The sequence below is a fragment of the Camellia sinensis genome, chromosome 13 (assembly GCF_055761805.1).
Source record: "Camellia sinensis isolate YWXY chromosome 13, ASM5576180v1, whole genome shotgun sequence".
Lineage (NCBI taxonomy): Eukaryota > Viridiplantae > Streptophyta > Magnoliopsida > Ericales > Theaceae > Camellia > Camellia sinensis.
Genome location: NC_138973.1, coordinates 27,476,588 through 27,547,454, shown reverse-complemented (window position 1 = coordinate 27,547,454; position 70,867 = coordinate 27,476,588). Strand labels below are relative to the sequence as shown.

Sequence of the window (70,867 nt, the reverse complement as noted above, 5' to 3'; positions counted from 1 at the left end):
ACTTGCCAAACAACCTGCTTTGTCGTTTAATAAAAGTGACTCTGTTTCTCTTGCACCATTTGATCTCATTCATTCTGATATTTGGGAACCCTCTCCTACTCCTACTATGGGAGGCGCACGCTATTTTGTTGTTTTTATAGATGATTTTTCCCGTTTTACATGGTTGTTTCTTATGAAAAATCGCTCTGAGCTCAAACAACTTTATTACAATTTTGCTGCAATGGTTAAAACACAATTTTCTAAAAATATTAAGCTTTTTCGCTCCGACAATGCCATGGAATATAAAGATTTTGACTTTCTTTCCTTTCTTCAGAGTCATGGTACTCAACTTCATCGTTCCTGTCCCGGTACGTCTCAACAAAATGGACGTGCTGAACGGAAACATCGACATATTCTTGACACTACTCGAGCTCTCCTTCTGTCTTTCTCTTGTCCGGAACATTTTTGGGAAGAGGCAGCTCTCACTGCTGCTTACACTATCAATTGTATCCCTACACCTGTCATTCATAATCACACTCCTTATGAGCGTCTGCATGGCACCCGTCCCCCTTACACCAACCTTAGGGTCTTTGGATCTGCTTGTTTTGTTCTTCTCCAACCTCATGAACGTACCAAACTTGAACCACGTTCTCGCCTTTGTTGCTTCTTAGGGTATGGTATTGAACACAAGGGGTATCGTTGTTGGGATCCTCTTTCTCAGCGACTCCGTATCTCTCGTCATGTAGTCTTTTGGGAACACAAAATGTTTTTCTCTCTCTCTCTCTCTCTTTCCGTTTGTCCGTTCCCTCACCCTCTCTGTTTTTTACTGACCCTTCCACGGATCTGTTCTCTGATGCGCTTACTCTACCGCCCTTGCCAGCCTCTCTCGAGTTATCTGATGAGCTTACTCCACCGCTCCTGCCAGCCTCTCTCGAGACTACCTTGCCTACTGGTCTGTCTCATGCACCTGCTAACTCTGATGGTCCTGCTCTTGCTCCCTCGGGATCCTCCTCTCCTGGTGAGTCTCTCCCTCTGGCTCCTCTTGCCTCTACTCGACCACACCGGGTAACCCAACCTTCTACTCGTCTTCGTGACTTTATTGTTGGTTCTACTGCTTTTTCTACTTATGAACCAACCTCCTATCGTGAGGCTCGCTCTAATCCTCTTTGGCAGCAAGCTATGACTGATGAATTGCAGGCTTTAGACAAAACTCACACTTGGGACATTGTTGATCTTCCTCCTGGCAAGACTGCCATTGGTTACAAATGGGTCTACAAAATCAAAACTTGTTCTGATGGATCTATTGAGCGCTACAAAGCCCGCCTTGTTGCAAAAGGCTTCAACCAAGAATATGGTATTGACTATGAGGAGACCTTTGCTCCTGTTGCTCGTCTCACCTCTGTTCGCAGCCTGATTGCGGTTGTTACCACCCGACACTGGGATCTTTATCAAATGGACATGAAAAATGCTTTCCTTAATGGTGTTCTTCTTGAGGAGGTCTACATGCAACCTCCCCCTGGGTCTACTTATCCACTTCATAAAGTCTGCAAACTTCAGCGTGCTTTATATGGTCTCAAACAAGCTCCGCACGCTTGGTTTGCCAAGTTCAGCTCTACTATTCATGACTGTGGTTTCACCTCCAGTTCTTATGATACTACTCTTTTTATCCGGAACACTGCTCAAGGGACCACCTTGCTTCTCCTTTATGTGGATGATATGATTATCACCGGTGACGATCTTGATGGTATTCTATGCCTTAAACAGTTTCTTAGCCATCATTTCGAGATGAAAGACCTTGGTCCTCTCAGCTATTTCTTGGGTCTTGAAATCTTCCATGATTCCACGGGGTCTTTTCTCTCTCAGGCTAAGTATACCTCTGATCTTCTCACCCGCGTTGGTCTTACGGATTGCAAGACTGTCTCAACTCCCCTGGAGCCTCAGAGTCGTCTTACACCTCTTGATGGCACTCTTCTCTCTGAAGCTACCCTATATCGTCAGCTGGTTGGCAGCCTTGTCTATCTCACTGTTACTCGTCCTGATATTGCCTATGTCGTTCATATTGTCAGCCAGTTTATGTCAGCTCCTCGTACCCCTCATTATGCTGCATTAGTTCGTATCCTTCGTTATCTCAAAGGTACTTTGTTTCATGGACTTCATTATTCCGCCCGCTCCTCTCTCCAGCTTCGTGTTTTTCCAATGCTGATTGGGCTGGGGATCCTACTGACCGGCCCTTTACTACCGGGTTTTGCTTTTTCTTGGGTGATTCTCTTATTTCTTGGCGCAGCAAGAAACAATCTCTTACTGCTCGCTCCAGTACCGAGGCTGAATATCGTGCTCTTGCTGATACTACTCAAGAGCTTCTCTGGCTTCGTTGGCTTCTTACTAACATGGGTGTTTCCCCCTCTGGCACTATTGCCCTCTTTTGTGACAATCAAAGTGCTCTTCAAATTGCTCACAATGATGTTTTTCATGATCGCACCAAGCATATTGAGATTGACTGTCATTTTATTCGTCAACACGTCACTCGTGGTACTGTCCATCTCCATCCAATCTCCTCTGCTGATCAACCTGCTGATATCTTCACCAAAGCTCATTCTCCTGGCCGCTTCGTTGAACTTGTCTCCAAACTCCAGTTGGCTGATGTTTGTCCTCCTTGAGTTTGAGGGGGGCTGTTAACATATTAATATAATTGTTAATATAATATGTTAATATATTATAGTATGTATATAATGGTCATACATCTAGATAGATAGGATTCTTTGTCATTCTTTGTCCCTGCTTTCGGTCGCCCGCCTTCTTTCGGCCTCCTTTTCCTTATTATATTGAATTATATCATAATGATGTTTTGTATCCAGCTCCTATATTATGGAGCCTCTATTTGGTTTCTGAATATAGTTTTAATTACAGAGTTCTCTTTCAATATCACTCTCTCAACTCTTTCTCAACTTGTTTTACAATATATATGCGTGTGTGTGTTTGGAATATCTATTTCTCTTACATTCGAATTTCTCTTTGTTTTTCTACGATTTGGAGAAAAGTTGTTGGTTTTTAATTTGTTTGTGATGTAACTCTGGAGCTTGATTATTATGAGTGCATAGTAGTGCTGAATCTGTATTTTCTTTTCCTTTCGTTTTTCTTGGTAGCCAAACGGAGGCTTATGCTATTACTGTCTGAGAATCAGTTTTGAATTGGGATGTGACGCGTGAATGTGAGCCGAGGTCCAAGCTTGATTGTCTAATTTATTCGGAGATTGATACTTTATTTGCTTGGTGTTTTGCTAAAGATCTGAACCCTAGTTGAATTGTCTAGAAAGTTCTTACCCAAAAAAGAAAAAGAAAAAAAAAAGAGTTCATTCTTCACCAGAAAACAGTTTTCATTTTGTATCTGTTTTCAAATTGTAATCAATTATAGCAAAATGAAGGAAATGGGTACATGTAGCGGACCCATGTAATTGGGGGAAAGGCTTGTTGACTTGCAGAAGCTTGACAGGCAAGAATAATGAAAAAGCTTTTTGTTCCAAATTCTAATATTGGTGTCTTTGTGGGATATGCTAATATCCTTCTAATATTGGGGTTGTTTTGTTTTTTATTTATTTTTGGATAAGAAAGTAGATAAGTATGATAATGTACATTGAATTTGAAGGAATACATTGAACAGAAGGATGCTGATCCTTCTTAGATTTTAGTAAGAAATGACACAAGTAAACCCAAATGTGTTGAAGACAACTCAAGGCTCGTAGAAGTGACCCCACATTGTTAACATTTGAGGAAGCTTCCTTCTGGTTATGCAATAAAGCTGTTCATGGACCAATCTAGGAGGCTTTATGTTACTGCCTCTTTTTTTTTTTTTTCTTAAACTGGATGCATTAAAGAAAAGCAATTACAGCAGTCTACGGTAAGAGATACCCAGAGCATCAGCTAGAAGTTGATTACAAACTAGAGGAGGGGGGTTGACAAAAGTTTGAAAATTTTCAACTGAAGCTCCCAAGTTTGCTAGGAAATCTGCGCAGGCGTTGGCTTCCCGATAGATATGGTTAATTGTTGGTGTTCTGAGGCAGCTCAGGAGGTACCTACAATCATTAATAAGATTGTGTTGTGAAGCTGATGTGAGGCTGAGATGTTAGTTGATAACAGTTGTTTGAGTAAAATTGCATCAGTTTCAATCTTAAGATTCAAAATGTTTCTTTCCAGAGCTAACTTGAGGCCATCCCTCAACCCCCATAATTCCGCGGCGACGTTAGAAGTAGTACCAATGTTTCTACAAAAGCCCACAACCCATTGACCAAGATGATCCCAAATGAGCCCTCCAGCTGAAGCTTTGCCAGGGTTGCCCTTAGAAGCGCCATCCGTGTTGAGTTTGAAACAGCCCGCAGTGGGTGGATTCCATTTGATGAAAACCTCGCAAAGAGTTTTTCGCATGACGGGATTTGAGAGGTGTTGCCACTCCAAAGCATGAGCAATGGCAGTGGAAGGTTTGAAAGGGTTGGGGTTGTTGGGATCAAACACAAGGGAGCTTCTATTTTTCCAGATACACCAATAAGAGAAAGGGAAGATGATAGACCACCTAACAGAGGAATGGTGGGTGAGGGGGGACTAACAGTTGAGTTTGATCCAATCGGTGAGGTTACCAGTAAAGGAGGGGAGTAAGTCGATTGGGATGCCAACAGTGTTCCAAAAAGCTTGAGCTCTAGGGCAATCTCTAAGGGTATGGAGAGGAGATTCCGGTATGTTCTTACACCAGGGGCAAAAGGGATCCCTTCCGATATTTCGATGAAACATGAAAGATTTAGTGCTGATACGAAGTTGAAGGGTATGCCAGAGAAAAAACTGAATTCTCAGGATAATGTTCGCCTTCCAGACCCAATTCCAATTAACTGGAGGGTTGGTAAAGGAGAATGACTTAGCAATGGTATAGGCTGAGCTACTGGAAAAGCTACCATCACAGGTTTTGTCCCAAACGACACAATCATCTTTCGGGTTGAACCATTGGAGAGTGATTCCATGTAGGGTAGGCAATACATCAGGTGGACTTGAGAACTTTGAAGGTTTACCCAGTCTTTTCTTGTCAATCTCGTGCTTAGATCTTTTTATTTTTTTTATTTTATAGTTATCAAAGAAGTGTAATATTATTAAAATAGGTAGAAAAATGTACAAAAGGGAAACAGAGGAGGACAAGAACTTGTCCAAAAAAGTAAAACCATGTGCTTAGATTTTGGTCATGTCTTTTCATGGAAGAGAGGACGTAACACAGAAAACTAGAACTTCAATGCTAAACTTGAAAAGAAGTGTTTGGCAATTTTTTCCTTTTAAGTGATCTAGTTCCCTTTTTGCCTGATCTTTGCATGTTCCTATATTGCTCTCAGTGATAGTATTCTTCTTTTTCCCTGTTAAATGCCATTTTACACTGGTAATGCTCTTATTCTAGAGGCGGGGTAGCTTTCGAATTACGATTGTGTGTGTGTGTGTCTCTCTCTCTCTGATAACTTGTTCTCTGTTATGTTAATTAATCTTAATTATGATTGTGATTATGTGCCTGATATGATTTTGAGTGCCAATTATATGATTTTATGTGTTTTTGAATTTCTATCTGTTCACGGTAGGAAAATCTATTTGATTTTCTATTATAGAATTTAAATCAAAGGCCGTAGAGGCGACAAAAACTGAAATTGACTATATTATTGTGATTATCATGATTTTTAAAGTCTACGGTGAGATTTAATTAAAAATTGATTTGGATCAAAATAATTAGATTAAATTGATTAAATTAAGTACAATTAGTTAGCCTTAATTGAGTTTGATTAGTTTAAACTAATCACCTAGTATATGTATGGGCTAAACACCCTTAAGCTCATATTACGAGCTCAAGGTCTGAAAATACACTCTAGAGAGAGAGAGTGAGCCGATTAAAGAGAGAGAGAGAGAGAATTCAACTTGAAGATTCTACCTCAAAGCTTGAAGATTGAGAGGATTAACTCAAGAACTAGCTAGAATTTGGAAGATTGGAGCTTCTAGGTGAGTAATTGAACTCAAATTCATGAGTTTAAGTTCATAATTGAGTGAGTTCAAAGATAATATAAAGCTAAAGACAGGATTTAAGGTGAATGTGATGAATTTGAAGTCAATATACATATGCATGTAAGTGATTGCCATGAATTTGCATAATTGAGCATGAAACATGTAGTTTATGAGGATTTGAGAGTCATTAAGGCATGCATGTAAGAATTACCATTGTATGAAACTCAATTCTAAGGATTTATGTTGTTTTTGGAAGATGATTCTTGGAACATGAAGATTATGGCACCGAATCATACATACATGCCTAGTTTTGTTGAGTCTCATGAGTTTAAGCATCAATTGTACCATTTGTGAGATGAAAATAGAAGCTACACTTCACATGTGTGAAAGATCTAAAAAGATATAAGATTTGTTTGCATGGGTTTTGAAGTTATGAAAATAAATTTGACATAATTGAACTTATGTGATGAATTCATGGGAATTTGAGAGCTTCAAGTCTTGTGAAATTGACATTTAGATCATGATAGAAGTTGTATGGTTGACATATAGGCCATAATATGCAAGTTACACCATGTAGAGTTGTGTTTTGAAGCTCAAAAAGTATGCTAGAAATTGCAGAATTCGGCCCGTCCGCTCGAGTGAAGAAAGTCTCGCTCGAGTGTAAAAATCAAACTCCCAAAAGTTTTGTAGAGATTTGCACAGTAGCTTAAGTAGCAAATATCGCGCTTGAGCGAACCCTGTTTTATAAGACTCCTCGCTCGAGTGACAGAAATCTCGCTTGAGCGTAAAAATCATTCAACCAGTACTTTTATAAAGTTTTACAGACCGCTCGAGCGGAGTGCCCTGTTTTAGAAATTTTGAAAAGTCACTTCATGTTCCGTTTTCCGTTATCTTTCATTTCTAAGCACTTTTAGGCATGTATTGAGCATTGTAAATGAATCAAAGGATTAAGAAAGAGACCTAAGAGAAATAAACAAGTTAAGAACAGATTGAATTGCTTGTGACTTAATGTGTTATGAAATGTGTAGGGTTAAGCGTAAGGGCAAATCCATCGATGGAACACTGTGAGTAATATCTTAGTAAAGATATTTTCAAGTATGTTATTTTCCAACTACTACTTCTGTATAAGCTTCATGGACTTGTTGGTTTGAATTATGAATGAGTATTCGATATGTATGAATTGGGTCTGAGGCTATTTGATACGTTTGATATGTATGAATTGGGCCTAAGGTCGTTTGATACGTTTGAATATTTTGATGGGCCAAAGGCTATCTGAATATGAATGTAATGGGTCAAAGTCCATTTGAATAAAAAATTGATCATGATCATGAATATGAAATGCGCATAAATACGGATATGGAAGATAATGGGCCCGAGGCCGTTTGATACGTCTGAAACGTTTGAATTGGGCCCGGGGCCGTTTGATCAATAATGGGCCCAAGACAGTTTGATATGTTTGATAAGGATCTAAAATAGGCCCGAGGCCATTTGTCATGTACAACAAAAATAAAGAATGGGCCTAAGGCGTTTGTATACGAAGTTTACAAGTTCGATGTGCTTAATATAAGTCTCATTCGTATAACCTTTTTACTTTGGTATTATTTACTAGGCTTTCTCTTACTCTCATTTATATGTATGTAAGTGAGCAAAGAGACGTCCAACCCCAGCCTCAGTGAAGAATGTAAGAGAAATCTAAGTTTTGTGGAGTCAGCCCGAACGTCTCACGCACGAAACTTTGTTTTCATTCTGTTGTTTTACCCTTTTTGCTACCTTGGTGATTCCGTTGGAACACATATGTGTATAAACTTTTTGTTTAACTGATTGCATGTTTAAATGATCCTGGATGTACAAGACGTTTAATTTGGCTTATGGTGTGAGTTATTATCTAACATATGGGAAATGTTTTGACATGTCATGTAAGCACAGCTCAATGGACAAAATTTTTAAGTCTGCTTCCGTTTTGGCCCTCTTGCTACTATTGAGATACGTTTAATCTCATTTGAGGCCGTAGATAATCTCATAATTACTAGCCGGTTATGACCTTAATCTATAAGGGCGGGTTTGGGTCATGTCTCTCTTTTGCGTCAAGATTAGTTTGAGTGAAATTTTGATACATAGATTTCATGATAGTGAATAGTTGCGTGTCATCTGCTGGTGAATGCGTTTAGGTCTATGATGCACAATGTGACAATCCTCACCCCTGAGTAGTGCTAATCTATGATTAAACATGTTAACTGACTGATTGACTAAAAATCTGAACTGATTGATTGAGTGTATTAGTTTAAATGCATGTCTATCTGTTTGATTGTTATTATCTGTTCGTGTTTTATGTTTTAAACTGCAAATTGAAGGCCTTATCAACGGTCAAATCTGAAATTGACTAATGTTTTATGCTAAGTGGAATTTATGTGATTTTATGGTATATTTAATTAAAATGTGATTTGGTGTGTTTAAATTGGATTAAATAATGCTAATTTACAAGAGTTGGACTTATTTACAAGAGTGCTACTTAGTGGACTATTCCATGAGCCATTTGTTTGATTTCCTTATGTTAGCTTTATCACTTCATCAGCCATTTTGAGAGCTACAAACCGATTAAGAGAGAGAGAGAGAGAGAGAGAGAGAGAGAGAGAGAGAGAGAGAAATTGAGTTCATCTAGGCATTTAACTTGGAGACTTGAAGATTTTGAAGTGAGATTGCATATTTGAGCTTCCATTCTTGTAATTGAGGACTTAAGGTAGGATACTCATCCTTTAGTTTGTGAATTTGAGTTATATCTTGCATGATTCATGGAAGTTTAGTGAGTTGAGTCTAGAATTGGCTTAGTGAGTTGAATTGAAGCTTAAATCATGTATGCATGTGCATATCTTGAAATTTAGAGTTGTTTTCATGAAAATTATTGCATGCATGTCATTTTTGGGTTATAGTCCATGAATTCATCATGTTTGGGAGTGAATTAACTCATTTGATCATGCTTTAGAAGCTTTGAAGTTAATTAAATTCATGCATGTTGCATGTTCATCATGTTCTTGATGTTTATTTGCAAATGGTGTTTAATTGACTCACCCTTGGACTTTGATTTTACAAATTGATCTTCAAAACAAACGTGTTTTTCCAGAAAATAGGCCCAAGAGGCTGAGTTTTGATGCATTAGAATTGAGTTTTGAGCTTGAGGTTTAAATCTGGAATTTCCAGATTTTGGACCCACGCTTGAGCGAGGAACTCCACGCTTGAGCGTACACTCTGAATACATGAAGTCCGCTTGAGCGAGAAAAGTGGCGCTCGAGCGTTAAATTCGTGTATCTAGTATTTTGCATACGTTTACAGTCTGCTTGAGCGAGAGAGTTCACGCTCGAGCGAGGACTTGTGTCTCACGCTCGAGTGTGGATCGAGCGCCCGTCGAGCGTGATTTTTGTGCATCCAGTATTTTTACTTTAGCTTGCAGTCCGCTCGAGCGACGAAAGTCACGCTCGAGTGGAGCTCTTTTGTCTGCATGTCCGCTCGAGCGTAGAAAGCCACGCTCGAGCGAGACCCCTATTTTCTGAAAATTTGAAAAAGTGTTTTAAAGTGCACATTTGTATCCTCATTCCATCCTAGGCATTCTTAGACCTAATTTAAGACATCTTAATGAGGATATTGACGTAGAACCACACCGAGGCAAATTAAGGATTAAGTTATTATTTCCTAACTGTATAGCTTAGTGTGTGTTCGTTCTGTAACTGTGTAGGGTTGGCAACCGAGGATGCTCTAGCTGCTTATAGCCTAGTGCTCTGTGAGTAACAATGTTGTAAAGATATGTTCAATTGAGATTATTTTCTAAACAAATGACTGTACTGCTTTATGAAATAACACTGTTTACTGAATGAATGTTTGTCCTATTTGTGAACTGTATTCATGGCATCCATAGCAATTTACTGTTACTGCTACTGTTACAGAGATCTCTGTCGGTTCCCATGTTTGGAACCACTACTGTTTACTGATATGATGGCCATCATTGACTGCACGGTCTGTTAAGACCTACTGTACTGTTTTGTTATTAGATGTACCACATATGACTATTATAGTTTCTGAATGACTGTTATGGCATGATTTATAAGCCACAAACTGAATGACTGATGTACTGATAAATGACTGTTTTCAATACTGAGAGGACATTCATTTTAACCTCTTTACGCATATGTTATTCACTGGGCTTTAGCTTACTGTTTATATATATATAGGTGTTCAGGCACCAGACCGGAGTTAGCAGCGTCGGATTAGCTCCCGTTTTGTCAAAGCCAACCACCGTGCCTCACTGCGAGGTTCCAAGTCATTCAAGCTAGGGCTTTTTGGAGTGTTTTAGTTTTACCCCTTTGTACGTTTTGTAACACTGTATAGACTGAATGATATGTGTACCTATACTGTACTACCATGGTAGGGACTTGGTCCCTAACCCGAATGATTGTATATGAATGTATATGTACTGTTTTTGTGAATATGTATGAAAAGTCTTTTTGCATACAGACTGTCACAGCTCATTGGACATCTTTTATTATTGTTTTGGCTTCCGCCAGCTCCTGTACTCTCTATTATTGTTATTACTGTTAAGCAGGCCTTCGGTAATCTCGGATTACTGGCCGGTTACGGTGCTAAACCCATAGGGACGGGTTTGGGTCGTGACACACAATGACATGACGGTTGGTGCTTTCTCTCACTCAACAGCAGTAGGGAAGCTACGGAAAGACTTGCCAAATGTTTCCACAGATGCTTGCACTAATTTTGCCCGCTACAATTTAGATGAAGCTGCTACTATTTGTCACTATTATGTCAGGTATTTTATTCTTTATATCAATGACTGCCAAACTTGCAATATTTCTGTTTGTTCAACATTAGGGGTGGTAGTTTCGTGAAACACCAGAGAGTAGTGTTTTATGGACGAAAACTTGTTTATAAATGGCTAACTGAACTTCCCTAACGTCTTTTGCTTGTTTGAGTTTTTGACTAGTTGAACATAATCATGGGTAAAAACATTTTTGTGAACATAAGAAAAGTGCATTACCATCCACTCGACAGGCTGTCCTCCCCCTTCATATGTTACATGACAATAGGCCAACAACCAATGGCAGGTTATTGAATTCTTCCAAAGATTACTCATTGAAAACTTTTTGTCAATTATTGACACAAAAGCCCTGTTCCATATCCATAACTACCCAAAGGTTTTGAAGATTTTGATTATGACCTAAGGATGGAGATGGAAATTCAGCCCACCTTGGTTTTGGGAAGAGAACGTTTATTAACAACACAAGACTTTGCCAAGCAGTAACACGATGTATAGAGTTGACACCTACCCAGTACTAGGTTGGAAGGAAAAGTGTTTATAAGCTTTGAATGGATGGCAAAGGATAATATTCAGAACATCAATTTCGAAGCGCTTCTTACTTGTGTGTTAATTCACCTGTACATGACTTGGAAATCCATGAAATACAAACACAATTCTGCAAATCATTTAATTCTCAGATCAAAAAATAAAAACATAAACAAAAAAGAGACCAATTCCTTCTAATTGCAATGAGATTGAGTAATTTACTTTAGTGATAAATGAATTATTGACTGAAGAATGATGAATTGACAAAAATATATCTATACTGTAACTTATGCTCAGTTTGATAAAAAGCACTATCATGGCAAGTTTTGTCACAAGGATAAGGGCAATCTATCTTTTGGAATGCCCGCCGGTCATAGTACCAGTCACCAACTGCCTTTGCAATTATCTGCCACAAAATAATAATAAACAAATAAATAAATAAAATGTTCAAGAAAGAAACTAGAGTTCAATAAATAGAAGGAAAAACAGCAAAATAAAAAAAAATAGAAAATATAAAAAATAGAAAGGGAATAAACACAAGCCTCTTATACCGTTCCATTGAGTACTGGAGAGTCATCCTTCGGCCATGTCTCCTGCATTTATGTCTGGCAATGGGCATAACAAGAGTTGATGAACATTCCTCTAGATGAAGAGCTGTCAAGTCCCATCAATGCACTTAAAAACTTCATCCTGAAATCTGAAAATAAATGCAAAAATAATGTTATAAAATGAAATTTCAAAGGTCTATGCTTTTGTCAAAGACCGTAGATTACTAAAGATGATAATAAATAAATAAATGAATGAAGACAGTAGAGGGTTTTCAAGGAAATGGAGAAGTAGGCTTGTTTGGTTATGTTTTCATATGTGTTTTCATGTTTTCAGAAGTAAAACAATGAAAAGTTCAAAAGCTCCCATTATTTTCATTATATGCGAAATGATTTTCAAAAATTCAAAAACAATATTTTGGTGTTTGTTAAAAAAGTTGGTTGATTTCGGATAATTGTCAGGGAAAACAGTTTTTAGAAACAGTTTGCAACAAAAGTTTTCTGTAATTTTCAGAAAATGAAAACAAAAAATAGAAAATGAAGACTCAATCAACCAGACCCACTACTCTTTTTGGGTTTCATAATCAGATTTTCAGAAAATGATAACACAATCAACCAGAACCACTACTCTTTTTGGGTTGCATAAACAGACTTGGAGGATTTAGGGAATGCACCATGAAAACCTAAAAACTTAAATTGTAGAAAAGCTAGAAGAACCAGAGAAATTTCTGAACTTCATAGGTTGGTAAACAGATTATAAAATAGTAACCTTGCATGGTTTTGAGTTGATCAGCTGAACATTATGTTGAGTTTGCAGTTATGCCAGTAGCCATGCGGATCAGCTACACCCGGTGCCAAAATGTTATTTACCTGAATTATTATAAAAATATAAAATCAAAAATCAAAGACTTGAGTAAAATAGAATCAAGTAATAAGTCAATAAAATTAAAAGAACAAGAAAACAACACGACATTAAATTGATGAAAAAAAAATATCACAATTGTATTCTTCATATATGTTAGTATGTGAGAACCAGTTTGTAGTATCTTTAGATTATCTGTTATCTTCAAATCGAAATCCCAAGAAACGAAGTTAATAAAAACTAAACAGTCATGTTTGAAGAAAGACATTATTATTTTTTGTTCAACGTATTGGAATCGAGGGTACAACTTCCTTTTTCTATGTTGGGAATATGTTTTCCTAGAAAGAGTCATATGTGTCAAAATCTTATATATTTCACATTATGAATGTATTTTAAGAACAAGACCAGTGTCTTTGGTATATCTATATGATAATTACAACATGCGAAACATGCCAAAGCATCAAATTCCTACTTCTAAAATCCATTTATTAAACAAAACCTGGTCTTGTGAGAAAATAACTTAGTAATGAATTCCACAACAGACAATCAAAAGAGGTTGAGACACAAATTTCAAAATTCTCATGTGAGAAACTAGAACACGTTTATATAAACCATCATCATAAACTTGAGCATTTTTTGTATTGATAGGAATGAGCTAACCTGCCATGAATCATAGGTTGCGTTTACGATAAAAAGCGGAGTTTGAATTTGCTATGCCATGTTTTGTGGGAAAAAACACTGCAATGTAATTTAGATGTATTGGTAAGAAAGCACAAGTTTAGAAAAATTAAGGAGAGTGAAACTTCCATTAAGAAAAATGCACTTACCAAACCAGGACTCATTTTCGAAGTGCAGGATATGGGGAAATTCTTAGCTGATCCCTACATCAGAGATAAACAAAAATGGATTCTTGAAATTGCATCTCTTTGAATACAATAGTTCTTCTACTTGCACAGAAACCAATTATAGAACCAGAGAGATAGATTCCACCTCATGTAAGAGGCTTGTATCCGGTTTTATAATCGGTTTCAGTGTTTATAGACTTTTTTTGAATATAAAGATTGGGAAAAATTAACAACAATGAAACCATTTTCATTCCCCTTGGGAAAATAATGAAAATAAAAGTGACAATAGCAAGGGTTTTAGGAGGAAACAATTATAATGTAAGGGAGCGTGAACAAAATATGGAGTTTAAAACCGCATATACCATAATGGAAATATCATACAAGTGTGTGTGTGACAGAGAGAGAGAGAGAGAGTACGCGTGTTGTAACTACGTCTTTGTAGAAGGCTTCAATGTGTGCTGCTCCTGAAACATCCTTCCTGTCATACAGCACCATGGCTTTTAGTTCTTTTAGTTACACAAAACAAATAGAAATCAAACAATTATTGCATAGTTTAGGAATTTGATTATGATAGCAAGTCATATACAAGAGCTTAGAGCATCTCCAACCATTATTGCTGTAATGTTATTGTCATTGCTATAATTTGACAATGAATAGTGTTATTTTGTCAAATTATAGCAATGGTGCTCCAATGATCATTTGATATTTTGGCAAATCTTAACCAATTTTTCCTTCAAATTTGTAGGTGTTGTTTGGATATAGGTTTTTTTGTGATTTTATTTTTGTATATTTTTTGTCTTTTATGACATTTTTTTACCTGTTTGTTAAAAAAATTATATATTTATATTATTCCCAACTAGACAAATATAAAAAATTAAAAAAAATGAAAAATTGGAAAAAAAAAATGGTTTGATTAATTCACTGAGGTTTAAAAAAATGGTTTGAAAATGTCTAAGTAAAAAAATGGTTTGATTAATTGGAAAAAAATGGTTTAAAAAATTTAGGCCTAGTTTGGGAAGACTAAATAAGTGCACTTTTTGACTTTTTATAAAATATAGGTTGGGTTTGGGTTGGGTTTGAGGTGATGTGTTAGAGAGGTGATGTGACTTAAACAAGATGATGTGACTTAAATAGGATAGTGACTTTTTGACTTTTTGTCTTTTTTCAATCATGCCAAACTTGACCTTAATTAATATTTAAAAAAAAAAAAAACCAAACAGAGCCCAACGGCTCTTTTATACATTGAGGCATCACTTTGTCCCCAAACATCTAGAATGATCCACCATCTTCCTCTCTCTCTCACTCTGTCTTCCTCTCCTCACCACTCTCCCTTCTCCTCTATGATCGAAACCCCTTTCACTCTCTCAGTCTGTCTTCCTCCTCTCTCTGTTTTCACCCAGTCCTTTCTCCTCCTCCATGATCGAAACGTCTCTCTCTCTCTACCTATGAAGCTCTGATCTGTCTCCCTCTCAATCTTCACCTCCGATCGGTGTACGATCTGTCTATGGTACGATCTGTCTGTATACATACTCATATCCGATGTATACGATCTGTCTGTATACATACTTATCTTCGCCTCCGATCTATCTGTGGTACTGTAATAACCCCGACCTCCGATTAATACTAAACCATGATTATTTATGCCTAATAGTAATTTAGAAGGAATCTGAAATTAAATTGCGTATGTATTGCATTATCTTTGTGTTTTTATCTGTTGGCCATAAAATGATATGTTCATGTTTTGTGTTTTAAACTACAAATTGAAGGCCTTATCGGCGGCCGAATCCGAAACTGATTAGTGTTTTGTGTTAATTAGAATTAATGGGATTTTATGGTAAATTTAGTTGAAATTCAATTTGGTATGATTAAATTGGATTCATGCTAAATTACATTAGTTCAAGTTAATTACCATTTTGCCACTTAGTGGACAATCCTAGGCCATTACTCTCCATGTTATGTGTTGATATCATTTTCATTCATTCATCTTCCTAAGCCCAAAACCGACTAGAGAGAGAGAGAGAATTAGGAGAAAATAGAATTCATCAAGGATTGGCTTGGAGCTTAGGAGAATTGAAGAGTAGTTTGCATATTTGAGCTTCTAGGCTTTGAATTCAAGGTTTAAGGTAGGAGATTTCCCTTTCAATTGTGCATTTAAGTTTAATTCTTACATGGTTCATGGAAGATTAGAGTTTAAAGTCTAGAATTGGTTTAAAGAGTTGGATTTGAGAGTGAATTCATGCATGGATGCACATATTCTTGGATTTTGGAGTTGTTCTTCATGAATTTCCACATGCATGTCCACATTTTTGTTATGGTCCTTGAATTCATTCTATTCTTGAGCTTAATCTCACTTTGGATCATGTTTTGGAGCATTAGAAGTCATGACAATTCATGTATGTTACATTTAAGTTTTATTCTTGAAGTTTTATTTAAAATTGTGTTTAATTGACTCACCTTTGGGCTTTGATTTTACAAATTGATCTTTGAAACATCTTATACTATGAGTTTACAAGTGTTTTCTAGAAAATGGGCCCAAGAGGTCAAGTTTTGAGGTGTTGAATGCTTGGTTTGAGCTTGGGAGGCAAATCTGGAAATTCTAGAATTTGGCTTCCTCGCTCGAGCGAAGGATTCCACGCTCGAACGACCATCGTTTGTTCAAAGCTCCGTTCGAGCGAAGGATTGATGGCTCGAGCATAAATTGCAAGCTCTCAGGTTTTTGGGTGCACGCAGACGCACGCTCGAGCGACGAGACCTACACTCGAGCGAGGAGCTGTGTCTCACACTCGAGCGAGAATCGAGCGGGCATCGAGCGTAAAAATTCAACAACCAGTACTTTTGCATTTTTACAGACCGCTTGAGCAAAGAAGTCTACGCTCGAGCGACCCCTCTGTTTTGACAAGCTCGCTCGAGCGAAGGAAGCTACGCTCGAGCAAGACCTCTGTTTTCAGCAAGTTTTGAAAAATATTTTCCAAGGCATTTTTGCATCCTCATTCCATCCTAGGCATTCCTAGGCCTTGATTAAGACTCCATAGTGAGGGTTAAGGGTTAGAAACACATTAAGAACCAACGACGTAAGTTTTGTGTAATTAGAATGTGTGTTTCAAGTGTGTGTCCGTTATGTGTTATGTAGGTCACGTGTCGCGTATCGTGTGATCAATCTGCTCCGTCTGTCTGTTTCAAGGCCAACTGTGAGTAATAATTTAGTAAAGTTATGTTCAAACTGTATCTACTTTCTGTGTGATAAAACAAGATCTATTTTTCGAAATGATATGTTCTGTACAATGAATGATTGTTCAATTTCTGATATGTATTCGTGACATCCTTAGCATCATGTGATATCTGCTAGCTGTTACCTGGTATCGGAGGTTCCTTTATGAAACTTATTTCTATCTGCACTCTGTTACCCGTACCGGAGGCCCTGTCACGGGGGCTCAGCTTCTGTTCTGTTACCCGGATTCGGAGGTTCCTTTATGGAACTGGTTATTCGTAACCTCACGTGTATACGTTCTGTTCTGTTCTGTTAATGCTAATGGATGTATCACGTAAACTTAATCATGACTTATGATTTCTGTTTGTATATGATCTGGACAAACTATGATGAATTTGATACAAATCTGAATTATGATTTCTGAATCTGTATGAACTCATTCATTGAAACCCTTTACTCTATTATTATTCACTAGGCTTCGCTCACGGTTTATATTATGTATGTAGGTGAGCCGACATATGACCAGGGCTAGAGTTGAAGGTCTTCTGTTTTATTTTTGGTCAGCCAACTGTTGTGCATCTCGAGGAGGTTCCGAACGAAGTTTAAAGCCATGGCTGTTTTTTTTTTTTGTAATCATGCTAGTCTTGTAAAGTCAGGTCTTGAGAAGTACATTTTGTAAATACCTTGTACATATTGTGTATCTGGACTAGCATGTTTATGTATATATACATAAATTTTGAAATCTTCTGTCCCATGTACGTTATCACAGCTCATTGGACCTTATCTATTTTGTATTATTGCTTCCGCAGCCCCTTATTATTTGCTAATCTATTCAGAGGCCTTTGGTAATCCACGGATTACTAGCCGGTTACGGTGCTAAACGTACAGGGGCGGGTTTGGGTCGTGACAAGTACGATCTCCATCTATAGACATACTTATATATATATATATATATAGAGGTCTTCATGTGTTGATTTTTTCTTTATTTTTCTGGTTGTTGATATGGTTCTGAGGTGATCGTGATTTTTGAAACTCAAAGCTGGCGATGGATTCAATCCTGATCTTCATCCAACTCAAATCTGGTATGTTTTTTTCCAAATTTTCTTCATTATTTTTTTTTTGATCAATTTTTTATATCTGTCTTATTGAATTTTTTTTGTTCATCCATCAATTTTTTTTTTTTTGTTTTGATATATGTCTCCCTTTCAATCTTTATTCTGATTTCGTTTGGTTTATTGTGAATGCATACGATTTGGATTGACTGATTTGGCTATAAATGAATTAAAAAAAAATAAAATTTGAGAAACCGAATTTGGGTTTGTCAATTTCATTCTGAAATTTGTTTGATTATGAAAATTGGGTTTGATTATGAAAAATGGGTTCCTTACTGGATTAATTCTGTTGTTTTCAACTAAATTTGGTGCCAAATTGCTGTTGATTTTTGCTGATCTGGCAAGCTTGGCATCTGCTATTTCACTTGCCAAATTTGAGAACACATATGGCATCTGCCATCTTTGGCAAGTGAAATAACAGACCATTGGAGACAACTTTTTGCCATTCCTGTCATTTTTTAGTTTTGGCAAGTGAAATAGCAGCTCCATTGGAGATGCTCTTATGCATTGATAAAATAACCAGCATCCGAAAAGCATTTTACTTTAGCACTTGTGGGTACTAGAGCTCGGAAATTATCACAATGCAATATGGAAGTCAACCCACCAGCTGAACAGCCCGAGAGAACAAGATTTAGAAGCTATTAAGAACAAGGACGATGAAGAACAAGCTTGGAAAATTATCACAATGCCAGATATGCAACATATGACTCGTACATTTTCAGCATTCTTCATTCCTTTTGCCAGAAGATCATCAATTATAGCAGCAAAAACCCGTGCACCTCTGTAGTGAAGATTAGTAGCCTGATACAATTGGCCTATAAGTAGAAAGCCTGGCTTTGTTCTCTTGTTATAATTCCCTAAAATGAAGCCATAGATTCTGATCGGAATAAGTTATAACTTACAGGATCAACTGCTTCCATATCGCCTGTAAATGACGCCCCATCACAGTACCTAACCTTGATCCTATTCCAATTATAGAAATCTAGATACCGAAATAGAGTCAATTTCATCATATGAAATTTTAGAAGGGAAAATGATATTCAGATCAGTAAAACATCGAGCAAACCTGGATTAAACTTTTGCTGGTTGCTTAGTATCCCGGAGAAAACAAGCTGAACCGCCATTTGCTTGGGGGAACCGAGACAAGTGTCCATGCGGGAAAGGCAAGTTGTGACATTGTTACACCAGCCTCCTCCCTGAAAATACAAATTAGAAAATGTCAACTCATGTTACGACAACACAAGTTATCCAATTCAAAACTAGTAATTACCACAACGAAGGACTGATCAATAACATAATTTCAATTATTCAATTACCACATCAATTCATTTGTTAAGAAATCAAATTCAGTACCCACTATTTGCTTGCCAAGAAAATGCATAAAATTAACACTCGTTTTATTTTGCTGGAAAACAAACATTTTCTAGAAAATATTTTCAATACAACAAGTTGTCCTATGTTTGGTTGCGACGTTGAAACTAATGTGTTTGATGGTTGTGTTAGTAGTGGTGTTGGTGGTAGTGTGATTGCACTGGTAAGCCTTTAGTCAAGAAAGCGTTTTCCAAATTTCGAAATTGGGAAAAAACTTCCTCCCAAATGGACTTGTTTAACGTTGACCACAGAAAACATTCTCCGTTAGACTTGCATTTTCTATCATACCAAACCTCAAAAAATGTAAAAACTATTTTCGCCGACAAATGGAGATTATGTGACATTTAGTACTCAACAATTCTTATTTATTTTTCAATTATCTTCTTATTAACCAAGAAATTGATTATATATACTGTAAAACACAAAGTTTGATGAAGGACCAACCTCAATATGAATCAACCAATTGTTAATTCCCGCTCCAAATCCCTTATCAAGATGGTATGCCGGTGGACTCCCATCCAAAAAAACTGCACGCAATCTCATAATTGAAGAAGAACGTTACGATGAATATTGTTAAAAAAGGAAAGAAAGAAATAAAATAAAATAAAATAAGTCAATTTAATTGCAAAACTAAAAAATTCACCTGCTCCTTTTGCAACAACATTCTTAACATAACTTATTCTAACATTGAATCCTTCTGTTTTCAACAAGATCACTACACAAACTGGTATTTGTAACCATTGGCTTAATCTCCCACTGTTCATTCTGCACATTGCTAACAGGGTCATCATCAGCATATCAAAATTACATTCAAAAATATAAAATTTAGAAAAAAACAAAAAGAAAAACAGAGCATATCATCTAGAATCATCATTAATGATAAAAAAAAATAAAAAAATAAAAAAAACCAGAGCATACCATCTAGAATCATCATTAATGATAAAAAATAAAATAAAAAACCAGATACATGGGGTGTAATAGGCAGATCTACCCATCTTCTTTTCTGTATATGTAAACACCAGAGAATCCATTTTTTTTATTCCATTTTATCGATTGGGAAATATGAAATAATCAACCAAAACTTCAATAATAGGATAAATTATGCTAACCTTCTCAAGTTTAGAGAAAACACAACAAACTCTACAATTTTGACATAATTACACCGATCTCTCCTTTTAATATAAAGTTAAAAGAACAAAAATTAATACAAATGGTGTGAATACATGAAAATAAATAAGATAAAATATACATTTTAGTATAAAAATATAAATCTAATTATGCTTAATTAGTGGGGTTTACTAAAAATCAATTAAATCCCTATATGCAACATTTTCCTATGTATGTTAGGGAGAAAACTTTACCTTTTCAATTACGAAGAAGAAATGTGAATACAGGAAAGGAATCTACTAAACCACCTTGGATACTAGAAAAAACAAAACAAAACAAAAACATGTGATTTTCATAACATTTTTACCATAATACCAATGCATATCAATATTGGGTGATTATCGAGTATTTTCAGAATATGTCCAAGAGATAGTCCATAAGATTTTGATTGATAGAGAGGGTAGGAGCCACGATTTATGTTGAGAATAAAAGAATAACATGAAATGAGTAATTAGTGATTTACTTGAAGTATGACCACGTGATATTCCGAAATTATTAAATATATTCTCATAAATATTATAGATGTTCAGTACTGATGATGTATCGATTCCCGGGTGGATGGGTCGGACCGGCCCAGGTTCTCCAGACTCCGGCTCAGGAAGGCTGGCTCCGTCAGATGACCTGCAAGCAAGTTCAGGGGGGGAACGGGGTAGTCCCCCAGTGAACCCTCCGGTGCAAGAATTAGAAGAGCAGAGTATGAAAAGACTGTATATCGAGAGATCAAGAGAGAGAGCAACCTAACCTTCTTTTTTTTCTCTTATCCTTGCTTATATCCTTTGGTCATCATTTTTCCTGTCTCTTGTGACGTGCTTTTTCCGCCGAAAGCCTGTGCCATAGCTCATCTTGTTTAGGGTGATGGAGGCTCTGTTCCGGCGGGGAGTGCTGTTGTAATAAATGCTGTGATGGGTTGCATTAATGGTGATGTGTTGTGATAATAACTCTGCAGATCTTTGTCTGCTGATGTGGCCCGTGTCCCACCTGCCGTGTGCCTAAATGCCGTTGGCCCTTCATGTCTAGGTGGCCTCCAGCTGTTCTGGGCCTTGTCACCCAAGCAACCGGGTTGTGCCATTGGCCCCAAGCACTGGGTTCGGGGTGGTTTACCGTGGGCCGTGTGCCTTGTGGGCCTATCCATGTCAGTAGTCCCCCATTTCCGAGTGCAGCTTTAGACCAACGAAGGGAATAGTGAGAAGGGAGAGAAGTGTGAAACGGGTGGAGAGGCCGACTGGAAGGTGGCCGAGCGGGAGAGGTCGGCCGTGAGGCGGGGCGACCACGAGGGTGGCCGAGCGGCAGGGGTCGACCGTGAGACGTGCCGATCATGAGGGTAGCCGCGCGGGAGGGGTCGGCCGTGAGGTGGGCCGACCACGAGGGTGGCCGAGCGGCGGGGGTCGACCGTGAGACGTGCCGATCATGAGGGTAGCCGCGCGGGAGGGGTCGGCCGTGAGGTGGGCCGACCACGAGGGTGGCCGAGCGGCGGGGGTCGACCGTGAGGTGTGCCGACCAGGGGGGCGTGGGGTTCTAAAATGTGCTGATGTGAAAATGGAAAAGACAGGGTAAGGGTAGGGGACAGTGCATCGTGGCCATACACGTGGCAGTGTCGTGGGGGAAGATGAAGCGTTGGGGCAGGAAATGAAGCGATAGGTCAGGGGGGGTTTTGAAAAAGGCGGTTTTGGCGGTTGATTTGAAAGGTTTTGAAACGGGTGAAAATTAATGTGGATCCATGGAATACGGGCAAAACCGTAGGTTTTAGGTATAATGCGTTTTACCTACCGTGGGACAAGAACTCAAAATATCCAACTCTTGCACGGTGTGCGACATATCTGTGTAGCATTCTCTCAACTTTCTTGTGGTTGCGTCAGAAGTGTTTTGTGAGCAAGCCCTAGAAATGGCACAAGAAGGAGTAGTTAACGTGAGGGTAGACCCGTTGGGGGACGATGATGGGGAGGAGTTAGCAGCGCAGTACAGGGCAGAGGCATCGGACTTGATATTGGCCCCAAAGCCATTAAACCAGGTGGAGTCGGGGCAGTGGCACACTAAGGCGGACAGATCCACGCTCACGGTGGCGGATTTGGAGGCGATTAGGGGGCGATACCAGATTCCGGCGGAGGTAGATTTACGGTTGCCGACGTCAGAGGAAAGGCCGTCTATGGTGAAGCCAGGGGAGTTTTCCCTGTACGAGGAGGCGCTGAAAGGGGGGCTGAGGCTGCCATTGCCTCAAGTGGTGGTTGATGTGCTAAATCGCCTGGAGGTAGCGCCGGGGCAGTTGATGCCCAATGCGTGGAAGATTCTGATGGCTTGTGCGAGTGCGTGGCCTAAGGCGAATGGAGGAGAGGCCATGACGATCGACGAGTTCTTCTCATGTTACAAAGCGTCGGGGCAGCAAGAAACGTGGGTCACCCTACAAGCAGTGATGGGCAGGGGGTTGGTGTCGGGGCTGCCTACGTCGATCAAGGGGTGGCGGCCACGGTGGTTTTTCGTGTCAGTTAATGGGGGGATGGGGGTGCGCACCATGTGGAAGGTGCCAAATCGGTCGATGGAGTCTAGGCTAGGGGTGGTGGCGGAAGAGAGGGTGAAGAAAGTGAGGGAGTGGAGAGAGAGAGAGAAAGCCAGATGGGACGATCTTGTCCAGCCGTCAGCACTGTTTGAGGCGGGGTTGGGACCGCAGCCGAAAGGTGGAGACCTCGACCGGGGGGAGTTGGAAGAGAGGAGAAGAGCACAGGAGATGGAGGATCGAGCCATTATGGCCAAGGCCGCGAAGTTGATAGAGGCGCAGAGGGGCCGACCGGCTGAACCGCTCTCGCGGGAGAGGATCCGACCGCGCCCTAGGCCTTTGGGGGAAAAAGACTTGGGTAGCTTTGAGCCGCTTCCGCCGCCTGTAGACCCTATAAAGGAAAAGGCCAGAGGGGTTGTGACGGTCATGAAGAAAAAGAAGGAGAAGAAGAAGAGGGGGGCTCCAGAGGAGGCTGCAGAGGAGTCTGGGGCCAAGAGGGCGAAGGTGGCCCCAACGGATGCAGAGGAGTCTGCGGCAAAGGATGCCCCAGAGGAAGTGGATATCATCCCAACGGTGGAGGTTGTGGAGGTGGGTCCACCAGTACAAGCGGAGGCTGGGGTGGGGGAGGCGGCGCCGAGCGGGAGGGAACAGGTTCAGGGGAGGCCCGACCCCCAGGAAGGGGGGGTTCGTGTGGCCACGGCTATTTATCATGCGCGCGCGGTAGCTGGGAGGATGGAGGGAGAAGAAGGCCCAGCCAGGGCGGGAGCCGACCGCCTGGTGAGGATTGTGGACGAAGGAGCTCTGCGCGCGGCATCTGGGTATAGTGAGGCCGACCTGCTGAGGGGGTTATGCTCCGCCCAAATGGAGGTGACTACCTTAGCGGGGGCTCTTCTCAGGAAAGCTGGGGCCGCCAAGTTGAAGGCTGAGGAGGTCAGGGTCCAGCTGGCCAAGTTGAGGGAGGATAGTGCCGACTGGGAGACTGCCTATGCCGACCTGCCAGCAGTCAAGTTGGAACTGGAGGACACACGCCGTAAGGTTGTGTCACTGGAGTTCCAACTGGCTGGTGAGCACAAAAAATTGGAAGAGTCCGAGAAGGCCTGCGCGGTGGCGGTCGAGAGGCATGAGGAGGCTATGACCAGCAATGAAGAGCTGGTCAGGCAGAAGGATGAAGCGGACTCCAGAATTGGAGACCTGCTGAAGGAGCTGGGGGAGGAGCGCACCAGAGCAGAGGAGGACAAGGGGAGGCTTCTGAGGGAATGGGAGATGGAGAAGGTGAAGATGGCGGCGGAGCTAGAGGGTCTGAGAAAGGGGATGGAAGAGGAGAGGATGACGGCAGCCGCTGGAAGGGTGGCTCTGCAAAGGGAGCTGGACGAGGAGAGGGCGAAGGCGGCGTCTGAAAAGGCGGCCTACCCTGATCTATGCGTCGCAGCAGTGGAGCAGTATAAAGGGTCCTCCGAATTTCAAATGGAGGTGGATGCTGCTGTCGCCAGGAGTCTGGCTGGTCAAGAGCCTGGGGGGTTGGGCCCGTCAAGGAAGACTGCTGGAGGTAGGACAGAATCAGAGGTGATTGAAAGCTTCCAGCAGTCCGACTGCTATAAGCATGAAATGGCCGAGTACTGGGACAGTGGTTGGAAAATGTTCAAGCGTAGAGCTGAGGAGCTGTTTCCAGACTTGGACCTGAGTAGTGTGACAATCGGCGAAGATGATGTGGCCCAGACCCCCCTGGACGAAGGCGTTGAAGAAGAGGATTTAGCGTCCAGCGAGGAAGAGTAGCCAAGAAGAAGAAGAGCTGGGCGTGTTCTGTGGGGTTTGGTTAAGTGTATACATTGTAATTTTTGTGCATTGTTTTTTTTTTTTTTTTTTTTTTACATTGTAATTCTATGAGTGAATGAATAAATACGTGAAGAGTTTGGTTAAGATGAATTTGTGTACGAATGTTATTTTGTGTCTGTTGGCAGCTGACTATTTGTGCAGCAAAAGTGAATAAAAACCTTGTGCGGTAAAAATGAGTAAGAAATTTTGTGCAGTAAAAGTCCACAAATGAGGGTAAAGGGTAAGTTACAAGTAGTAGCTAGACAGTTAAGTGTAAATTTGAAAGTGAATGTGAAAAAGGTAAGTGTTATGAGGAGGTTTCAAAACGGACGAGTGAGAGTGTAAACATGAAGGTAAGAGTAAGTAAGTGTTGTGGGGAAGTTTAAAAATGTGACCAAGTGTGAAAAGATGTAGCCTTGTTTGGTTTTGGAGTGCTTGGTCGAGTGTTCAGTCTAGCTGGGGCTTTGAAGTGCTTGGTCTGGCCGAGGCTCTGAAGTGCTCGGACTGGTCGAGGCTTTGAGGTGCTCGGACTGGCCGAGGCTTTGAAGTGCTCGGACTGGCCGAGGCTTTGAGTGCTCGGTCTGGCCGAGGCTTTGAGTGCTCGGTCTGGCCGAGGCTTTGAAGTGCTCGGACTGGCCGAGGCTTTGAATGCTCGGTCTGGCCGAGGCTTTGAAGTGCTCGGACTGGTCGAGGCTTTGAAGTGGTCGGACTGGCCGAGGCTTTGAGGTGCTTGGACTGGCCGAGGCTTTGAAGTGCTCGGACTGGCCGAGGCTTTGAGTGCTCGGTCTGACCGAGGCTTTGAGTGCTCGGTCTGGCCGAGGCTTTGAGTGCTCGGTCTGGCCGAGGCTTTGAAGTGCTCGGACTGGCCGAGGCATTGAAGTGCTGAGGTTGGCCGAGTTTGTGAAGTTTTGAGTTGCTGGGATCGTCATACAAACATTTGAATTATGACAGTGTAGATCTGCAATCGGAATTTGCTTTATATATAAAGAAAAGGGGAATACAACAACATTGGTAATATAAAAATATGAACTTATTGATAGTAACGCTTCAGATGTTCTGCATTCCAGGGATGGGGCAGGTCTCGGCCTTCCATGTCTTGGAGTCGGTAAGTGCCTGGTCGTGGTCGGGCTTTGACGATGTAGGGGCCCTCCCATTTGGCTGCCAGTTTGCCCTCGGCTGGATTCTTTGTGGCGAGAGTCACTTCTCGTAAGACAAGATCCCCGACGGAGAATTCTCGAGGTCGGACTCGGCGGTTGTAGTGTGTTCTCATTTTCTGCTGGTAAGAAGCCAATCTGACAGCAGCGGTTTCTCTGAGCTCTTCGATTAGATCGAGGTGTGTCCGATGGAGCTCTTCGGCCGAGGCCAGATCCGGGTGTAAAACCCTAGGAGTGGGGAGGCCGACCTCTACCGGGATAACCGCCTCAGCGCCATATGTTAAACGAAAAGGGGTTTCGCCGGTGGGGGTGCGAGCAGTGGTTCGGTAAGCCCAGAGTACATTGGGCAGTTCCTCGGCCCAAAGGCCTTTAGCAGCTTCGAGCTTGGTTTTGATGATTTTGAGAAGGGAACGGTTGGTGACTTCAACTTGGCCGTTTGCCTGGGGGTGACCGGGGGAGGAGAAGCACGGTTGGATCTGGAGATCTGCACAAAATTTTCTGTACTTCGCGTTATCGAATTGTTTGCCATTGTCAGAGATGATGGCTTGAGGGATGCCAAATCGGCAAATGATCGATTGCCAGATAAACCTGGTTGTGTTCCGCTCGGTGATTGTGGCAAGGGGTTCAGCTTCGACCCACTTGGTGAAGTAATCGATGGCAACGATTGCGAATTTGGTCTGACCTCGACCGGTGGGAAATGGACCGACCAGGTCAATCCCCCATTTGGCAAACGGGTAAGGACTGCAGAGTGTGATTAACTCTGTAGGAGGAGCATGAGGGATGTTGGCGAAGCGTTGGCATTTGTCGCATTTGAGCACGAAATCAGTCGTATCCTGACTGAGCGTTGGCCAAAAATACCCAGTACGGAGTACCTTCTGGGCAAGGGACCTGCCTCCTGAGTGATTGCCACAAATCCCCTCATGGATTTCCTGCATTACGTAAGTTGCTTGCGCTGGATTGAGGCAGCGTAGGTATGGCCGGGAGAAACCGCGTTTGTACAATATGTCGTCGATGATGACGTAATTGGACGCTCGGGATCGGACTTTGGAAGCCTGCTGCTGGTCCTCTGGGAGTGCTCCTGTGGTCAGGAATAGGAGGATGTCGGATGCCCATGGGATAGGTTCATTTTGAATGTGTTGTATAGCTTGTAGACTCGGTGAAACGGCCGGGTGGTGTAGGTATTCTATGCGGACGTCATGGCTGAGAGTAGGATGGTCAGCTGAAGCCAGCTGAGCCATTTCGTCTGCTTTGGAGTTGTCTGCCCGAGGAATATGTTTGATGTGGAAGGTATTGAAGAGGCGAGCAAGAGGGAGTGCCAGGTCTCTGTAGGCTCGCATCGTATCGTCCTTGGCGTCAAAATCCCCCGTCATTTGACCGACGACGAGTTGGGAGTCGCTGAAGACTCGGAGGTGGCTGACCCCTATGTCCTTGGCGAGGCGGAGTCCTGCTAATAATGCCTCATATTCGGCTTCATTGTTGCTTGCTTCAAACAGGAAACGGAGGGCACATTTGAAGTGACCGCCTTCAGGAGAGGTGAGGATGATGCCGGCACCGCTTCCTTCTCTTCGGGACGACCCATCGACATTGAGGGTCCAGGAATGAGGGTCTTCTGGCTCTGTTAGAGTTGGTAAGGGCGGGGGTGTGGTGGTCGGGGTCGGTTTAGTGAATTCCATGATGAAATCAGCTATAGCTTGCCCTTTGATTGCTGTCCGAGGTCGGTAAGAGATGTCAAACTGGCTGAGTTCTACTGACCACTGCATCAATCTGCCTGAGAGTTCCGGTTGCTGCATGACCTTCTTCAGGGGTTGGTCGGTGAGGACCACTATGGAGTGGGCTTGGAAGTATGGGCGGAGTCGTCTAGAGGCAATGACCAAGGCCAGGGATAGTTTTTCCAGCAAGGGGTAGTTCTGTTCCGCGCCCCTGAGAGCTCGGCTAATGTAATAGACCGGTCGTTGGACTGAGCCATCTTCTCGGAGGAGAGCCGCACTGACTGCGGTTTCTGATACTGCTAGGTAGAGAAAGAGAGGCTCTCCCGTGATTGCTTGAGAGAGAAGGGGGGGGTTAGCCATGCATTGCTTTAACTGTTGGAAGGCCTCTTCGGACTCAGTTGTCCATTCAAAGGTCTGCCGAAGGACTTTGAAGAAGGGCAAGCACTTATCTGTCGCGCGGGAGATGAAGCGGTTAAGGGCTGCCACTCGGCCGGTGAGCCTCTGAACTTCTTTGACCGTCCGAGGTGACTGCATCTCGACCAAGGCTTTGATCTTCTCAGGGTTAGCTTCGATGCCGCGTTGGCTGACCATAAAGCCCAAAAATTTGCCAGATCCTACACCGAACGCGCACTTCTCTGGGTTGAGCTTCATCTGGTACTTACGCAGGGTGGTGAAGGTTTCTCGTAAATCAGTGAGGTGGTCGGAGGAGTATTTGCTTTTGACTAGCATGTCGTCGACGTAGACTTCCATATTCCGGCCTATTTGGTGATGGAAGATGGTGTTAACCAGCCGCTGATAAGTGGCCCCAGCATTCTTCAATCCGAACGGCATTACCCGATAATGGTAAGTACCGCGGTCGGTAATAAATGATGTGTGCTCCTGGTCGGATGTGTGCATTAGGATTTGGTTGTACCCAGAGAAGGCATCCATGAAGCTGAGCATTTGATGACCGGCGGTGGCGTCGACCAACAGATCTATGCGAGGGAGGGGGTAACTGTCTTTAGGACATGCTCGGTTCAAGTCCGAGTAGTCGACACAAAGCCGCCATTTGCCATTGTGTTTTCGGACGAGGACCACATTGGACAACCACCTAGGATAGTCCACATTTCTGATGAATTGGGCCTCGAGGAGCTTGTTAACTTCGGCGGCTATAAGGGTGTTGCGCTCCGGATGGAAGATGCGCTGTTTCTGGCGGTGGGGTCGAAAATGGGGTTCGATGCTAAGGCGATGGGTTATGAAGGAGGGGTCGATGCCTGGCATGTCAGAATGAGTCCAGGCGAATACATCTCTGTGCTCGGTTAAGAGGGCAGTAAGGTCGGCCTTGGCTTGAGCGGGTAATTGGCTGCCGATCTTGGCGGTTCTGATTGAATTGGTGGGATCAATGTTGACTTCAACAAGTTCCTCTACAGGTTCACCTCTGACCAGCTCGTCCTCGTCTCGGACGTCAAGCCCTTCGATGATCATGGCCTCTTTTAGCTTGACTTCTTTGAGTGAGGCGACATAACACTCCCTGGCTGTGGTTTGTTCGCCTTTGACGGTTCCGACGCCGAGGTCGGTGGGAAATTTCATGGCCAGATGGTATGTGGAAGTGATGGCTTGGAAGGTATTTAGGGCTGTGCGGCCAAGGATGATGTTGTAAGCGGAGGGGCAGTCGACCACGAGGAAGGTGAGCAGCTTAGTGGTCTGCCGTGGGTGCTCACCGATGGTGATAGGCAGATCGATGGAGCCGATGGAAGTCACTCGGTCTCCGGTGAAGCCGACCAGAGGGGTTTGGAGAGGGGACAGGCTCTCTTCCCCAACCTTGAGTTGGCGGAAGCAATTGAGGAAGATGATGTCCGAAGAGCTGCCGTTGTCTATGAGGACTCGTCTGACTTTGTAGTTGGAGAGGATGGCGGAAATGACAAGGGGGTCATCGTGTGGGTAACGGACTCCGGCACAGTCGGTATCAGTGAAGGTGATGGGTTCGATCCATTGTTTTGACTGTTTGGGAGGTCGGTCCACCGTCATTACTGCTTTGTCTGAGCCTTGTCTGATTTTTCTGAGTTCTGCCTTCTGGGCGGAGCGGGATGGCCCCCCGCAAGCAAGGCCTCCTGAAATGACTCTAATTTCGCCGACTGGTGGGGGGGGATTGCCCGGAGGTCGAGGCTGTGGTGGGGGGCGATCGCGGCCTTCGTTTGGTGGGTCTGGATTGCGGGGCGGTGTGCGTCGGCGATTGTTCCTGGGATGGTCAGTTCTTTGTCGCTGTGGGGGACGGGGGTCTGTGAATCGGCTGAGACGGCCCTGGCGGATGAAGGTCTCGATCTGGTCTTTGAGGTTAATGCACTCGTCGGTGGTATGGCCATGGTCTTGGTGGAAACGGCAGTATTTGGACTGATCTTTCCGGGTGGAAGGGCTTCGGGACGGTAGGGGCCATTTGAGGGGGTAATCCCGCTGGATCTGGTTTAGGACGTGATCCATAGGGGAGTTGAGAGGGGTGTACCGCTCGAACCGACCGGGCGGTCGGGTCGGAATCGATCAGTCAGTTCGGGGGGGGTGGTCATTATACTGGGCGGTTCTGGGCTCGGAGTCTTTCCTCTTCTCTCTGGGAGTCGGATTTTTAGGGGTTGGCTCTTGTCGAGCGGCCAGGGAATCTTCAGCATTCATGTATTTCTGAGCTTTGGATAGTAGGGTTGCCATGGTGGTTGGGGGGTTTTTGGAGAGGGAGAAGAGGAAGTCAGACGACCGCAGGCCGGCCATAAAGGCGGTGAGGATGACCTTGTCGTCATTTTCTGCTACTTGAAGGGCTTCGGTATTGAAACGGGTGACAAAGCTGCGGAGCGACTCCCCCTCTGTCTGACGAATGTTAAGGAGCTGGGTGGCCGGGCGCCTCTGACGCTGGGCTCCAATAAAATGGCTCAGGAAGGAGTCACTGAGGTGTTGAAAGGCGGAGACGGACTCCGCCGGTAGCTGGCTAAACCACAGCCGAGCTGATCCCTTTAGTGTCACTGGAAAAGCTCGGCACATGATCTCATCAGGAAAGGCATGGAGGACCATGAGGGTGCGGTAGGTTTCCAGATGGTCGACTGGGTCCGTCGTGCCATCGAAGGAGTCAATGGTAGGCATCTTGAATTTGGCAGGCAATGGTTTGTCGCGGATGGAGGCAACAAAAGGTGAGTTGGCGGTGGCCGAGGGCTTGTGCTGGATGTTCTGCATGACCCCTTGTAGTTGGAGTTTCATAGCTCGGATTTCAGCGTCCCAGAGGGGGGTGGTGTCGCCATGGTCGGCCAATGGAGGCTGGACGCTGCTAGCTTCCCCCTCAGGGGTCAGTACTGCAACCGGCGGGCGTGGAGGTGGTATGTTTTCATGTTGGGGAGGAAGGTGCTGTGAACCTTCTGGGTTAGGTGGAGGGGGCTGTGGAGCGGGATGGTCTGGGGCTGTTCCTTGGTTGGGGGGAACGTTTGGAGGTGGAACGGGGGGGTTTCTTTGGAGTAACGCATTGATCAGGGCCTGGTTTTGCTCGGCCATGCGGTTAATGCTGTTGGTGAGCTCGATGATGTATTGTGGTGGATTGATTGGGTGGGAGGGGTCTGTTTGGTGGCCGGAGGCATTGTGGTGAGAAGCCATGGACCTAGTCGTGACCATGCACCTAGATGGGCAAAAAGGAGAGGTGATAGCGAGAAGGGAGGGCTCCGGCGGTAGTGAACACAACTACCGCGCGAATAAACCAGTAACTTCCCACAGACGGCGCCAACTGATGATGTATCGATTCCCGGGTGGATGGGTCGGACCGGCCCAGGTTCTCCAGACTCCGGCTCAGGAAGGCTGGCTCCGTCAGATGACCTGCAAGCAAGTTCAGGGGGGGAACGGGGTAGTCCCCCAGTGAACCCTCCGGTGCAAGAATTAGAAGAGCAGAGTATGAAAAGACTGTATATCGAGAGATCAAGAGAGAGAGAGCAACCTAACCTTCTTTTTTTTCTCTTATCCTTGCTTATATCCTTTGGTCATCATTTTTCCTGTCTCTTGTGACGTGCTTTTTCCGCCGAAAGCCTGTGCCATAGCTCATCTTGTTTAGGGTGATGGAGGCTCTGTTCCGGCGGGGAGTGCTGTTGTAATAAATGCTGTGATGGGTTGCATTAATGGTGATGTGTTGTGATAATAACTCTGCAGATCTTTGTCTGCTGATGTGGCCCGTGTCCCACCTGCCGTGTGCCTAAATGCCGTTGGCCCTTCATGTCTAGGTGGCCTCCAGCTGTTCTGGGCCTTGTCACCCAAGCAACCGGGTTGTGCCATTGGCCCCAAGCACTGGGTTCGGGGTGGTTTACCGTGGGCCGTGTGCCTTGTGGGCCTATCCATGTCAAGTACCATTATGACATATCTACAGATAAGATAGACATGCTTATGCACACATACATATAATACAAATGTTTTGATCTGCTAATATAAGGAGCTATATAATCGAAATTTTCATTTGGGTTCTTGAATTTTGCCTTTATAAAAGCAGATTCGAGAGAGAACGAGAGTCCAGTGCTCATATGGATTACCTGGAACTTGAAGAGAGAGAGAGAGAGAGCAAGCATGAATTCTTGAATTTTGTTTTATCCATATTATTTCATATTAAAATTACATTAAAAAATGAAAAGGTTACCTCAATATCAATTCAAAGACGCAGAAAAATTGCACACCAGACAATCTTGTCGGTTTGTGCGTATCTTCTTAAGTTTAAGTTTGACTTCTCAACTGAATTGGAAAATTATAAATATTTTCTTATTAAAAAATTTTATTTAACAAAATTAATTAAAAAATAAAATTTCTAACTGTTCACCTATAAAATAATAAAATTATATGAATTATTAATTAAAATAAAATTTTGACATTATTAAAAATTATTAATTAATTTGATGATTTATTAATAAAATGATCTATTTGTTATGAAATTATAAATCTTAGGAGATATAATATAATTTCTAGAACCACAAAAAATAATTTGTAATTTAAGTAAATCTTAGAGAAGGTGTTTATAATTTATCCAAACTTAAACTAGTCAAGCATAAATAGATTGTAAAACTCCCTCGAAGTTTTAAGTAAAGGTTAAACAGTTTATTATATATGTATTTTGACTCAGTTCATTTGTAATATTATCACGGTATGTATTTTTTTTTCCTTAATTTTTTCAAAGATTTTATTTCTTATCAAACTATTTGTACTTTTAAGAAATGGAAATAATATATATTCGTTTTTTATTATCCTAAGCTGATTTAGAGAAAAAACCTAACTAGAAGTCATTTCTTCTTTCCAGTGAATACTGAAGGCCCTTGTGACACTTTAAATATTTAATTAATTTTGATATCATGTTAATATCACCAAAACATATATACATAATAATATATTTAATTTAATAGTTATATGTGTTAAAATGTAATTTAATTTAAATTATCAATTATTGTGTTTTACTAAAATATAATGTAATTATTAAGTTAGTTTGGCCAAAGTGAAATTTAGGTGAAAAGTGGCGATTTGGCTGGAGACCTCCATATTAAGCCACTTGTGCAGCCTTACATAGAAGGTGCTTCAAACAAAGTTCGCGCAATCGCCAATAAAGAAATTGCTCTAAAACTCCTTATGTTGTGTTTAGTTAAGGAGTTTGAGGAGAGATTTAGAAATAAAAATAGAAAAGGCTTGTGAAATGTAAATAAATAAAATATACCTATATTTCAACTAATTTCACACACCTTTTCTCTTTCCCTTTCCAAATTCCTCCCCAAATCTCCCAATCAAACACAGTGTTAGAGAAAAAGATTCATCATCGGGCAGAAGATATCCAAGATGAAAGAGTAGAAGAGGCCAAGTGGAGGGTAGCCAACTGCGAGATATAGAGGCATTTTAGCAAGCAGTCAAGCAAAAGTCTCGAATGGAATTTTGGGACAACATATTAACTTTTTTTAATTTAAATAGAAGATACCTCTGGAGCCAAGATTAGGAGTTTGTTTTGGCCGATGAAAGGTTTGGGCTAATGAGGCCTTTCTTTAGATTCATTTCCATAGTCGAGTGATTTGACCTATTGATTTGAAATCGATTTTACTTCATTTAAATCCCTTACGATTAATTGTTAGAAGAGTTTTCACCAAACCCGGTTACTGTTTTTCGGGCCCAGCTACTGAGGTAAGGGAAAATGATCCGCTTGATGAATAACCATCGAATAGATAATCCCATCCGACCTAGCTATCATAATGCATCCCGATGCCAAAGCTTCCTGAACCTATTGAAGCAAGGAATACTAGGATCAGGGAGCTAGCATCCCTTGCCCTCTATCAATTGCTCACTGTCATCCCAACCGAACAAAAAAAGGAATAGAACCGGGGGCACACTTCCTATTTGTTCTCATCTCATTGTGACCATCGATAGCTTTCTCTATTGAAATGGAAACCCTGGTTCTATCTTTCTCAATTCGTTGATTGACGGCCACCCAATTTCTAATGATAGATAAATGAGATAGAAGAGGGGTTAAGGGACGTCAAAGATACAAAAACAAAAACTACATGTCATACATACGTCAAACGGTAGGGCCAATTACAAACAGTCATTAAGGCAATCCCCAATCTTGCTCAGCTCGGGGCGATCACTTGAACAGGGTGTGATTGATTGATCTACATCAATAATTTTGGAGTGCATCTGTAGAATAGAGAGAGCATGTACCACACTCCTACTATACTAGGGTTGTCACGACCCAATCTCAGGTGCTTAGTCTGGATTCGCAACTAGCTAATTAATTCTAATTTTAACAAATTAAGTGGCGCTGGCAGAGACAAGATAAAGTAGTAAAATAGTTAAATAGGTAAATAAATAATCAAAATACTCAATAATTTTTTCTTTATAAAAAAAAAACATTCGTCGAGACTTTTATTTATTTTATTGATGATCAAACAATTATATAAAAAGAAAAAAAAAGTCCACATTAAGTCCCGTGCTAGTCCCATTACACAAAGTTACCACTTTTCTTTACATATCATCACCTGAAAGAGTACAACAGCTATAAGCACATAGCCGGGTGAAAAATATTATATTGAGAGTATAAGGGTATAAAATCACCATAGATAATTATTTAGGCCAAACAGAAAATAGTTTGGTGTGAGTAAATCATTTAAATAACATAAACAAAATGCAGACTTATAGTAAAATAATCATAACTACGGTACAAAACAGAATAGGGAGTCAATGGATCCATGACAAACAGAAGGTCACAAAATGACTAATCAAAGGCCAATGGTTATTTAAGTGCATAGGACCGTCAAAGGGTCGCTAAAGTGACAATTCATAGAGCCAATGGTTATTTAAGTCTCCAAGGCATGAGACTCCCATGCCACAAAAATAAATGTTTATATACTCATTATCCAATAATTTCTAAAATTTAAATAATCATATTCATGAGTTTTAATTTTAAGCAAATAGGGTTCGTAAAATAATTAACGTAATTGAAATATTAATATAATTTATAAAACATGAATTATATAAATAATTTTTGATAACTCAAAATATACGTAAAATATTTTATAATGATTCAAGATATTAGGCCTCGTTTGATAGAGCTGTGAGAAAATGATTATACCTTATAACTTAAAGGCTTATAACTTATAGTTGTGAATATAAGCTGATTTTTGACTTATAAGTTAAGCTTCCCCTCCCCTACTCAAAGAATAAGTTGATATTTGACTTACAAAAAATTATAAACTGTATTGTTAAGCTGAACCAAACACATTACAATAATTTAAATTAAGTTAAAAACTGAAATAAACTAAAAATAAACCCTACCAAATAAGCCATAATATTACTCTTATTATTTCCTTGCTATTTTTCTCTTATCTTTCCGAGGCCCTCTCTTGCTTACTACTTCTGCGGTTGAATTTGCTTGCCACTCAACTTCTATGTATTGCGACTGCACCTAGGGTTGGATCAAGGGTCTTGGTCACTTTAAATTTACAGGCCTTGTGGACCAAAGAAAATTAATGGGCCTCAGACCCCAAATAGCGGTCTCACTCTGAGAAATAAGCCACGATTAAGCTTAAAGCCTTCACACTGCTCAATTCAAATCATGCTGAAGGTTGCTTCCTCTCTTCCCCGCCTCCCTCTCCCAAGGTCTGCAATTTCTCTTCTCTCCTCTCTCTCTCTCTCTCTCTCTCTCTCTCTCTACATATATATGTGTGTGTGTCTGCGTGGAATATCTATTTCTTTTACATTCGAATTTCTCTTTGTTTTTTTACGATTTGGAAAACTTGTTGGTTTTTAATTTGTTTGTGATTGACCTCTTGAGCTTGACTATTACGGGTGAATAGTAGTGCTGAATCTGTATTTTCATTTTCTTTCGTTTTTCTTGGTAACCAAACGGAGGCTAAAGCTATTATTACTGTCTGAGAATTAGTTTTGAATTGGGATGTGACTCGTGAATGTGAGCTGAGGTCCAAAGCTTGATTGTCTAATTTATTCGGAGATTGATACTTTATTTGCTTGGTGTTTTGCTAAAAATCTATAACCTAGTTGAATTGTCCAGAAAGTTCTTACCCAAAAAAGAAAAAAAAAGAAGAAAGAAAGTACATTCTTCACCAGAAAACAGTTCTCATTTTGTATCTGTTTTCAAATTGTGAATCAATTATAGCAAAATGAAGGAAATGGGTACACGTAGCCGACCCATGTAATTGGGAGAAAGGCTTGTTGAGTTGAGTTGAGTTGTCAACCATGTTGGTTATATTATGAGATTAGAGTTTCTTAGTATGTCTGGTTCGTGGATTTGGGGAGGGAATCCATGAACCAGACACAACCTTAATGTTGTGTTTGGTTGGGGGATTTGAGAAGGGATTTGGAAAATGAAAGGGAAAAGGTGTATGAAATTATGTGAAATGTAGATATATTTTATTCACATTTCACCTACCTTTTCTATTTTCCTTTCAAAATCCCCCAACCAAACACAGCGTAAGGAAATGTTAGTATCTATTTTTATCATTTGGGATTGAAGTGTGAGCAATTTTTTTGTGTAGAAGAATTTTTGTGAGCAAAATGAGCACGACAGCAGCAGCGCCTTTATGTCCGAAATTTATTCCAGTGGAACATAGTGAAATTACTTCAATAAGTAAACCTGATGGTATGTGTCATTAATAGTTCATTTCAGAAAGACTCTAGCTTTATATATCATTTTTTATGACTATCATCAATACAAATGGTTGCTTGATACAGGTGTTTGGTTCTTTCCTTCCATATTTCAAACTTCTATTATTGCATAATTTTCTTGATTAAATATCATCTAGGTTTTTTATTTTTTATTTTTTTTGTAGGCATCAATTATCTTCTACTTGTGTATACTATTCTTATATTTGATAATATTTGCTTGATATATGCTTTTCTGTTAGAAGAGTTCAGGAAATGGAGGCAAAATTGTGTATCTAATCATGAATCATATCTATGCTTTGGTTTCTTTTGCCTTTTCCTTTCCTTACTTTAGATGTATGTTGTTTTGGTGCTGAGAGGGAGATTTATAATCTAGCTTTGGGCCGTGGAGGAAGTCGGACTGGATAGGGCTGAGCACATTTGGGCCGAGCTAATTTGGGCCTGTTCCGAGTGGGTTTCACTCGTTCGTGGCTCGGACCCCCTGCTTAGGTCGAGCTAACTGGGGCTTCCCTGGAGTTGATCTTGCTCGGTCGAGGCCCAGGCCCAGGCCCAGGCCCAGGCCCGAGGTCCAGGTTCCATGGGTCGCATGCGTAGCTCGGCGGGAAATGTCTTCTATTCATCGGCCGACCTGCCTTGAGCTCGGCTCTGCTGGAATGCTACTGAGCTCGGCCGTTATGGGGCTCGGCGAGTGGAGCACTCAGGCACGTTACGCAGCACAGTCGTGGAAGGCCGAGGTAATGCCGTCGGGCTGCCGAGTTCCCGCTAATGTTGTCTGACGGTTTGGTTAGGTGGTGTTCGCTGGATTTGTGCTGACAGATGGGAGAGCAGTTCCATGTGTCGAGAGACTAATGGGTGCAGAGTTGAGCACAGAAAGTATATAAGCATGACTGCGCCCCCTATGCTAGGGATCAGTGTTTTAAAAAGCGCGCTTAGGCGCGCGCCTAAGCCCAAGGCGACATGAAGCGCAACAGTGCGCCTCAAACATGGCGAGGCGAGGCGAGGCGACATGGGCAAGGCGCAGGTGAGGCGACGAAGCGTGCGCTTTATAATAAAGCTCGAGGTGTGCGCTTCATGAGCTTCAAGTGTATTTCACTCCAACAGCCCCCTATCTGTTTACTGTGTGGATAACACATGGGATGACATCTCAATTACATTATAAAATGATAGAAACGTGGGTCAACAACAGAGCAAAAACATTTAAAAATGCCCTAGTGGAGAAGAAGAAGAAGAAGCGACGTGAAGAGTATAACACACGCCAAATACACAGGTTCTCTTCTCCTCTCTCTCTTCTCCCCTTCTCTCTTCTCCTATTCTTCTTTTCTCTCTTCTCTGGTTCTCTTCTTCTCTTCTCCTCTGGTTCTCTCTCTTCTGGTTATACCCTGTTTGTTTGTTTTTGTTTTTGTTTTTTTTTTCTTCTCTTCTCTGGTTCGATTCTACTCCTCCTCCTCTGGTTTGATTCTTCTCCTCTGCTCTGCCTCTGTTATACTCTTTTTTTTTTTTTTTCTTTCTTTCTTCTGGTTCAATTCTTCTCCTCTTCTTCTCTTCTCCTATTCTCTGCCTCTGTTATACCTTGTTTTTTTTTTTTTCCCTTTTCTTTTCTTCTAGTTTTATTCTTCTTTGACTGTTCTGGTTCGGGATTCATTTTTTGTATGCTATCCGTTTCATTTGCCTAGAGAAACAGCAAAAATTGTGTTCTATTTTTTTATTTTATTTAAGAATTTTGTTATACTGACTGTTCTTTTTTTTTTTTTTTTTTTTCTTTCCCATCAAAAATTGACTATTCTTTTTTCTTTTCTTTTTTTTTCTTTCCCATCAAATATGATGTTATGGTCAAGAATTTGTCTAAGTTGATAGAACAGGGTGATTAGTGCATTTCATAGAGACTTCCAGTTTCATACAAAAGGTAAAGCATATATTGATATTTGTTCTTGTTATTTGTAATGTTGAACAAATTACAGACAAGATTTTTTTTTTGAAAGAGAACTTCAAATTTGTAAATTTAAGCATCACTGTTGTTTAATAAAAACAAAAGCTTCCCAATTAAACCTCATTGATCCAAGATTTGAACACTGAATTACAGACAAAAACAAAAACAAAAACTGGACATAACAAAAATCCAGGATTGAAGAAAGTCAACAGATAAGCCTCATTGATACAAGATTTGAACACTGAATTACACTGAATTATAGCCAAGATTTGAACTTTTGAACATTGATACAAGATCTTTAATTGGACGAATAACATAAAGATAAACTGAGAATGTTCAGCAAGTTATGGCTATCTAAGTTCTGCATTTTTTGGAAATAAATATCTTAGTTTTGGACCATTTTGAAGCTTTTCTCTGTTTCTTGAACCTTTTTTTTCCTCTTCTTCTGCTTTGACTGTTCTGCTTCTGTTCTTCTCTTCTCTCTCTTTTTTGGTTCTTTTCTCTGTGCCTCTGTTCTACTCTCTCTTTTTTTTTTTTGCTTTACTGTGTTGGTCTTCTTTCCTTCTCGTCTTCTTCTCCTCTTCTCTGCTCTGCTCTAATTTGTTCTTCTTCTCTTGCTCTGTTTTTTTTTTCCACCTCTGTGCTGCTCTTTTTCTTTTCCCTGTCAAAATAATAATAATAAAATGAACACTGAATCAGTGTTTATAATCTCAATAGGTACATACATAAAATGACAACACCCGAGAGTGGAAAAAAAGATCCGGCATGGAAGTATGCAACAATGGTAAATCCTGTAAATCTAAGCAAGTTCAAGTGTAATTTTTGTAGAAAAGAGATGAATGGGGGTGTTTTCCGAGTTATGCAACATCTTGTTGGAGGGTATAGGAATGTACTTAAATGTCCTAGATGCCCAACTGAGGTTAGTAATGAGGTGGCTGATTATATGGCCAAAAAAAAGCAACTGAAGGATCAATTGAACTTGATGCCTGACTTTGATGAAATGATCAACGAAGAAGATTTTGAGGATGAGGATGATGTTGTAGAAATCTCTCCACATGGTAAACAGCCTGTTCCTATTCAAGGTTCTACTCGAAAAACTACCTCTGCTTCTATTTGATTGAAACCTAAAAAGCCTAGGAAGATAGGGCCCATGGATTGTTTCTTCACACCTGAGCCAGAGTTAGTGGTGCAAAAAACAAAAGGCAAGGGAAAGCAAATTAAAATTGATGAAAATGATCCTTATAGAAAAGTGTTAATGGAGAGGGCCTATGTCAGAATTGCAAGATGGATATATGATACTGGAATTCCGTTTAATGTAGTCAATAATGAAAGTTTTGCCCCAATGATTGAAGCCATAGGACAATTTGGTCCAGGTTTGAAACCACCAAGTTACCACATGATACGGATTCCTTATCTCAAGAAAGAAGTGAATCATGTCCATAAGTTGATGAAGGAGCACAAAGAGGATTGGGCAAAGTATGGATGTTCTATAATGTGTGATGGGTGGACGGATAGGAAGCATAGAACTTTGATTAATTTCTTGGTGAATTGTCCTAGAGGAACCATGTTTCTTGAGTCTATTGATGCATCTAGTTACTCAAAGGATGCAAACAAGATTTTTAGCTTGCTTGACAAGTTTGTTGACAAAATTGGAGAAACTAATGTGGTCCAAATTGTCACCGACAGTGCTGCGGCAAATGTATTGGCAGGTAAAATCCTCTAGCTCTATTGCAAATAGTGTGCTTTTGTTTTGGTTCTATAATCTATTTGTTTAAAGTAGTATGTTATAAACTTGCAACTTGTAATCTTATAGGGAAGTTTTTGGAGGCAAAGAGACCCCACTTGTATTGGACACCTTGTGCAGCCCATTGCATGGATTTAATGTTGGAAGACATTTTCAAATTATCCAATTTTAAGAAGACATTTGAAAGGGCAATTGAGGTACACGGTTATATTTATAATCGTTCATCTTTGTTGAATATGATGAGGAGTTTCACTCAATTGAAGGAGTTAGTGAAGCCTGCTAAAACCCGATTTGCAACAACTTTCTTAATTTTGCAAAGACTTTATCAACAAAGGAACAACTTGAGGAAGATGTTTACTTCGGAGGAGTGGACCAAAAGCAAATGGGCAAAGGAGCCGCAGGGTAAGAAGACAGTTCAAATAATGCTAATGCCTTCATTTTGGAATCATGTTCACCTTGCCCTGCAGTTTTCATGTCCTCTTGTTCATGTACTAAGAATGGTTGATGGTGAAGAAAAGCCTCCAATGGGATATATTTACGAGGCTATGGATAGGGCTAAAGAAGCTATTGCAAATGCATTCGATGGAAAGGAAGAGAAGTATAAAGAGATCTTTGAAATCATTGATCAAAGGTGGGACATTCAATTGCATCGCCCTTTGCATGCTGCTGGGTTTTATTTAAATCCTAGTTTGTTTTACAAAGATCCAAATGCTGCAAAGGACAAAGAAATCATGACAGGCCTATATCAATGTATATCAAGGTTGATCCCAACACTAGAGGTCCAAGATAAAGTTTGTGCAGAATTAACTAAGTATGAGAAGGCTGAAGGACTTTTTCAGATTCCTATGGCAATTAGACAAAGAAGTACAAGGGTACCAGGTAATCATTTACAATGTTCTATTCTAGTAGTCAATACCTTTTACTTCAAAATGTTTGCTAAGTGCTAACTAATTATCATGATCAGCTGATTGGTGGAGTTCTTTTGGTCATGAAACTCCTGATTTGCAAAAATTTGCCATCAAAATACTTAGTCTTACTTGTAGTTCATCTGGCTGTGAGAGAAATTGGAGTGTGTTTGAACATGTGAGTACCCCTTGTCAAATCTAGTAGTGAATTCCAAAAACAAATTCAGTTATATACAAATTTAAATGCTTTTTTATTTATTGTTGCAACTTCACAGCAAAAAAAGAAATAGGCTTGCTCAAAAACGTCTCAATGATTTGGTGTTTGTGAAGTATAATAGAGCATTGAAGCATCGATACATGAAACGTGCCAATATTGATCCCATCTCTTTGAAAGATATTGATGAGAGCAATGAATGGTTGATTGGGAGGATGGAGAATGAGCTTGTGTTTGATGATGATTCTTTGGGGTGGGATGATGTTGCTGTAGCTGCTAGAGTTGAGGAGAGTAACCAAAGAACTAGATCAAGCACAACTAGGACAACACACCAACAACTTGTAGATGAAGAAGATGAATGGGAAGATGAAGATGAGGCTGAAGAGGAGGATGTGGATGGATACAAATCCAATGATGATGATGATGGAGGAGATGAAGTTCTTCATGTTGATGATGATGTCTATTAAGTTTTGAGTACAATTATGCAACTACAGGGCTTATATATTTTAATTTCCTTTTTGAATCACAAGTTAGAAGTTTAGTTGCATTGAATTATGTGGATGATGATTTTAGTACATAAGGTTTTTGGTGGATGTGATTATGAATGTCATACTTTATACCTTTTGTTGGATATTTATACCTTTTAATATACTACATATATTTGTTATGTTAAAAATTTTGCTTATTTTATAATTTTGCATTGCTTTTATTATGTGCGCCTTGCCTCGCGCCTCGCGCTTAGGCTCCAGGACACCTTATCGCCTCGGTGCGCCTGGAGCCTTTTAAAACACTGCTAGGGATGGAATATCATTTGGTGAGAAACACTCATTGTGATATATCTCTCTCTTCCTCTCTTTCTCCCTGAGTGTGTGTGCTAACTTGACCGTCGGAGGGGTTTTTCGGCCACACACCGCCGGGTAGCTCACCGCCGTTGTGCTTGCAGGTTGATTGGATAGACAAGGAGCTTGGACGAAAGGAGTACGGGCTCCGCAGAATATTTGCTCCCCGTATAATTGGCGCTGCCTGTGGGAAGCTTGATAAACAAAACCTTGTCCTCCAAGCTCATCTGATCGCCTTCTATGGCGAACAACGACGAAATACCGTTGTCCGCCATCGACGGTGTTACCCCGGAGTCAGCCAGACGGAGAGACGGACTCCCCGCCGTTCCAAACATGGCAGACCTGGAGACTTTCCTAGGTGGACATTCAAGAGACGCGCATGATAAGCGCGCTAGAAGTTTTGGTCACTCGCGGAGCCCAGACGGACATCGACGGCGCAGAGAATCGCACGCTAGACGTCTAGAGCACAAGTTAAGGGACCAAGACGCCGTCATTCGGAGAATGGCGGCGAAGATGGAAGCTCTCAAACGGCATGTCAAAGGGAAGGGTGTTGCTGGAGTGGGAGACCACAGTGAGCGCACCCAACCACGCCGTTCAGGCAGTCAGAGCCAGCGGCACACTCCCTCCTTTTCTATCACCAGAAGTTACAGGGTTGGAGATTCCAACACGTCAGTAGAGAAGTCTAGCACGCAAGATAGTGCCTATCAACCCTCACGTCTGGCGACGATGTCGAGATATTCCTACTTCGCTCGCTCAGAGGACTTGAGGGTAGTCTTGAAGGAGCGGGCTCGTCGGCGAGAGACTCAAAGGGTGCTGGCGCTCCAGCGGTTATCTTACGGGGGTCACGCCAGTGAAGAGGTCATAATGTCACCACCCCGCCCAGCCGTGCCTCTCTTTCTAGACACAGATTTGGCGAGGCTGAACGCCACCCCCTGTTCCCTTGAGATAGAAACCACATCGCTCCCCGCGGTCTTTCCCCAGCCCAAGTTTACGCTCTACGACGGAAAGACCGACCCACCCGTGCATGTAAGCCACTTCCGGCAGGTCATGGTCAGACATAGGCGCAATGACGTTCTTATGTGCCTTATCTTCCAGTCGAGTTTAGGCGAGCTGGGCTTGAAATGGTTTGAGAGGTTGCCGGAAGGAAGCATCGAAAGGTGGCAGCAGTTGGCGGAAGCCTTTGTGACTCGTTTCAAGACCAACACTAAAACGCCAAAGAAGGTGGACCACCTTCTCAGTGTCAAAATGGAGTCGAGCGACACACTCAAGGCATACAACTCCAGATACTGGGAAACCTTCAATGAGATTTTAGATTGCCCGATCAAACCTGACAATCACCCAATATAAGCGCAGTTTCCCGGTTGGACATAGGCTGCGGGACTCGCTTACCATGAACCAGCCGACATCCATAGGCCAACTAATGCAGCTCATCAATAAGCACATTCGAGTAGAGGATGATGCGGCGGCGTCCACCGCGAAGACAACTTCGGTGGTAACAGACAAGAGGTCGGCTGGCAAGGTACACGCGGTCGGACAGGAGACTAACCGTCCAAATGATCGCGCCGAAGAATCTGACTGTGGGTCAAATCATCGAAACCGGGGAAGGGGTCGTCGGAATGACCGAGCTGAATACCCCCGCGATGACGTAATTGATGCTAACAGAAGGTTGAAAGCTCGGACGGGCATCACTACAGTCTTTAAGATTCCAATCTATCGCATACTTAGTGAAATCCGTGACGAGGATTACGTCCGGTTTCCTGCTAAGTTAGGCGACGCGCAAAAGGGCTTTAATCCGCGGTACCACTGCACATGTCACCGGGAGCGAGGACACCGGACAGAGGACTGTTTGCCTCTGAAGCAACACTTGGAGGAGTTAGTCGCAGCTGGACACTTAGATCTTTACATTGATGGGGGTGTTAAGGCCGCACATCCCGCCCCGGCTGATCCGCATGGACCGGATGACTTGGAGGCGCCCCCTCAAGGAGTGGCTAATGTGATCCACGGCATAGTAGAGCCGGCGCGTGTATGCAAGCTCCGGGTAATGATCAAAAAGGAGGAACACATGAGGGAAGTTTTGTCAGTCCAGCCCGTGGTCAAAAGGGAGAAAACCGAGGAAAAAGACGTGATTAGTTTCTCCACAAGGGACCTAGAGCGCATTCAAACGCCACATAACGACGCCCTAGTGGTCACCCTCCGCGTCAAAGAGTTCGATGTCAAGCGTATCTTGATTGACCAGGGAAGCTCGGTTGAAATTATGTACTACGACGTATTCAAACAACTCAAACTCCGAGATACAGACTTGGCTCTGGCAACTTCGCCACTGGTAGGTTTCAACTCGCAACTGGAGTGGCCTTTGGGAAAAATAATTTTACCGGTCAAAGCCGGATCCGTGGTCAAGCAGGTGGAGTTCTGGGTATTGCAGGTGCCGTCTACATACAATCTGATACTCAGTAGGGGCTGGCTTCACGTCATGCAGGCTGTCGCATTGACCTACCACCAGGTTATGAGATTCCCCTCGGCTATAGGGGAAATTGAGAAAATTTGGGGCGATCAAGTCATGTCGAAGCAATGCTTCGTGATAGTGAATGGGAGCTGAGCTGCCAAAGGCTTCGTGCAAATGATTGAAGGCCCAGAAGACCAGAGTGTCCTTGATGACGTGGGCACCAGGGCCGAGGACAAAGCTGTTGAAGAATTGGTAGAAGTACGGATCGACACGGAAAGTCCAAACAAGTTCTTTTTGCTTGGATCAAGCCTGACCGCTCAAGAAAGGACCGCGATGGTAGAGTTCTTGATGGCAAATATCGAAATCTTTGCATGGTCGCCCTACGACATGCCTGGCATCGATCCAAATTTTATTTGCCACCAACTCAATGTTTTCCCTTATGCACGGCCAGTCATTCAAAGAACAAGGAGATCGGCTCTTTATCACGCCGAGGTAGTCGCGGAGGAGGTACGGAACTTGCTTGAAGCACGGGCTATTTGGGAAGTGCACTACCCTCGGTGGATTTCAAACACGGTCGTAGTACCCAAGAAGAATGGGAAGTGGCGAGTTTGCGTCGACTACAAGACCGTCAACCGAGCTTGCCCAAAAGACAACTTTCCTCTGCCCAGAATAGACCAGCTGGTGGATTTAACGGCCGGACATAAAAGGCTCAGTTTTTTGGATGCCTACCGCAGTTATCATCAGATTGCCATGCATGGCCCCGACCGTGAGATAACCCCTTTCACCACTCCAAGGGGACTCTTCTGCTATCGCGTCATGCCTTTTGGTTTGAAGAACGCCGGGGCAACTTTCCAAAGGATGGTGACCAAAATGTTCGCCCCTCTGCTAGGCTGGACGATGGAGGCTTACATCGATGACATGGTAGTCAAAAGCAGGCATCAGGCAGACCATTTGTCCGACCTAGCCGAGATGTTCGCCATTCTCAAACAGCACGAGCTATGCCTAAATGTGTCCAAGTGTGTCTTCGGCGTGGGATCCGGGAAATTCCTAGGCTTCCTAGTCACAAACCGAGGCATCGAGGCAGACCCCACAAAAATCAAAGCCATACAAGAATTAAAGCAGCCCAACTTGGCGAAGGACGTGCAGCATCTGGCCGGAATGGCCGCCGCGCTTAATCGATTCATAAGCCGGTTATCAGACTGCTGCCGCCCTTTCTTTCGAGCCCTGAAATCCAAGTTTTCGTGGGACGAGGAATGTGACAGGGCTTTGGCCGAGCTAAAGGCGTATCTGTCTTTTGCTCCATTATTGGTGACACTAAAGCCCGGCAAAGAACTCTACCTTTATCTGGCCGTTGCTCAGCATGCAGTTAGCGCAGTGCTTGTCCGGTCAGAAGGAATCCAGCATTTCCCCATCTACTACGTGAGCAAAACCTTGCTACCGACAGAGTCGAGATACTTGCTGCTGGAAAAACTTGCCTTGCCGTTGATGATGGCCTTCAGGAAATTGGCGCACTATTTTTATGCTCACACAATCATCGTTTTGACCGAATTCCCACTCAAAGCCTTGTTCGAGCGGGCGGATTTCTCCGGTCGAATCCTCAAGTGGGCGGTCGAATTGGGACAATTCGACGTCAAGTTCCAACTCCGAACTCCCATAAAAGCACAGACATTGGCCAATTTCGTTGCTGAATTCTCATCTGGAATTCATCCAGTATGCCCGGTGGATCTTGCCACGGCAGCCGAGGAGGTGAATGCAGGCTCGCCAGAAATTGCACAGCAGGGCGATGTTGGCGACGCGGAACTCGCGCGCCCCGCCATAGAACCTTCAGCCGGCATAGTACTGCAACCCGGTGATGCGACACCGGACTTGGGCATAGCAGATCAACCTGTTGGGTCCGGTGCTGCATTGCCGAGGGGGGATGAAATGGAACCGAACAGCAGCGAACCAGAAACCGAACAGCCGAGCGACCGTGATCCCATCGACCTTCAAGCCCCCCAGGACCCCTTAAGAGTGTTGGAAGCTCTTTGTCGGTGAAATGTGGAAACTTTTTGTAGATGGAGCCTCAAATCGTCACGGTGCCGAGCTGCACATAGTTTTGATCTCCCCAGATGGTCTGACCATCGAACACTCTATCACACTCGGATTCCCTGCGTCAAACAATGAGGCTGAGTACGAGGCGTTGTTGGCCGGACTTAAAAGCATGCTCCAGTTGCGCGCATTCGAGCTGATGGTTTACAGCGACTCCCAACTTGTTGTCAACCAAGTGTTTGGGGTCTACGAAGCTAAAGATGACAGAATGGCAAAGTACCAAGCTCTGGTAAGAGACCACATTAAGCGATTCCAGGCGATAAGGGTCCAACAAATTGGACGGGAAGAAAACGGCCGCGCGGATGAGTTAGTCGGTCTGGCTTCCATGGTCGACAGAACTGTTAGCATATTATATTAGCCGAAAGTGTTAGCATATTATATTAGCCGAAAGTTACACTAGGGTCTGTATGTCTGTAATCATTTTATGCCCTTAGGGATCATATTGTAATTGCCTTTATTGTAAACCCTAATCTTCATTTATAAATAGGGGGTGATATTCTATCATACCCTAAGCTGGTTACTCAAGCTTCCTGGTATCAGAGCAGAACCTCTAGGGTTTCGGCTCACCCTCGTTGGTAGACCTTTACACCAACGACACTCTAGGGTTCGAAGCTTACCTGGGTGGATCATCACTCAGCTGTCAGTTCGTCTTCCTCACCTCGTCGATATCCTCGCCTTCCTCTGTCGATCGTCACTCAGCCGTCAGCTCCTCAGCTCGTCGATCTCCTCCAGCCATTCGTCGCTCGTCTTCCTCGCCCTTGTCGTCTTCAGCCTCTGTCTCACTCGTCATCCTTCGTCTGCTCCTGATCTCACACCTGATCTCACACTTGGTATATATAAATATATATATATATATCCTGATATATATATAACTATAGCCTGATATATATATATATTTATATATAAATACATGTATACATAAATAAATCAATATTTATAAAAAAAACAAAACAAAACAAAACAAAAAAAAATGATTTCTTAATTTTGTTATGTCTTTATAGTGATCATTGTGCCTGTTATCTTACTACCACCTTCCGGGTTTGTGATTGCCACTAGTTTTGTTGCGGGTTTGGTAGTATTGTATCCATGACAGATTCCACCAGTGTGTCCCCTTCTTCTCAAACACCAAAGAGTGAGAGTCCCATTCTACCTACTACCATGACTGAGAACCCCAACCCTAGTCTGAAAATCACCACCTCTCTATTTAATGGTCAGAACTACCTAGCAAGGTCTCAAAGTTTGACTATGTTTTTGAAAAGCAGAGGAAATATGGGGTATGTTGATGGCAGGATACAGGCACCTAGTACCACTGACTCAGGTTATGACCAATGGGAGATTACCAACTCTTTGATTATGAGTTGGCTTATCCATTCGATGGTTCCAGAACTTGGTGAGGGCTACTTGTCTATGGAGACTGCCCAGGACGTTTGGGAGGCTGTGGCTGTTACCTATTCCCGCAAAGGAAATTTTTCACAGGCATTTGAGTTGCGCCGCTCTATTGAGAGCTCACTTCAAGGGGAGCAGACTGTTCTTCAGTACTTCACTTTCCTCACCAACGGCTGGAAACGCCTTGACCACCTGGAAGACTATAAGCCCGTTTGCCCTACTGATTCTGTCGGGTACAAGAAGTTCATCGCACGGGAATGGGTCTTTAAATTTTTGGCCGGCCTAAATGTGGAGTATGATCCAGTTAGGGGTCGAGTTCTGAGTATGGACACTCTTCCTTCACTTCAGGAGGCATTTGCCTATGCACAAAATGAGGAGAGTCGTCGGTCTGCTATGATGTCCCCTGTCTTTACTGACCGTTCCGCATTACTGTCTACTCCTCGAGATGGTCTCAGCCTGCCTCTTCCGTCTGCTGCGAAGGAGTCTGTATTCTGTGATTATTGCAAGAAGTCGCGGCATACTCGTGAGACGTGTTGGAAGCTTCATGGGACTCCATCCGGGGGTCGAGGTGATCGGTCTGGTTCTCGAGGAGGTCGGTCAGGCCAATCTCGAGGACGTGGTTCCTATTCCCGGGCTCATCAGTCTAGTGCCGTTGATACCCTTGATTCTAATTCCACTTCTGTTACCCAAGCTTCTGATACTGAACTGGAGGATGCTTTGCGCTAATTGTTGGACCGCCGATCTTCTACTGCTCTCAGTACCGCTTCCTCGTCCTTTGCCCGCTCAGGTAACTTAGCATCTTCTCCTTGTGCTTTCCTGTGTCATACATCTTTGCCTTGGATTATTGATTCTGGTGCCTCAGATCATATGTCTGGCTCCTCTGATCTTTTCTCTGTCTATAAGCCCTCTTCAGGTCAGGACAAAGTTAGGATTGCCGATGGTACTATTTCTTCCATTTCTGGAAAAGGTTTAGTCCAAGTCACTCCTACCATACATCTATCCTCTGTTCTCCATGTTCCCAAGTTTTCTGTTAATCTGTTATCCTTAAGTCGTCTTACCCAGGATTTGAATTGTAGTGTGACGTTTTTTCCTGATCATCGTCTTTTTCAGGACCTTGTCACAGGGAGGACGATTGGCAGTGGTAGTGTAGAAAATGGTCTCTACTTCCTCAATCAACCGGACAAACTTGCTTATTCTTCCACCACGTCTTCTACTACCCCCGCTGATTTATGGCTGTGGCATCGGCGTCTTGGGCATCCCTCATTTCATTTACTTAAGCATTTATTTCCTTCTAGTTTCGCAAATCATCATGTGTCTGACTTTCTTTGTGAGTCTTGTCAACTTGGCAAACAACATAGAGCTTCTTTTGCTCCCAGTTTGAATAAAAGCTTCGTTCCTTTTTCATTAATACATTCTGATGTTTGGGGTCCCTCTCGTGTTCTGTCTGTAAAAGGTCATCGCTGGTTTGTTACATTTATTGATGATTTTGCTCGTGCTACTTGGGTGTATCTCATGAAAGATAAGAGTGAAGTTTTCTCTGTGTTTCGCACTTTTCATAAGATGATTTGTACTCAATTTGGGGCCACTATCAAAATATTTCGTTCTGATAATGGCGGGGAATACATAGATTCTGGGTTAGGACAATATTTCTCTACTCATGGCATTATCCATCAGATCTCTTGCACCAATACCCCTCAACAAAATGGGGTGGCCGAACGCAAGAATCGGCATCTTCTTGACATGGCTCGGTGCATGTGTTTTTTTATGAATGTACTTCGGCCCTATTGGGGCGATGCTGTTCTCACTGCTACCCATCTTATTAATCGTCTCCCTACCCAGGTCTTGGACAAACAGGCTCCGCTTCACGTCCTCCTCGGTTCTCCGTCCTTGTTTTCTATTCCTCCCAAAATATTTGGTTGTGTCTGTTTTGTCCATAATCACTCTCCCTCTCGTGATAAGTTGGACCCTCGCTCCCTCAAATGTGTTTTCCTTGGTTACTCTCCTACTCAAAAGGGGTATAAATGTTACCACCCTTCTTCTCGTAAGTGGTTTGTGTCCATGGATGTCACTTTCTTTGAGTCCCAGTCCTATTTCTTGTCCTCTCCGGTGTCATTGTCCTCATTTCCGAGGGAGCCTTGGTGTGAAGTGAATCCTGTGCCTCCTACGGTGGAACCAGTTCCTGTGCCTCCTATGGTGGAACCAGTTGTTCTTGCACCACCCTCTACTACTGTGCTTCCCATGGTGGAACCAGTTGTTCTTGCACGCCCCTCTTCTACTGGGACTATAGAACCCACTGTCACCAAGAATAAGGACGGGCATGTTTATGTCCGGGACATAGACAGAAAACCAATTAACTGGATACACGGGACCGTTTTTGCTACTCCACTGCCATCTCCTGCTTCTGATGAGAGTCTAGGTAACTTTGAATCTCTTGAGTCCATTGATCTTGATGTTCCTATTGCCAAGAGGAAGGGTGTGAGATCTTGTACTCAACATCCTATCTCACAGTTTGTATCATACTCTCATTTGTCATCCTCATATAGAGCGTTTGTGTCCAATATTTCCTCTGTTAGCATTCCTAACCATTTTCAGGATGCTCTTGCTACCTCTGAGTGGAAATTAGCCATGATTGAGGAAATGAAAGCACTTCGGAAGAATGGCACTTGGGAATTGACTGAGTTACCTACGGGCAAACGACCTGTGGGATGTAAATGGGTATATACTGTGAAACACAAAGCAGATGGGTCTATTGAGCGTTACAAGGCAAGACTTGTGGCAAAAGGGTTTACTCAGACATATGGCATTGATTATCAGGAAACCTTCGCACCCGTGGCTAAAATGAATTCAGTCAGAGTACTTCTCTCTCTAGCAGCTAATCTAGATTGGCCGCTTTATCAATTTGATGTCAAGAATACTTTTCTCCATGGTGACCTCGAAGAAGAAGTATATATGGACATTCCTCCGGGTTTTGAGGATCATCAAACAGCAGGCAAAGTATGCAAATTACGGAAGTCATTATATGGTCTCAAACAGTCTCCAAGGGTTTGGTTTGAGAGATTCACTCAGGCTATGTTTAAATATGGCTTCAAACAAAGTCAGGCAGATCACACATTGTTTGTAAAACATTCCTCACAAGGTAAGACTACAACACTTATTGTTTATGTAGATGACATAGTTCTTACAGGCAATGATAGTGGGGAAATACCTTTGTTGAAGAAATATTTAGCTAAAGAGTTTGAAATCAAAGACTTGGGAAGCTTGAAGTATTTTATGAGAATTGAAGTTGCTCGCTCTAAGGATGGAATATTTATCTCACAGAGAAAATATGTGCTTGACCTGTTGAAGGAAACTGGGATGCTTAGCTGTAAGGCATGTGCCACCCCACTGGAACCCAATCAGAAATTGGGGGATGATGAAGGAGGAGAAGTTGTGGATAGGGGGAGCTATCAACGATTAGTGGGTAAGCTCATTTACCTATCTCACTCCCGTCCTGATATTGTTGTTGCTGTCAGTGTAGTTAGTCAGTTTATGCATGCTCCTCATCAGATTCACTTTGAGGCTGTCATGAGAATCTTGAGGTATTTGAAGTCTGCTCCTGGTAAGGGTCTGTATTTTTCAAAGTATGATCATCTTCGTGTAGAAGCCTATACAGATGCTGACTGGGCTGGGTCAGTAACTGATAGGAGATCAACTTCAGGGTATTGCACATTTGTTGGCGGCAACCTAGTTACTTGGAGGAGTAAGAAACAGAATGTGGTTGCCAGGTCAAGTGCAGAAGTTGAGTTTAGAGCAATGGCACAAGGTGTGTGTGAACTTTTATGGATCAAATTATTGTTGCGTGATCTAGGTATTGATCAGACGGACTCCATGCGGTTATACTGTGATAATAAGGCCGCCATCAACATCGCTCACAATCCAGTTCAACATGACCGGACAAAACATGTTGAGATTGATCGTCACTTCATTAAGTAGAAACTCACTAGTGGTACCATTTGTACTCCTTTTGTCCAGTCTGGTGAACAACTTGCTGACATTCTCACCAAGGGGATTGGGAATAAACCATTTCATGACATATTAGGCAAGCTGGGCATGAGAGATATCTTCGCACCAGCTTGAGGGGGAGTGTTAGCATATTATATTAGCCGAAAGTTACACTAGGGTCTGTATGTCTGTAATCATTTTATGCCCTCAGGGATCATCTTGTAATTGCCTTTCTTGTAAACCCTAATCTTCATTTATAAATAGGGGGTGATATTCTATCATACCCTAAGCTGGTTACTCAAGCTTCAAGAACATCTCCCAGTCCTCTCCTGATTGAGTTTCTTCGAAGGCCTAGTATTGAGGAACCCGAGCAGACCGAAATATTCTGCACCGAGCTTGGCCTTTCTTGGATGGACCCTATTATCCTTTTCCTAAAAGAGCGGACCCTTCCGGCCGATAAAAAGGAAACGCATAAAGTCCGGGTGAAGTGAAAGCGGTTTTGGCTCTCTCCATCTGGCGCTTTATATAAGAAGTCTTTCACCGGTCCTTATCTCAAGTGTGTACACCCAAACAGCATAGAAGCTTTCCTGTACAAGATTTGTGAAGGCATATGCGGCAGTCATATCGGGGGAAGGTCTTTGGCCTACCGTGCTATCTCGCAAGGATATTAGTGGCCGTGCATACAAGCGGACGCTCAGAAATATGTTCGCAAATGTGAGAAGTGCCAGAAGTTCGCCCACCAAATTCACCAACCGGCCAGAGAACTTCTTCCTCTCACAAGCCCTTGGCCTTTTGCGATGTGGGGGCTGGACATAGTGGGACCACTCCCAACAGCACCAGGCAACCGGAAGTTCTTCATCGCGGTTACGGACTACTTCACCAAATGGGTTGAAGCTGAGCCCTTAGCAACTATCAAGGAGAAAGACGTCAAACGGTTTGTCTGGCAGAATGTGGTAACGCGGTTTGGCATCCCCAAGATTCTGATTTCTGATAATGGCATCCAATTTGACGGGCGCTTATTCAGAGGATTTTGTGAGGAATTGAAAATTGAATTCTACAACTCCACCCCAGCTTATCCACAGTTTAACGGCCAAGCCGAAGCATCAAACAAGACCATTCTTGATGGGTTGAAGAAAAGACTTGAGAAAGCCAAAGGAAAATGCGCCGAGGAACTCCCAAGTGTCCTTTGGGCATATCGAACGACCCCGAGTCGATCTACTGGGGAAACACCTTTTGCCCTGGTGTACGGCATTGAGGCGGTTATCCCATTGGAAATCGGCATGCCTACCGTCCGCAGTGAAAATTTTGAGCCCGAGTCGAATTCTGAAGCAGTCGCCTTGGAATTGGACCTAGCTGAAGAGCGTCGAGAAAAAGCTTTGATCCACGTGGCCGCATACCAACAAGAATTGTCTAGGAAATACAACAAAACCGTGCACCCCAGACCGTTCAAAGTGGGCGACTGGGTTCTAAGGAAGGTTATGGGCAACACACTGGTGCGGGGCGAAGGCAAGTTAGGGGTAAATTGGGAAGGGCCTTAAAAGATAACCGGTCTGGCGGGCAAGGGGGCATACGACTTGGAAGATTTGGAAAGAAAGGGGGCATACCCCGGCCATGGAATGCGGCTAATCTCAAACTGTACTATTTTTAGTTTTCATAGTTTTTATGTGATTCTTTTGAGGAAGGACTTATTTGTCTTACACTTCTGAATGTAATACTCTTTTTGTCAATATAATAGAAGTGATTTATCTTCGCTGAAGCATTCTGTTGTTTTCGATGCTTACTCTGTGATTTCAACCGAGATGTTTTACTCCGATTAAATGAGTTGACGGTTTACTCAACTGTGATTTCAACCGAGATGTTTTATTCCAGTTAAATGAGTTGATGATTTGCTCAACTCTGTGATTTCAACCGAGATGTTTTACTTTGGTTAAATGAGTTGATGGTTTACTCAACTGTGGTTTCAACTGAGATGTTTTACTCCGGTTAAATGAGTTGATGATTTGCTCAACTCTGTGATTTCAACCGAGATGTTTTACTCCGGTTAAATGAGTTGATGGTTTACTCAACTATGGTTTCAACCGAGATGGTTTACCTCGACTAGATGAGTTGATGATTTCCTCAGGCTTTCGCCGAGATGTTTTGTCCTGGCTAATGGGGTTGATGATTTGCACAACTCAAAAGGTTTAGCCGAGGTGCTTTACCCCGGCTAAAATAGCTGACGTTTTTTAAAGGTTTTTGCTGAGATGATGAAACACAGTGCAACATGCAGTACAACAGTTAACGAAATCAGAACTTTTCATTGATGTGAAACAGAATTACATACGGTGGGATTGGCAGCCCAGTTACATTCTTAAAAACAAAAAAGAAAAAGAAAACTAAACTAAGGGAGATAGGTCGGTGAAGTCATCTCCGGTTGCAGTTGCCTCTAGGTCGACCGTGGTTGTGGTTTCTTGGACGCCGGTCTCAACTTGGCCGGCATGCTTTGGGCGGTTATCTCCCTCGGCATTTTCCTCGGCTTCCTTCGCGCCTTCTTCCTCGGCCTCAGCCTGCAATGCGCTGAAGACATCGTTGGCGTATGGCACCATGTACATCGACAGGAAGGCAGCTGGGGGGGAGAGGCAAACACGTCGGTTCGAGATCCTTGGCCGAGCTGTTCGCAAGCAGCCTTCCAGCCGGCCTTGAAGAAAATGTCCTGGGTGGCATGAACTTGCTTGTTGTAGTTTTTCTCGGCCTCCTTGAAACCTTCGTTGTTCGCCTTATCCAGCTCATCCTTCCTTGCTTGTTTCAACGCTTCCAGGTCGGCCCAGAGAGCGTCTCTTTCTTGCTTGATGACTCCAAGTTGGCCGAGCAATTTGGAGTTGTTTGAGTTCGCAATCTCCAAAGAAGCTTTCGACCGCCCCAACTCGGCCTAAAGGTGCTCAACCTGGCTAGCAGCGTCCGTCGCCTTCTGCCGGAGTCTATGAATCCGCTCCATCACCAGATGTTGTTTCTGGATGGCCTGCAAGAAGAGAGTTTGATTAGAGAAAGGAAACCGAGCAAACACTTGGAAAAATTTGAATAAAGCATGCGAAATTCTTACCCGGGTCATAGAGTTGACCGAGGACTTTACGAGTCGGGTGTCCGGCACGTGGTCGCTGCCGGTCACATCGCTCGGCAGAAGCAGGGCTTTGGTTAGATCGAAGGCGAGGAGGTGCTCTTTGTCCCCTTTGACTGAAGCATTGGCCGGGATCTCTTTTCCCCGGTGCTTCAGTTGGGGCTTCCATGGAGGTGTTGGGTTAGTTGTGACCGCTGGTTGCTCGGTGTTTAGCTCCGCTACGAGCTCGGCTGAGGGATCGGCGGTGCGAGGCCTTTTACCAGCGTGGCGGCTTTCCTTGCTTGTCTGCACCGTGGCAGTTGACGCCAACGCGACCACGACCCCGTTTGATTCATCGGCAATGGCTGTGCGGGAGGGGATGCTCGGTAGCTCGGTGGATGCGGTGGTGATTAGATTTGTTATGTGGCTTCGTTTTGCCATCTCCTCTGCTTCGGTCAACCGGATGAGGGGCACGTCCGGTAGTGTTGGGTCAGGAGGTGGGGACGGCGCTCGGTGGAAGTCTGTCACTCTACTTCGGCGGGGAGTGGAGTATCTGTAGGTCGGTACGTAACCGAGAAGTTCGTGGCAATCTCGGTTACTGTACAGAAGCGCGGTTCTGATGGCTGATTCGTTGGGGTTGTAGTAGTGGGCTTGCAAAGCTTCAATGGCTACAAAGAGAAAAGAAGAAAAGATATTAAGTACAGAATAGTGAAGGAAAGTAATTTGACCGAGCAGTTAGCACGACTTACATGTTGAACCAAAGTTCTTGCTGATATACCAGCCCGGCACGTCGGCTGTTTCATAATTACCGGACACCCAGAAAAAGTCTTCGTCGTGCATGTCTTTATCTGGGGTGCTGGTTACTATCTTCTCCTTGCCCGGTCTGATTTTTAAATAGTAGTTGAGACCATCGCCGGTATGCCCTAGGGTGTACTGGCAAAGTATCTCGGCTAGTCCTAGGCTCAGGCCTAGCCGGTTGTTCAGCTCGGCTATCTCGTTAATTGTCCTATAAGTGTTGGTTGAAACTTGGGTTGGTGCTAGCCCGGTGCACCTCAGGAACTCGCACATTAAAGGGTTGACCGGGAAGCGAAGGCCGCCTTCGATAATGGAAAGCACGGTGAAAGGGCACTGGTCTAGTCTGCCCCAAGGGGTTGTGTTCTCGGCACCGAGCTCTAGATGTACGTCGGCGGGGACACCGTATTCTTTCCGGAACGTGGCTAGTGCGACCGGCGTGTCAACTAGGAAGTGGTACCATGTGTAGCCGACTGGTTTTAGCATGGCTGTGTTGGTTTGGCAAATTTCTTGGTTGATGGCTGCTCGGCCTTAGAGAGCCTCAGTATTGGTCCGTGGTCCCCTTGGACTCTGCAGTAAAAGGAAGTTTAAGTGTAAGCGGTCGCGCAAAACGAGCTTGACTTTAGCTCAGTTAGATGGAGTGCATGACCATCTCGGTCACAAGGGTAAACCCAGAAGCTCGGTCGCCAAAGCGGGCCAGATTTTAGCTCGGTCGAGCGGTCCAGCACTTTGTTATCTCGGTTCGTACGCGAGTTTTGCAAACCTACAACTTGCTCAGTGTTGGTGTTTTTTGGGATCAAACGAAGACCTGGAGCTCGGTCCGCTCCAGATCCTCGTGTGTTCATCACTGAGGTTGAAGAACAGTAAAGAGAGCAGGGGCAAAAAGGGTTTTGGGGGGTTATATCCTAAAACCAATGGTTTTTCGTGCCCAAAAATGTGAAATCCCAAATGAAAAAGCAATAAAGGGGTTCGAAGAACTAACCAGAATGAGGCAGAAGTCGAGTCTTCAAGCACGAACGCGGTAGAAAGCAAGAATGGAGCTTGAAAAAGCAATGGAGGGCACTGCAGGTCGTCTGGAATGAAAGAGAGACAGTAGGAAGAAAATGAATGGGGGATGTGGCGTGTTTATAGGAGAAAAGAACCGTCTAAATTTGACTCTGAAGAGACGGCTGGGTTGGCTGCTCGAGGCCAATAAATGATCGACGCGTGTCCCCATTGACGGCGGCGTCAGTATTGAAGAGACAGGAAGGCGAGTAGAGACGTCAACCAAGCAAATCAAGAAACCGAGCTTAGGGATTAGCGCGTTTAACGTTTTGCGAACTAAGAACCGAGGGAGAATCTACCCCGGTCGGATCAGGTAATCCCAGTCACGCTTGCGCGGACGGAATTAAGGGGTAATTGAGGGGGAGATTTATAATCCGGCTTTGGGCCGTGGAGGAAGTCGAACTGGATAGGGCCGAGCACGTTTGGGCCGAGCTAATTTGGGCCTGTTTCGAGTGGGTTTCACTTGGTTGTGGCTCGGGCCCCCTGTTTAGGCCGAGCTAACTGGGGCTTCCCTGGAGTTGATCTTGCTCGGTCGAGGCCCAAGCCCGAGGTCTCAGTCCCATGTTTAGACCGAGCTTACTTGGCCGAGATGACCGCCTGCCAACCCGGGTTCCATGGGTCGCACGCATAGCTCGGCGGGAAATGTCTTCTGTTCATCGGCCGACCTGCCTCGAGCTCGGCTTTGCCGGAATGCTACCGAGCTCGGCCGTTATGGGGCTTGGCGAGTGGAGCACTCAGGCACGTTACGTAGCACGGTCGTGGAAGGCCGAGGTAATGCCGCCGGGCTGTCAAGTTCCTGCTAATGTTGTCTGACGGTTTGGTTAGGTGGTGTTCGCTGGATTTGTGTTGACAGATGGGAGAGCAGCTCCACGTGTCGAGAGACTAATGGGTGCAAAGTTGAGCGCAAAAAGTATATAAGTATAACTGCGCCCCCCATGCTAGGGATGGAACATCATTTGGTGAGAAACACTCATTGTGATATATCTCTCTCTTCCTCTCTTTCTCCCTGAGTGTGTGTGCTAACTTGACTGTCGGAGGGGTTTTCCGGCCACACACCGCCGGTTAGCTCACCGCTGTTGTGCTCGCAGGTCGATCGGATAAACAAGGAGCTTGGACGAAAGGAGTACGGGCTCCGCGGAATATTTGCTCCCTACAGGTGCTTATGTCCTTTTCGTTTCCATTTCTCATTTTCATTTTACTTTTTGTCTGAGTTAGTATTAGCTGTTTATGGTTGGACTACTTGCTACTAAGCTTCATATGGTTTGATGTAAATGTTAGCGTATTCTAAAGTACTTTTCTTAACAATCTCACCCCCCTGCTTTCTAAGCACCCCCATCTCCCCCTCCCGTTGTTCCTTTATTTTCTTTCCTTTTTTGTTTTTTGTTTTTGTTTTGTTTTGTTTTGTTTTTTTTTTTTTATCGCATTTTGCAGCTGGCATAGATATCGTAGAAGTTTACATAAATTATAAACTAAAATTTATATATTTCATCTCTCATTTTCATGACCATAAGTTTTGCTGCAATTGTTCCCAGTGCTCATTTACTATCAAATGGGACTCTAGAATCACTGTTAGCTGATGTTGTTGTGTTGTTACTCTGTGAACCATGCAAACAAGTAAATCAGGGGGCCTTACTGTGGGACTTCATCAATACATGTGATTGTATCAAAACAATAATAGACGAACAACTTTTAAGGTTCTCTTATAGAGTCTGATATGTGATGTTAAAATATGATATTACAGGCTTGAAATTCCGTCTTGTTTCATACAACATTTTGGCACAGGTATGCAATCCATTCTGATGCTTGAAGTGAATTTCTCAGATATGTTTACGAGAAGAAGAGTGCTTTGTTTCCAGTCTCTACCTCTAACTGAAGTTGCTTATCTTATGTTGTTCTAATAAAAATGTAGAGTATTCGCCTGTGCAGAGAACTCCTTTCCCTTATTAATTCTAACTTTTTTTTTTTTTTTTTACCATTTTAATATCTAGGCATATGCAAAGAGTGAGCAATTTCCACACTCTCCTCCACCTTGTCGCAAGTAAATTATATCTTTAACCTTATGCTTTGTGATTTCTGAATAAGTTATGTTTGGACTTTCTTTCCCCTTCTCTTTGTATAAATAAATGCCAAGCCTCTTGGAAAATGTTTCTGAAGCCAGAAGGTGTAACATAGAAATCGTTAACTTCCCCTTGCGTAGATTATTCTCATATATTGCTTGTATCTGATGCATTACAAACTGTGGAATGTATTAAGCCAAGGGAAGAAACATGGAGAGCACACACAAGCTGGAAGTTAGGTAGGGAGAGAAAATGGCAGGGAGGGGGTGGAAAATTTAGGGCTTGTTTGGTTTGTTTTTGGGAGAGTTGTTTTTGAAAAAATTTTTGGGGAGAGAGTTTAGAAATTTTTTTGGTTTGTTTGGTTGTATATTTTAAAAGTAGTTTTGGAGTTTGGGAGTTTGGGATGATTTGATAGTTTGTTGTAATTGAGTAGATATGTGTGAGAGAAAAAGTGATTGAGAAGGAAAGAGGAGAGAGAAAAAGTGATTGATCGATGTGTAAGAGAGAGAAAGTGATTTTGGAAATTTTTTGAGAAAAATCTCAAACGAAACAATTTTTTGGAATTTTTTTTCTAAAACTCAAACCAAACATACCCTTAGTGTTCAGTGCTCACAATTTCCTGTTTATCTTCATTTTTTGTCGTGTTCAAATCAAAGAGCTTTGTTGTGCCTTCAACCACATCAACAAACATCAACAGAAACAGTCTTTGATAGTTACTGAACAAATAAAATATCATTAGAAACCCTTGTAGCAGAAAAGTAAAGATCAAAGGAAATGTTTAAGGGATTACTGTATTTGAAATATAATTTTTACTTTTAAGGTTCAAAAATAAAATCATTGGAATATAATATACAGGGTCACTTTTGGCCTCAAAGTTCAGCTTGTTTAATAAAATAGGTTGAAGTTGGGCCAAGCGGCCTAATCTTATGTGGTATTTGTAGGCATTCTACATGATTCATTTTCACCCAACTTGATCTATGTCCACCCTTAGACATCAAGGTGAATAGGATTGTAATGGACGATCTTCTTGTCCTAACTTCCATATGTTGATAAGGAGCAAACCTTCACCATTTCCTTTGTTAGATCAAAAGCGTATCCATCCTAGTAAAAACAAAGTGAACTTTGAATCCACATGATAACAGGTCTTTCTAAACTCCACTTCAAGAAAGATCCTTGCTTTCAATGGTCTCCTCCACTTTCTTATTTGCTATCAAATCACTTTTAAAATAGAGACTGATTTCTCTTTGGGGATTGATGCACTAAAGAATCTGAGAAACTGGAAAGGAGAGGGGAGATTGAGAGGAGAAGATAAATCTAGCTTGATTAAGTCACTTATTCTCTTCTTTGTTACTGCAAAGTAATTTTTTTATTTTATTTTATTTATTCCTACTACTATTAGAGTTTTATATTTTTTTAAAGTTTTTTCTTACTGTGGCAAATATGTTAGAAACTAAGCCTTTAAACCTTTTGTTTATGAGTTTCTAACAACATGTTCAATTATTTAATAATTGAGAAACTATTAACATTTATATAGATTTTAGTTTTTGTTTCCAAATAGTTTCAAACGTTTTCAAATTTGTTCTCCTTTCCCCCTTGTGTTTCCAAAAACATTTCTGAAGCATTTCTGTTTCCATGCTAACCGAAACAACGTAAATGAAATTTTGATCCTTGTTTGGTGGCTATGCTTATTACAGGTGGAAAACTCGTTCCCAGGCAATTTTGACTCTTATCAAGAGCCTCAGGGCAGATTTTCTTTGCTTGCAGGTTTTTACTGCTGCGTAGTCTTCATTACAGTTTTAAATTCATTCTAAAGCTTGTTTGTAAACTTTATTTATCAAAAAAAAAAAAAGATAAAAAAAGAAAGAAGCTTGTTTGTAAACTTTGTCATGTTAACCTTTATGATGCCATGATTATTTATAATTTTTATTCTAATTAATTAGTGCCAACTTCACTAGGAAGTGGATGAGTATGATAGCTTTTACAAAGGAAATATGGAGAGCCATGGCTATGCAAGTATCTATATTCAGAGAAGCGGGAAGAAGCCTGATGGTTGTGGGATATTTTATAAGCACAACATGTAATAAGTCTTCTCTTTTCAACGTTTTTTTACGTCGTGCCTTACTCAATTCTTGATGGCTTGGAATTTTTAGGATCTAAAGGACTATCCGAATAATATTGCAAGTTCATTTCCTCATATCTTTTGTTAAAATTCTAACAATATCTCATGTACAATGACTTTGGCATGATTGGGGAAGATATATTTTAAAGTTAAATCTTATGGCATTGGATGGGTACTGAGTTGATTGGTGCAATATCTTTGAGAGCATCATTCTCTTCAACTTCAAGTACTTGTTTGTTCATAATGAACATTATTTATATAACTTATTTTGTTTACCTCTCTTTTTGGTGTTTTGTCAGAGCAGAGCTGGTTGTAGAGGAGAAAATAGAATACAATGATCTTGTAAACTCAATCCAAGATGGAACAGCTATGCGTGCAGACAAAGATAACGATACTCTAGCTAGTGTAAATAAAGATACTGAACCGAACAAGGGTACTTCTTTGGCCTATAAATGTTACATTACTCTTTTGTTATTCTTAAGATTGATACTGTCAATATCTATGAAGCCAAATGTCAAAAGGATGCTGAATTTGGTATTTAAACTCTACATGGAGGAGTTTCAAATAGTTATAATATTTTCTTTGATGTTTATTGCAATTTAAATTCACGCTGTTCATTTTTGAGAAGTTAAAATCGAATTATACTGTACATTATGCGGCTTGAAAAGTTTGACCCATCTGCCTATTTTTAATTATTCAAACTTAAAAAGGTTTAACAGTGAGAAGGCTTATTGAAAAGAAAGCATTATTCACTTTATTTCTTCTTCTTGTCAAAATACTCCAAATAGTTTGAGAAAGAAGACCAATTAAAGTAAGGGCCTAAAGCTTCATCACAAGAATCACAACCAAGTACTGATGTTATACATTCGACTTCCAAACATTCAAGTGTCATTATGAGCAGAGCATTGAAATTACAGTATAATAGTTTCTGGTTCAAAATTGATGCAACTAAATTCAACCAGGAATGCTTTGTGATCAAATTATGAAATTAGTTCTTACAAATTGCAAACTCAAGTTTCTAGTTTGTTTTCAAGCTTTATTTATTCTTCTTTGATATTGCTTCTACTTTAGAACTCCCTAATCTTTCGAAATGGTTTTTTTTTTTTTTTTTATTAGCAAAGCTTTCGAAATGTATTGTAATTACTTAAATTACATTATAATCGTGGCTTGTTTCCTCAACAATCCTTCTTCAGGTTTACCGCAGAAAGACACTGATGGGCATCATGGAGATCCCAATGATCCTTGTGTAAGATTAAAACGTGATTGTGTTGGTATCATGGCTGCCTTTAAACTTAAGGGTCCTTCTGATCATGTAGTTATTGTGGCAAACACGCACCTTTATTGGTAATTTTTTTTTACCTGTCTGTCATTTGTTTATTTTAATCTAATTTTTTGGTGTGTACATTACATCTATGACTTGGGGTTAAATTTAATATGTTGCTGCTGCAGGGATCCAAATTGGGCCGATGTAAAGCTTGCACAGGCCAAATACCTTCTTTCACGCTTAGCTCAATTCAAAACACTAGTATCTGACAAATTTGAATGTATTCCTTCTGTAATTGTGGCTGGTGACTTCAATTCAACCCCCGGAGATAAGGTTCTTAAATACTTTTCATATTTCCTTATTTGAAGCTATTTGCAACCTGAAGTGATGAACTGATGATTTAAATTTTTACTATGTACCACACATATATACTCTAGGTTTGGTTTGTATCTTTTTGTTGCTTTTCGTTTACTCTCTATTTCGGATTGCATTTAGAGTTTGAAAGGCACTGTAAGTTCATCCAAACAGTGATATTGAGAATCTAGTTGTATTCTCTAAAATTTTAGGCTTCTTGCAATATTTTTTAAGAAGATTCCTTTTGTTTCAGGTATATCAATACCTAGTTTCAGGCAGCTCTTCAATGGGGGGATCACCGGAATGTTTTGAAGATGTACCTATTCCCTTATGTAGTGTCTATGCATTGACAAGGGGAGAACCACCATTCACTAACTACACCCCCGGTTTCACCGGTACTCTCGATTACATATTCTTTTCTCCATCTGGTGATAATATCAAACCAGTCAGCTTCCTTGAACTTTCAGAACCAGAATCCCCTGATGTTCTTGGTGGATTACCAAATTATCATCACCCAAGTGATCATTTGCCAATTGGTGCTGAATTTGAAGTTGTCTGAAATTAAAATGTCAGTACCTCTCTCTCTCTCTCTCTCATAGTAATGTTGAAATTTTAATTGAGGAATGCTACTTTTTTTTTTTTTTGGGATAGATATATCATTCATTTTATTATTTATATTAGATGATTGTGACCTAATCTTGAGTGATTTGATAAAACAGAATAAGTTGCCACATTGACCAAGCTGTTGTTGAGGATAAATATACAGTTCCATCGGAACACATTCTTTCACAAAGCTCTGTAAACTTCTTTGAACTATGAGGTTGATTAATGGATTTGATTTGTGTTCATACATTTAGGCTGTGTTAGTCTTATGTACACAAACCAGTGGAAGCCACTGAAGTGTTCTTTTTTTTTTTCCCTTCTTCAATCAATAAGAGAATATTTACCAATATCAAGAAAAGTTTATATAAGAAAGTTTAACAATACATACCCACAAGTCCAATATTAGCAATAATTGCATCAATAATCGAATTGTGTCTTTGACAATGATTGACTTTCTTCAAATATCAATTAAGATCAAATACAACTCAGAAGTAGTGAAACTTAGAACAACTCGGTACACAATTTTCTTTCAAGACAAGTCACTTTATCATTAGATTACTCATTCCAGTTACCTTCAGAGATCCATGAATACTTAATCTCTATCAATAAAAGTGTGAAAGAAAGGAAAGAGTTCATTGATTAAGATAAACATAATACTAAGAGGAGTTGAACTTAAAATGTCCAAATTTACAACTAGTCTTTTCATTAAAACCTAATCCTCTCGAAGTCATCTTCAAGAAAAAAAAAAATGAGAAAGCGAAGTAGCAAAGAGCTCGATGCTGTTTCCAAGGACAAGTCGGTGTAATAGTACCATGGACCATGGGGTTTTGTTGGTGACCCTCCCATCACACTCTTATCATGATGTACGATCGATCTTTGCTATGCTTTGTGGACAAACTTGGTGGACGGTTCTGATCAATCAACTATGCTTAATCTCAGCTAATGGTTTTGGAAGGTCACATTCTGTACAAAAATGGGATTGAAGTTGGGGACCCCACAAAAAACAAAAAAGACAATCTCATTTGGGAACATGTTTTTTTAAAGTATTTTTTTGTCTTTTTAACTAAAATATGATGTAAAAAAAAATAATATGTTTAAGATTATTTTTTAATTTTTTACGAAAAGATGTGAAAAAATAAAGAGAAAATGAAATCTTTTACTTTTTAATATAATTTATTGACTTTTTGATTTTTTAAATAATTTTTTAACTTTTAACTTAAAAATTGATGTTGCCAAACGAGGCCTAACAATGGGAAGCCCCCCTTCTCACTCTCAGATACTAACCCTCCAAATAGCAAAGTTAGGAGTAAAATTTCAATGTAGCTATAATATCTAGTGGTTATTGATATATGTGACAATTATAAATTACATTGAAAAAAAATTATCATTCAATTATAAATTATACTGTGTGGATGTAATTATTAGGTTGTATTAGATTGAGTTATTATTTGGAAATTGATTTATTTATTTATTTTTTTGTAGCAAAAATCTTGAATTAGTGAGGTGTTTGACTTTTTTTTTTAAACAATTTTTGGCTTTAGCTTTTTTAGGTGTCTTGACAATACTTACGTTTTCAATTTTTTGTTTATATTGATAAAAATTTTAAAAACTCAAATAAAAATTTGTTTAGTAAATTTTTGATTTGTAAATCAGTGGTCTTAGTTTATAAATTTGGCCAAAAAATGTAAACTCAAAAAATGTGTTTCCATTTTGAGTTTTCAGTTTTTTTTTTTTTTTATCACCCAACACTAGCTACCACCCGTCACCATTTTCCACCACCGTCTTTCGCCACCACCACCCATCACCACCTGCCACCACCACTCACCACCCACCAGCCACTACCACCGACCTGCCACCCACCAGCCACCACCACCGACCTGCCACCCACCAGCCACCACCCATCCACTCGCCACTACCACCCACCCCTCGCCGCCGCCACCAACACCACCACCACCCACCTGCCATCCACTCGCCACCACCATCCACCGCCTGCCACCACCACCCGCCACCTAGCCGCTACCACCACTCACCACCCACCTGCCACCACCATCTACCACCCGCCACCACCACCCACCCACCACCGCCACCACCACCACCCATTCGCTACCACCCGCCACCGTCACCCGCCCACCCGCCACCACCCACCCGCCACCACCCACCGTCACCACTTTCCACCTCCATCTTCCGTCGCCACTTGCCACCACTTGTCATTTCTCACTCTTTTTTATATTTTTAAATTTTTTTAAACATTTTGTCAATTACCAAACGTGTTTGTAATTTATGTTTTTTTAAAAATAAACAAAAATCAGTTTATAAAATTTTTATAAATATAAACTGAAAACGTAAACGTTACCAAATAGACCCTTACTAACTTTTTGATTTCTTGAATAGTGAAGCTATCATATAGGTACCTTTAAAGTGTGATTAACATGATTGAAATAGTTGTACATTCTCTTATAAAAGTCAATAATTGAGAAATATATAATAATTCTATGTTTTGTTTAATAAAAATCATTGTAAACTAAAAATAAAGGAAAATGACAAGGAAGAGAATGTAATCTTTATCAAAGCTTTTGAGTGGCTTAATTATCCAATTACTATCAAATAACTTCTTTGTAATGATAAATTGATAACATTTGTATAATAGTAACAACGAAGTAATTCATTTTTCAAAGAAGCATAGCATTTTGCTCATAATTCATTGTTACAAAAAATATATTAATCCTATAGAGTTTGCCACTATATATATATATATATATATCTGCTCTCAATAACTATAAGATTATAGTTGGGATCTTGAACTTGTGAAGGGATATGCAGATTGAAATGAAAAAAAGAAAAAGAAAAAAAAAGAATGAAAAAAAGAGAGGAAAGAAATAGAGAAATAAAGTAGAAGTTAGTTTTTTTTTTTTTTTTCTTTTTCTCCCTATAAATTCTTTTACAAATTCAAAATCCAAAAGACCACTCGTACAAACTACACTAGCATTTATGCAATCATTTAAGTTGAGAGTATGTGTTGATCATGTGACTTCTTTTTTTTTTTCCTTGTCCTTTCATTTTCATATCGTATTATTTGTTAAAATTTGTTCATCGCTCATTTAAATCCGATAATTTTTTGTAGAGAAGTACTTAGTTCAATAATTTATGAGAATTGTGATGGGATGGTTTCTAGCTGCTTCTTTTCTTGAATGCGATTGATGTTTGAATGGGATACTTGTAACATGAAGCAAACAACCAGAGTAAACCGGTAGGAGGTAAACGCCTTGATGACTAAGTAAGCTCTAATTACTTTCGGGGAAAAACCCACTAGTTCTATGTTCGATATTTTTTCTCATAGACCTTGTAATTGTTGCTTTCTTTTTACTTATAAAGAGGTAATGGTTTACCCTAATCGCCTTTTCTTTCTCCTTGACCATGCCTGGACACGTGAGGGGTGTCCTCGATGATCTCACCTAGATGTGACAAGTTTCACAATCTTATGAGGTTTTTACTAACATTCTGATGTTGGCATGCTGCCCTTCTTCAATGTGTCAGATTTCCTTCCTTAGGTTAGTTAGTGTTGCCTCTCATAAGAGTTTGCGACATTAATATGGCGATCGGTGATAACCCGATCATCCATTGTCCTAATCAGCATCAAGAATTGTTAGATACCGCTTACACCATCCATTGTCCTAGTCGGTATCATAATTGGTTTCATCTTGAGCGACCCTAAATTTAGCCCCATATGGTCATGCTGGACATTCATTGAGCGGAATATAACTTTCAATACCATTTTTTACAGATTTACTGATATGAAGGAGTGTGGTCCTGAAGTTTACCTGTCTTATAGGTCACTCATTTGTTGATATTGCTATATCCCATGATAGGCCTTACTTAATCTTTTGGCCTCTATAAAGAAACCATGCATTAGGACACTTTCTCTTCAACTTGGCTTGCTCTTGATCACTCACTCACTCACTCATTCTCATGGTTGCCCAACTTGTAAGCCTCAGTGGATTCCGGCAGCCTACAACCAGAAAGTTAATGCAAGAGCCATCTTATGGAGAAAGAGGGAACAATCCTTCTCTCTCTCAACGCCGCATTTCACGGAAAGAAAAGCATAAATCATTCCAATGTGGCTCTTCTGGAAAGAAAATGGAAGGGAATCTCCAAAGGCCGAGGTGGGGCGATGAGAAACAGCTTGTTCATCGGCTAGGCTTGTGGTTCTTGACATATTTTTCAGTTAGCTACGCCTTAAAGAAGGCAAAAGTGATGTTGTACAAGAGGTTTTCCTTTGATGCTTCGGACCATCCAAGGATGGAATTTGAAGCCTCTTTGGTTGATGCATATTTCTCTATCCCTGTTGTTCCTGCAACAACCACTGCTCCCCCTCATGTTATTTAGGAAAAATTCTACTCACACAAAAAGTACAGGATGCAGAAAGCACAAATGTGAGACAAAATGTTCGCAACTATAAATATAAACATTTTGAATCACTTTTGTGTCTCATTATGAAAAATTCGTTCTGTGTGCATTGCACAACTGCTTATTTAATTGGTTAATGAAGTAGCTGTGAGGGAGTGAATAGCATATATAGCTATGCATTATGAGCATTCCTAGTTGTATTGAAGTGTATTTTATATAGATTTGCTGTAAGCTGGTCTAGAAGCGTGTAATATTTACTATGTTAAAATAGAGTGTTGCTATTAGCCCCTCATAAATTATTTTGGACCTCTTAATTTTTAATTTTTTTATTACAATAATAACCTCAAATAAAATTATTAAAAAGGACATCATTAATTTTGGGACACTCCATCTCACAATTAAACCTACACATCTATTACATCATAAATTAGGATTTATGAGAGCATCCACATCCATCACCACTCATCTATCTTTTTCAAATCTCATCTTCAAAACCTACCAACCCTCAAAATTTTGAAAACCCTTTGGCGGCAATATTTCGGTGGTAATGGCTGCAATATTTCGGCGGTCACAGTGGCAACCATTTGACTACTTACACTTCTCCAGCAATGGCAACATTTCGACAGTAATAGTGGCAAACCTTTGGCAGAATACAGGCCCGAACATTACATATTTGTTCGGGATGACATTCTCAAACAAATAAGTAATGTTTGGAAAAGCAAGTCTAAATATGAAAATTTCATAACACATTGAACGGTCAAAAGTGCTAACACTTGCAGAAGTTTTCATTTTTTCAAGTTCGAGAATATAAGCCCAAACATTACTTATTTGTTCGAGAAGGCCTTCTCGAACAAATAAGTAATGTTCGGAAATTTAAGTTCGAATATGAAAATTTCTTAACACATTGAACGGTTAAAATTGTTAACGCTTGCAGAAGTTTTTATTTTTTCAAGTTCAGGAATATGGGCCCGAACTTTACTTATTTGTTCGAGAAGGCATTCCCGAACAAATAAGTAATGTTCGGGAATGCAGGCCCGAACATGAAAATTTCTTAACACATTAAATGGTCAAAATTTTTAACACTTGCAAAAGTTATCGGAAGTAGTCCAAATCTATTATCAAGTTCAAAAAGTTATTCATTCATCGCGTATCTTTGATAATATTGCTGCGTAGTTCTCTGCTGAACTGACAATTTTATAATATTTGCCAACAAAATTAATGAAACCAATTATTATAATTTTTTTTCCTGCAAGAGAAAAAATTATTACGAGAAAATTAAAAAATTATGTATATATATATAGAGAGAGAGAGAGATAGCATACCAACTGAGACAATGGTGGATGAGGCAGCAATAATAGTAATCACATTGGTTCTTCTTCTTCTTGGTGGGTTTTGTTAGGGTTTTTTAGAAGATGAGTTTTTTTGAGGTATGAGGAGTGTGCATTCAATGGGTGGAATGTTTTCACAAGGATAATTTTGGTATTATTTGGGGGAAGAAATTTTGAGAGTTTCAAAATTTATAAGCCAAAGCTCAAAAAAATAGAAGGTCTAAAATAATTCATATGGTGCTAATAGCACCACTCGTTAAAATAACATATATACATGTTTTAACAGTATAGTATTTTTTGAGCTATTTCTTTATTCATTTATTTATCAACTATAATTCTTGAACCACTATTTTTTTACATAATGTTTCAATTCATTAATTTAAGTCAAGATTATAAAATAAATAAACGGATTGTGCATTGATATAATTTTTATCTTTTCATGTAAGTTATCTTTATAATTTTTATCTTTTCATGTAAGTTATCTTAATTTATTTGTGTTAATTTAACTATCACTCGCTAAATTTATCTTCACAGGACATAATTGATAAATAAAATTTCAATTCTAATGACATAGGCATAATTTTTTTAATAAAATAACTAACAGTCAAAGATGTAATATAAAATAGTACTGCACTATGCTACTTTACCATATCATATGCTAAATTGTTCAAATGATTTTATTTATTTATTGTATTTGAAGGGGCCAAATAAGAAATGGGTCGGACCTAAGTCTTGGGCCGGTCCAATCTCCTAAGCCCAAATCTAAATGGGTCAGATGAGCATGTGGGTAACCCAACTAAACCCAATTCCATTATTAACAGTCCACCCAAGTCCTTAAGCACTTGGGCCCAACTCGCAGTAGAAAGGTTAATCCAGCTACGATACTGGGCTAGGGCTGAGCCGCGGGACTCATTCTATGGACCGAACTGATGGGTGAACCCATTATTAGAACCAAAGTGGGCCGAGTCTATACACAAATATCTGAATGGGCCAGCCCATCCCAATAGTAGCCTCGCAAAGGGCCGAGCCGAGGCACAACGGTGCCGGCTGAAGGAACCTCTCAAAGAAACGTGAAAGCTATGAATATATGCATGTGCAAGTTGCCACCTCAGCTGGTCCCGTACACCTAGAATCACGGAAATAGTTGAACCAAAGGAATGTGATTTGTTATCAGCATGACTACAATGAGTATATGCACCCCTTGGCAGCTACCAGATGGTCCCCCACCTTAGGCAATGCTAAAAGGAAACTTGGCAGCACCAGAGCTCCATGAAACATCTTAGGAAGCAAGCAAGGAGTTCAATATAAACTACACTAACTTCACATTGAAGGTAACTGATCTAAACTGAACCCCATTTACTAAAAACTCAACTCTCTACACTTACAGGGCACTGCACTTCTTCTCCGATTACTGATTCCTACACCGGAGGGGTTATCCGGCCAACCCCGGCCGGGCAACTCTTACGGTTTTTCCTGCTGCAGGGACCTCAATCCTTGGATAGTCCAACCGAGTACGGAGCTCCGATCCACTTTCATTTAGTGCGGTATTCGATACGCACA

The 70,867-nt window shown here is 41.6% G+C and overlaps 3 protein-coding genes and 1 long non-coding RNA gene across 17 annotated transcripts in view; 2 read left to right on the top strand and 2 right to left on the bottom strand.

Moving 5' to 3' along the window:
• LOC145806510 (uncharacterized) overlaps window positions 1–7,949 on the top strand; it is a 10,580-nt gene extending 2,631 nt beyond the window's left edge. The window contains exon 2 of the long non-coding RNA XR_014349821.1: window positions 3,123–7,949. This is a non-coding gene — a long non-coding RNA (uncharacterized LOC145806510). The remainder of the gene's footprint in view (window positions 1–3,122) is intronic.
• A 3,626-nt stretch (window positions 7,950–11,575) lies between these two features.
• On the bottom strand, window positions 11,576–14,084 carry LOC114309628 (pectin acetylesterase 8-like). Its single transcript, XM_082900365.1, has 5 exons — window positions 14,007–14,084; window positions 13,572–13,625; window positions 12,698–12,752; window positions 11,948–12,034; window positions 11,576–11,796 (listed from the first exon to the last, which is right to left on the bottom strand). The coding sequence occupies exons 1-5, from the start codon at window positions 14,082–14,084 to the stop codon at window positions 11,576–11,578; spliced, it is 495 nt and encodes a 164-aa protein (XP_082756491.1).
• A 3,731-nt stretch (window positions 14,085–17,815) lies between these two features.
• LOC114309643 (DNAse I-like superfamily protein) lies at window positions 17,816–63,824 on the top strand. Of its 14 annotated transcripts, none has more exons than XM_082903802.1 (11): window positions 17,816–17,879; window positions 35,530–35,719; window positions 36,616–36,719; window positions 58,920–58,960; window positions 59,167–59,216; window positions 60,930–60,999; window positions 61,191–61,312; window positions 61,654–61,787; window positions 62,548–62,698; window positions 62,804–62,951; window positions 63,226–63,824. In XM_082903802.1, the coding sequence occupies exons 2-11, from the start codon at window positions 35,676–35,678 to the stop codon at window positions 63,529–63,531; spliced, it is 1,170 nt and encodes a 389-aa protein (XP_082759928.1). In that variant the 5' UTR covers window positions 17,816–17,879; window positions 35,530–35,675; the 3' UTR covers window positions 63,532–63,824. The 14 variants fall into 14 exon arrangements, 6 of the variants coding, with proteins under 6 accessions (XP_082759928.1, XP_082759929.1, XP_028111233.2 ...); XM_082903803.1 differs by lacking the exon at window positions 17,816–17,879 and having other exon boundaries at window positions 34,442–35,719; window positions 63,226–63,540; window positions 63,692–63,824; XM_082903801.1 differs by lacking the exons at window positions 17,816–17,879; window positions 58,920–58,960 and adding an exon at window positions 58,267–58,334 and having other exon boundaries at window positions 35,493–35,719; window positions 63,226–63,540; window positions 63,692–63,824.
• On the bottom strand, window positions 18,387–20,083 carry LOC145789001 (pectin acetylesterase 8-like). The gene is made up of 5 exons (XM_082903804.1): window positions 19,924–20,083; window positions 19,725–19,807; window positions 18,976–19,105; window positions 18,812–18,891; window positions 18,387–18,710 (listed from the first exon to the last, which is right to left on the bottom strand). Exons 1-5 carry the CDS (start codon window positions 20,075–20,077, stop codon window positions 18,486–18,488), a joined length of 672 nt encoding a protein of 223 aa, XP_082759930.1. The 5' UTR covers window positions 20,078–20,083; the 3' UTR covers window positions 18,387–18,485.
• Window positions 63,825–70,867: the final 7,043 nt, after the last annotated feature.

Bases quoted from the DNA above. Each gene is read 5' to 3' on its own strand.
- LOC114309628 (XM_082900365.1), bottom strand. From the start codon at position 14,084: ATGGTGCTGTATGACAGGAAGGATGTTTCAGGAGCAGCACACATTGAA. The intron at 13,626-14,006 runs GTACTCTCTCTC...TCTCTGATGTAG, and splicing joins AAGACGTAGTTACAACACGC to GGATCAGCTAAGAATTTCCC. The intron at 11,797-11,947 runs GCCAGACATAAA...ATTGAACTCTAG, and splicing joins CAACTCTTGTTATGCCCATT to TTTCTTTCTTGAACATTTTA.
- LOC145789001 (XM_082903804.1), bottom strand. From the start codon at position 20,077: ATGCTGATGATGACCCTGTTAGCAATGTGCAGAATGAACAGTGGGAGA. The intron at 18,892-18,975 runs GTTTGCTCGATG...TTCGGTATCTAG, and splicing joins CCAGCAAAAGTTTAATCCAG to ATTTCTATAATTGGAATAGG. The intron at 18,711-18,811 runs GTAAGTTATAAC...CAATTGTATCAG, and splicing joins ATATGGAAGCAGTTGATCCT to GCTACTAATCTTCACTACAG.
- LOC114309643 (XM_082903801.1), top strand. From the start codon at position 35,676: ATGCTGAAGGTTGCTTCCTCTCTTCCCCGCCTCCCTCTCCCAAG. The intron at 59,217-60,929 runs GTAAATTATATC...TGCTTATTACAG, and splicing joins TCTCCTCCACCTTGTCGCAA to GTGGAAAACTCGTTCCCAGG. The intron at 61,788-62,547 runs GTACTTCTTTGG...ATCCTTCTTCAG, and splicing joins AGATACTGAACCGAACAAGG to GTTTACCGCAGAAAGACACT.